Raw genomic sequence first — 61,045 nt, forward strand, 5'->3', positions numbered from 1 at the left:
AGTAGCTTCAGACAAAGTACCTTTCATTAAAACTAAGTTTTAGAAGTAATTTAGAATTAAGGAAACAGACAGAATACTAAAATACATGCTTAATACGCTTCTTATCCAGGTATTTGAGGTTTCTAATATGGCAATAAATGTTACGACTTTTATTTTAACTCTGTAACCTGATTCTGCAACTCGATACCTATAAAACGGGAAAAGCAATATCATCTCACATCACATAGTCTATATTTAAAATAAATATCTAAGTGCTTGTGAAACACCCAACTATTAGAAAGAAATAAGTAATCTGAAAGTTCACAGAGAAATATAGGATGCTTTCCTCAAATGGGTTTTGAAGGAATTTAGCATATAAAGCTCTGGACCACTTTTAACAATGGAGTTTAAACAAATACAGTATTTGTTTAAACAAATACTGTGTATTCCATGTATTTTGTGTACAGAATGATTATTTGGATTTTTATTTTTTTTAAGGAAAAGTAGCACATACCCCTGTAATTAAAATCTGTATCATAATGCATGTGCAGTTCCACTGAAGCTGTACAAACCCCCATAATGTTAATCTTCAGATTCTTGGCTTTGCAACATTAATATTTGTACTGCAATGGTTTTCAAACTAACAGACTAACACCTGCCTCCTTGTTTCCCAGCAATTATCTCATTATATTGTTCCCCATAAGAGGACTTTTTACGCTACCATACATGCTTTTTTTTCCCTCTAGGAAGCAGGTACACAAAGACTGTAATGATTATGCCAGTTGCAAAAGATGTCATGAAATAGTTCCTGTGGCATTGTACAGTCACCACTCATATACTCAAGTCAAGGTCTTGGAGTACAATTTTTTCTTAAAAGAATACATCAAAGCTAATCAAATACAAACCTACATTAAAAACTAAATACTAAATGTGAGATTTCATTTAATCAATTACCTTACTTGCCCTCTTTCTCCCACCAGAATTCAGGTTTTAAGTTAGTATCAGAAAGGAAATCCTTCCATGTAGACTAATTCTTATGTGCCTATGAGATACACTGCCCTAGCGGGTATTTGTTTTTTGCAGCCATAGTGATGAAATGTGTTTATTGGCTATGGTCATAAGAATTTGAAGAAAGCATTTGCTTTCATTTAATTTCAGAAAATCTGAACAGTCCTCATACCAAATACTAGGGATTTGGGGAATAGAACTACAAAACAAGTTTTGAAACATTTTCCAGATACCAGCCTACCAATCTGACTTTTTGATAATGGAAAAAAATTAATACAGAAAGACAACACAAATCTCATTATCTTACAGGGTCTTTATTTAGTGCTATGTTAGAGATGAGTTTTCATTGAAATGCCTTAGATTCTTATTCTTGAAGACATATTTCTGCTAGCAGCTTAAGTTTCTACATCTATAATTTTTAGACGTCTTATCAAAATTTTACAGAAATTACCAGATAAAGTTTTCTTGCTGTTAATGTTACGATCCAGCAAATTTTAAAATATAAATGCTTAAGGGAATTTAGGAATTTGAATGTTTGTTCCTATTTGACAATCCAAAGCTCATGATTCATCAAAGGCAATAAAACTTTATTAGTTTGTCAGGCTTATAATGAGTGGCAGATGCCATATATAAGATCAATATTGAAAAGGTATCACTCAAGAAAGACTGCCAAATATTCTCAGCATTTTTGTAGAGAATTTTATAGAAGAAAACGTAAGCATTATGAATTTTAGGGATGTTAAAAAACATGCAAGAAATCTTTACTTTACAAAAAATAATAAAAATGGAACAATCCATGCCTTGTGCCAAAGTTACTGAAGCATAGGCTTAATTCCCTGGCAAAAATCTTTAACTTAAGTACAAATGAAAACCAAACAAACTCTTCCTATTCTAGTGGCATTTAAAATGTTTGGAGTACAGAAATTTCAATCATATATCAACTAGAATCTGCACAGCAATTGGAGATTCTTTTAAATTCACATTTTGGTGATCTGTGTAATTTTCATTCCTCAAAACTGTTAAGAGTTAACTTTAACTCTTCTTGCAAAGTTATAGAAACAAATATTTTCTATAGTACACAGCATAATCCAGCTTTCAAGACAATATGCAACAAAGCAGGGCTCTAAAGGGATATATTTATATTCTAGTTTACTCCTTCCATTTTTGTTTTGCAAAATGTCCGACACATGGAATTAAAAATACACTTAATGTTGTCTTCTCACTGGATTCTGAGAGTCTGAGGGCCATCCCTCACATCAAGGTTTGGCATGGCATATGTTCCCACCACTCAATGCCTGCTGAGTTGCAGCTAACAGTGGAGCTAAAGGCTCTTCTTGGTGGCAAACACAGAGGCCAATCCAGTCTTGCCCTTGACTATGGTAGGAGGCATTTGATCAGCCTCAGTCTCTACACCTTGTTGTCAATGCAGAGTTTCATCTGCCTCGTCCAGTAACAAGTCACTGCCATGGCAAAGCACACACAGATTTACATTAGCAGTGCAACTACTACAGGGCACATTCCGTGGTTTCACTGGATCCCACTGACTACAACAACGGAGTAGCTCTTGACTCACAAAAATTTCACTGAAAAAAGAACATACTACTGCATTATTAAATTAATTACCCTCCTCCAAAAAAAAAGGGAAATTAAAAAACAATCCCTCCATTTCCCCAGCTGCTACACAGAATCCAGTAAAATTCTTATGACAACACTTTTTAACTGAGATAGAACTGTTTAAGTGCAATGGTTATCTTTATTTTTACATGGTTTTAGTGGCAGAGTTAGAGGTAAGGGTTCAGTGGAGGAGCTCCAGGTGACAGAAGCTTTAGAGGCAGACTTGAAACAAAAGGGACTACACTATTCTATGAATTCCAGAAATTGTAGTTCCTGACAGGTCAAACCCAAAACATGAATGACAGGAATTATACTGTCTGGATGATATTTCTCATATTTTGAAGTAATACAAATTCTTAAACGAGGAAAGAGCTGACAGTATAATCAACTAGCATTTCAATATAACATATGACAGGTGATGAACTGTAGCATACAAAGTACATGGCATACAAAACATTTGTAGGATATATACAGCCACAATATATTTAAGTGAAAAACTAACAGTAACTACTGTCAGTAGAGAAAAAGATACTTTTTACAGCCACTAGGTTCCACTTACTTTGAACATTGCCTCGCATTCTAGTTTCACTCTCTTTGGTGGGCAAGAATCCTGTCTGTTGAGAAAAAAAATGTGCACTGCCACATGGCTGTGTAGATAATTGACTTCTTCCAGGCCTACTTTCTGCTTCAATAGGAAGGCCAAGCATATTCATAGCTAGACTGTTGCTAATGGCTTGTTCCTGTCAGTATAAGCTCCCACTAGATAAAATAATGTTCTCTTGTCTATCTGAAATAATGACACTTTTAGATGTTCTAAACAGCCAGTCTCTTATCTCTGGCTAGATAAGCTAAATTGGAATCACAGAAGGCCAAGGACATTAGATGACAGCAAATATTATTTCTGAATGTTATAATTTCCTTTTCTCTAACTTCAGTTTTGAGTACAAGAAACAGTGTCACAAATCACCCACCACCAAAGTTAATCAAATTTTCAGAGAAAATGAAGCAAGCAACTTTGATAGCTAAGAGAGAGCTTCAAATGAAATTGTCCTTATCAGTTACTCTTTTCAATAGTGTCCCTTTAGGACACCACTAAAAATATATATATGATCTGATTTAATACTTCATCCTTCACATTTCTGAACACAATTTTTGTCTGCTATGTAACTCTGGCATGGTCGCAGACATGCACTGTGACTCAGCAATTGAATTTGGCTTGTCTACCAGTTTTCTGTTCAACATTCAATTTACCTTGTACTCTCAAAAAATGTGTGATCCATTAGATTTGGCATTGGACTGCAAGAGGTAAACACAAGCTCCATTATATTTAAACACGCTATGTTACAGATTTTCAAAAGGACTCCTGAAAAAGCAGCAGGGACAAAAGGTTTTATCTATTTTGAAGCAATTTATTTTCCTGGAATAATTCAATTTTCTATTATTGAAATTAATCTTTAACAGAGTTCTGTACTCTATCCCTGGGCCTTTTGGCTAAGAATAAAATGGGAAACACTGAATTGTGTAACTTGCTGAAATGTTTAATGTATCCCCTGAAAATAACGTTAATTCTTAAGTATTTTTCCGCATGCTGATTTTTGTTCAGTTTAACTGAAAGTATTTCAAGACAGGATATTTGTCTTTTGTCCATCACCACAGAGCATTAAAGAAGTTTGATTGTTTTATTACAAATCTCTCTATAACCACTAGAAGCAAAATAAGAAAATTTTTCTTTTAAAAACTAAATGGTGTTTTTAAGCCTCACAGCTATTATTACATTGCTAAATCATGATTTTCAAAAGTTAAAAATCATAACTAGCATAAATAGCATACCAAAAGACATTTTTAAGATGAATTCATAATTTTGTAAGTCTCAACTTCGTTTTAAAATTCTGAGACAGCAGCTATGGGTAAAGAGTGTGCAGTGTTAACTCACCAATTACAAATCCAAAAGATGAATGTTTGGCCTTAGACTATTTATTCTTACAAAAATCACATTTCAGTATAAGGTAATTTTTAGCTAGAAAATATTTATATGTTATTTTTAAAGACCTGAATATTTTGCTCATGGAAATTGCAATACTATGAAGAAAAATCTCCCTTGCTATAGCCTTCATTTATCTTGTCTTCTAAAAACTTACTCTGTATTTATCACTGTGCCATATAATCATGAAAGCACTGCACCAAAAAGCATAAATGAAGGTTCTGATTTTAATAAGTTCACAACTACTACACTCCTCCTGTGTTTGAAATACCTTTTTGCTGTATGTGGATTAATTAATGCAATTCCCTGCATGTGATACACAGCCAGATTGTTTTACAAGTTTTCAAAAAACCTAAAGGACCCAAGTAACAGCTTAGGCAATTCCAAGCTGATTAGTAGGCACATTTAAAACAGCTCTTCCAAAATAGCCCTATAAAACTATAAAGAATTCCACTAATACTAATTTGTCCAACATGTTGGAGATATTCAAGAGCCTGTATTTAGCTTGTCTTCAGCTTTACGGGTCTCATACTTCAAAGTGATTTTATTCTGGCTAAGAAGTGACCAGAATATACATGTAATCCCTCCAAGAGTTTACCTAATTGGGTCAGTCTTTGTGACTTTAAGATGACCCTATATAGCTATACTGTAAGGCAAGTTAAGCATCATTTTTCCTGACATTAGCTGACTTTATTAGGCAAGCACATCAATTAAATAGGGTGAATTACATCAAAACAGTCTATTTTTGTGTAAGGTTCCCAGCACCAGTTAACTGATATTTTGAATGATAAATAGCTTTTATTTCAGGAAGAAACAAAGCCTGTAATAGACAATTACCATGAAGCATCTTTCCAATCATTAATCAATAAAGCAATATATTAAGTGCAGTTAGTTAATCACAGAGTAAACTCAGGTCACCTGAACATACAGTGAATGCTCAGAGGCATCTGGGCAAAATATCTGCAATGCTACTAGAATTTCCTAGAACTGATAGGGCAGATTATTAAGGCACACTGTGTCAGTGCACACTGCAATCATAATTGCAGAAATCAATTGCAGATATTTGACACAGGGTCTTTATAAAGCATCTGTGTGAATGTACCCTCTAGTGAAAATACTAGGATCCTAGCATACTGTATGTAGTACAAAAACTGTCACTGGGAGAACTGTTGATGCTACAGAAGTTGCTTCTAATTCAGAAAGCACGGTTAAGCTATTTAATTTATTTTAATCAGAAGTGTAATTAATGTATTTCTCATAGAATATTTCAATTTTCCATGTCTCTTCAGCAAAGAATGAATGAAACCACTAGCAACACAACCCTGCTCTTGTGAAGAACCCTTTATCTGTACAGCATTAGATTAACAGCAAATACACACTTTCAAAGATGTAGGATATTTTCTTTCAAATATAGAGAAGTTATTTCTACTGAGCACAGTACATTTTTACCACAATGATTATTAAATATCTGTTAAAGAGGTTTGTATTATTACTGAGATCTTTGTTCGCAAAGTCAAGCCATCATTACTAAGATGTATTCTATTGCATTCTACTGCTACCTGAGATGACTTCTATGATAGTTGAATAATTTGGAAAAGAAAACATACATAATCCAATTTACAGTATGGAAGGCAAAAGGTGGATCTTTTGGAAAAGCTCTTTTGTACTAAGAACACGAAGTAGATCTCACATTCTTGTAAGTTAGTATTTTACAGGCAACATCAGAAATAAACATAATTATGCAAACACCTAACAATTATTCATGGAGTTTCGTCCTCAGGCATGTAAATTATGGTTTTAATAAAATACAACAGACTTGTTGTCTTTTATTCTACTGTGTTTTCTAATGCCTTTTGAATGGTTTTACCTTCTTTATGGTTCTTATGCTTGTTTTCTAACTGAATAATTAAAAATACCTTTTGTAGGGAATTATTAACCAAAAATATTTCACTACTAAAAGAATGTAAAGACATTCATTTCTGACTACTCATAGTTAAAAACTATACATTTAGCCACTACAGAATACTATACATATAGCCACTACAGAAATAGAGATAAGATGTGCTGTTAGTATTTTAGTGAGAATTTTGGATTGTTTTCTGACCTATGGCAAACACTGTGTACCAAGCCAAGACAGAATAGGAGTGAGAATCTATATATTTACTTTTCCAATTTATTGAAAAAGACTTTTTTATACTATAATGATAGACAAATAAACTTATGTGCAACATCTCACCGATATTTAGATTAATAGAACACGTTGGTAATCAAAATGTCACACACATACAGGCACATGTAAAGCATGTTATAGATAGGAAAAGCACATCTTACTATTACAAAACTCCAACGTTCTTGTTTTATTTTCTTTGTTTTTCTGAAATAACAGCTGATATGGTACATATTTATGGTACATAAATAATTTATTTTCCAGTAACATTTTTTGAGCTTGAGGGATGCTATCTTGAGAGTAAGTAAACTAGCATTACCCAGACAGAACATAAAAAATTGCTTCATTGGAAATGAAGCCAGAAGTATCACAACGTCTTCTGAGAAAGCATTAAGAAATTCTCCAAAGGTGGACACAGAGCTAACAGTAAAAGTTAAATTTCTCTAAAGTGCATAGTTCTCAAGCCACATTGTTTCATCAGGCATCATACTGTTGCAAATGAAAATTTAGCACGGGCAATATATCAGTACAATGTATTTTTGTTAACCTGAAAAATATCTAGGCTGTGTATAAACCATATTCTATATGCACAAATCACTCCTGCCAACGGAATAAGAAAAAACAGAGAAAGTAGTGTATTACTCCCAAAGAGTTGACTGTCGCTGAGAATAACTCACTTGAGCTTACCTTTGAGCAAAACATCCTGATTTGATACAGATGCCTTGCACAAACAAATTGTATGGATCCTACAGTATCCTATTACAGGTGACAAAATGTCTGGATCTTAATCGATTGCTTTATCAGATAAAGATAGGTTATTGTAAGCTGTGCATGGTCCATGTGTCTAAAACATTAGTAGGTTAGATGAAAACCCTACTTCAAGGTTTTGAACTAAGTGGAATAAATCAATAGGAAAATACTGTAAGTTGCTTTTAAATACAATATGATAAAATAGAGTTTAAATTTCTATACATTTCACTGCAGATCTACATAGAAAGTTACTGTCTTGTTTTTTTAAAAAACAGCTTCCCTAATTTTTAAAGAAAGAAATATTTAAAATTGAAATACAGATTTATGTCAATACAAGCAATAGAAGTAATCTTATTTGGACATTACTCATAGCCTTTGTTTCCTAAAAATGGGCAGGAGGACCTGAAGATTTAATCCTCTATAGTCCACATGAAGGTGCCTGTGCACTAGCAACAATCTGCACCATTCAATCTTCAAACAGTTTGAAGACATACGCCTTCATGCCTGGAATGCCGAAAGTACAAGAACTTAATACAAAATTTGCTATGTTAAATATGTTGAAATGTAAAAAGCTATTTCCAGCTAAAATCCGTCTATCATGATAAGAAAACAACAATCCTTCAAAAAATAATTTTCTTCTGATGTTTCAGAATATCATACATCATTGCTGAGAAAATGTATGCAATCACAAAATATTTTTTGGTTTATCATACTTTTTAAAATTGAAAGATAAATATTTTTATAGTACTACCATCTCTTCCTAAGTCATTCTTTCACCCTTTTCCCTCCTTTAAGTCTGATGAATGTTTTTCTTTCTATCACTGATTTGAGTCACTCAGAAATAATCCAGAGGTATCCTCTGATTGAAAATTCTGCCTCAGACTACATACCCAGTCAATATACAAATGAGTCTCAGGCTTGAAAGCTAGGGAGAAGGCTGTAACATTCTTCATTTAATTTCTCAGCCTCAAAGATGATGCTCTGCAGAAAATTCCGTAGACACTGAGAGTGTGAAAGTGCCTATGCAAAGAAACACGCCCTCATGAGTCCAATAAAACTATAAAGCAAGTTAAAGTGGAGTGATAGTTTAAGCTTGTTTTATATTGTAAAATGTATTTTTCACCTTATAAAAATGCTTCTTAGAAGAAAGCTTCCAGGAGCAAGGGAGTTTTTATATCTAAATGTTTCCATCATGAATATGCATACTGTCAAAGAGAAACTGAGATGCAAAACTCCACGAAGAGATCCTTGTGTGTCTAAGGGCTCTCTAAAGAGCTGGAACAGAATCTGTCTCTTCTGAAAGCCTCTCCCACCAGAAGAATGTGAAGGAAAATCGAAACTAGTCTCCCTTCCGTGGGAGTAGCTGCTCAGATATCCAGTTATGCTCTCATCACTTACAACAATCAAGCTCACAGGAACACTGGCAATCACACAGTTCTCTGTATTTAATATTGGCTTCCCTTTGTTCAGTTAATTCAGTCTTCTTCCATCAGAGCTTCAAACAAAGGTTTGGGAAACCAGAGCAAAAGCCAATACCAAACCAACTCCAGAGATAATAATCTCTCTTTCTTCATGTTAACCCTGATGGATGTGACAAAGTTCCTTTCTCAGCACTCGCAAAGTCAATAAATTATTCCACTGACTAGAACTAATCGAGCCTTTCTAAAAATTGTCAGTAAATTAGACCCTGATTTTTTTCTTCTAGTTCAGACTGGATTTGCATTTCGTTACAAAGAAGTCAGAAAATACACGGCCAATTGATCTTAATCACTGAAAGAAGAGGCTGATGTACCACTTTTTGTCAGTATGTTTCCTTCTTATTGGGTGAATAAAATCCCTGCAATGTGGTATTATGACACTTGGTGCTCAGTTTATCAGCTCTTACACAGGCAACGGGTAATCAGCTTTGAATTAATAATTCCTTGGCATTCTCAAAAATTTATCTGAAAGTGGATATGCAGACTGCATACTTGAATGCATGCACACTGCATAAAAAGTGATCTTGACGTTAACTGATGTTGATTTGGGATAACACTAGTCATATAAAGCAGAGCTTGTTTACGTATTTGTTCTGTAAAAGGAAAAAAATGGCACCTTCCTCCCATGGAAATCAATTTACTTGCTTTCTGTGGCAAAGTAGTATATGTAGGCCATGATCTGAGTAAAGATAAACAAACCTGTCAAATTTATGTCTAGAGGTCTATAACATGCACATTATAGTCTATAATAATAATTAAATTTATTTAGAAAAGTAAATCTTACTATTGACCTATTTTATATTGTATTGTGTTTAGAAAGGCTCAACTGTGCCTATAAAGCCATGTAACTCATACAGAACTTAGCTGTGGTTGCAGCACATTTATTAGTAGAATGGAAAGTTTTCTACCTCTTCCACTGTATATTTTGCTAAATCTTTAGAGGTCACTTTTAGGGTAAGCTTTTAACAAAGTCCAGCAGCTGGATTTTTCTGGATCAAGAATAATTGTCATGTCCATCTGGAGACCAGTAAGGAGTGGTGTCCCTCAGGGATCAGTGTTGGGACCAGTCTTGTTTAACATCTTCGTCACTGACATGGGCAGTGGGATTGAGTGCGCCCTCAGCAAGTTTGCCAATGACACCAAGCTGTGTGATTCGAATCTATACGCTGCAGGGAAGGGATGACATCCAGAGGGACCCTGACACGCTTGCGAGGTGGGCTGATGCCAACCTCATGAAGTTCAACCATGACAAGTGCAAAGTCCTACACCTGGGTCGGAGCAATCCCAGCCACAGCTACAGACTGGGCAAAGAAGAGATTCAGAGCAGCCCTGCAGAGAAGGACTAGGGGGTGTTGGTCGATGAGAAAATGAACATGAGCCGGCAGTGTGCGCTCGCAGCCCAGAAAGCCAACCGTATCCTGGGCTGCATCAAAAGGAACATGACCAGCAGGTCGAAGGAGGTGATCCTGCCCCTCTACTCTGCTCTTGTGAGACCCCACCTGGAGTATTGTGTGCAGTTCTGGTGTCCTCAACATAAAAAGGACATAGAACTGCTGGAACAAGTCCAGAGGAGAGCCATGAGGATGACCAGGGGACTGGAGTGCCTCCCGTATGAAGACAGGCTGAGAAAGTTGGGGCTGTTCAGCCTGGAGAAGAGAAGGCTGAGTGGGGACCTAACAGCAGCCTTCCAGTATCTGAAGGAGGCCTATAGGGATGCTGGGGAGGGACTCTTCGTCAGGGACTGTAGTGACAGGACAAGGGGTAACGGGTTAAAACTTAAACAGGGGAAGTTTAGATTGGATATAAGGAGGAAATTCCTTCCTGTTAGGGTGGTGAGGCACTGGAATGGGTTGCCCAGGGAGGTTGTGAGTGCTCCATCCCTGGCGGTGTTCAAGGCCAGGTTGGATGAAGCCTTGTGTGGGATGGTTTAGTGTGAGGTGTCCCTGTCCATGGCAGGGGGGTTGGAACTAGATGATCTTGAGGTCCTTTCCAACCCTAACTATTCTATGATTTTATGATTCCAGTGCAAGGTGACATGCACCAAGGCAGGTATGTTTCTGAAGGTGTTAATACTGGCTTCATGATTTCCAACATGTTACAAAAGGACTATCTAATTTCACTTTGTTTTGAAATATGGCCTTTGAATACAGAGTAATCTGGAAATTTTTTTTAAAACCTGTTGCCCAGCTTTGGTTGGCAGCAAGTAACTGCCAGAAAATGAAGGTTGTCTTCTACAGAATGTACTCGTTTGCTACTTCAGTTCTGGAATGTTTTTTCCTTGTACTATTGGAGAAACACATACATTGCTATGACATTTTCTTGTCTGTGCTTATGGAGAAAGAAAACATATTGAAAGCATCTTTTTACCTGGATCAGAGTCGACAATGGTTGAACAGCCAAAGAAAAAAGACAAAATAATCACAAAATATCCACTTACAATAAAACTAAATATTATCATAATAAACTATGCTATCAAGTGTCTTCCATTTTATCTAGTATTCTGTCACAGATGATTGTATCCGGAAGGTATTATGGACTCTTAAGTTGCGAATGAGACCTCACTACAAAGTTTTGAGCAAAGCAAGGAGGAAATACAGGTATAAAAGAAAACCAACATCTGTTGTTTTTTTTTTTAATTATTAAGTGAAAGTCAAGTTAAAATAGTTTGGTTGGTAAGAAAGCAATACATAAGGTACCATAATTAAAACAGAACTCTATTCAAAATTCAGCAATATTAGGATATAATAAAAATTAATTTATCTGGATTTTTTAGGTCATCATTGTATTCTAGTGTAGAAAGGATCCCAGAAGCTGTTGTACACTATCATAATAAAATAGTACACATGAAAAGAAAAGATCAGGCCAGGCAAGAAAACTCATCAGGCAAGCAAAGGTAAAAAGTCATGTTGGACATGGTGAATTATTAATTCTGCAAGTTCCAAGAAACTGCAATGGGATTCCAGATTGTAGAGGCTAGACTGCCAATCTTCCCAAAGGACACATGATATCTTATTTCTGTACTAAGATTCAAAAATATGTGCAAGCTATCATATCCTAATGCAGGATCAGGCAAAAGAGATTTATGTAGCATATTCTTACACAGGATTATCTTCAGGTATGCAAAGGAGCATGGGCACTTCAGCTCCATCTTTGGAGCTCACTCCTGTTTGTTGCACCAGTTCTGCATGTCACTTGATGTTGCAATTCCTTGCCAAATACTGTCATGTGAAGTAGATGACAAAGTAAGACAGCTTGGATTGAAAATTCTACTCATCATACAAAGGTGACATGCCTGCAATCCTGTGATAGATTTTCCTATAGTCAACTTGTCTAAGATGTTAAGGTATGAGGATGCTTTAAAGGCCAGGTTACTTTTTGGGTAGCGCCTTGACTTAAAGTTCTTGCTGAGTAAAATCCTGCTCTTTGTAAACTGCACTAGCAGTTCCATTTCAGTACCGGATATCTGTACAGTACACATAGTATTTTTACCCTAAAAGAGAAGTCTCAAAACAAAGGAAGGCTGACAGGTAAAAGATTAATGTTATGGGTTTTTTTCCCTGGCAATAGAATTCTTTGTTTGGCTGCATATATTTTTAAACAATTATTTTTTGTCATATTCATATAATTTTCTGTAGAGCAGAGAAAACAGGAATGTCAGTGAACAGGAGTTAGTCATATGGAATGAGCATATAATAAAAGAAAGTCCAAAATTAAACTGATATCTATATGCCTGTGTCCTGGGTTCAGCTGTAACAGTTATTTTTTTATTCCTTCCTAGTAGCTGGTGCAGTGCTTGTGTTTCGGCTTGAGAACAATGTTGATAACATACCAATGTTTTAGTTGTAGATTAGTAGCACTTACCCAGATCAAGGACTTTTCAGTCTCTCATGCTATGCCAGTGAGGAGGGGCACAAGAAGCCAGGAGGGAGCAGAGACAGGACATCTGACCCAAATTAGCCAAAGGGGTATTCCATACCACAGCACACCATGCCCAGTATATAAACTGGGGAGAGTTACCCTGAAGGGACTGATTGCTGCTCGGGTTGGGCTGGGTATTGGTCAGTGAGTGGTGAGCAATTGTCTTGTGCCTCACCTGTGTTTTGTTTTGTTTTTTTTTCCCTTTCCCCTTATTAGTTTTATATTCTCTACCCTTGTAATTTCCTTATAATTATTATTATTGTTATTGTTAATAGTAGTTTTATATTATACTTTAGTTATTAGACTGGAAGGTGGGGTGAGTGAGTGGCTGAGTGGTTCTGAATTACTGGCTGAGCTTAAAACCACAATACTGTGATGCAGATCAGTTCACAAAACCTGTTTTCAAATATATTAGTACTAAGTCAGTTGAACTGTATTTCTGAAATAATTCAGAAAAAAAACCCCAGTATTTTTCGTTTTAAGAGATTTTCAAAATTTGCATGAAAAAACTGAAAAGAAAAACAAAAAAAAAATTCAAACAAAACAGTTTAAGTCTAAAAACATTCTCATAGAACAAACTGCTTTCAGCTAAAGTCACTAGAGCAATATTGAATTTGCTGAGCTATGAATGATATGGAATTCAGGAACAAAGTTGTTATGCTCAATAACAAGCCAGTTTTTGCCTTACATAAGGTTGAGAAAAAATGTACATGTTGTCATTATCTCTGAACACTCATGAGAAAGCAGAGAGCAAGCAGACTGTGCTCACAGTTTACATAAGGAAAAGGTTTCTATTTATCATAATGATCTCCTGAATCTTTTTAATCCTCTGTTAAAAAGAGCAAGATAGCTGCATCTGAAAGCCCTTCTTCCAGCTGTGTATTGCTCAGCTGTTGCTTTTTCACGGAATTTGGGGACTGGTGTAATTAGACTGAAGGGAGTTGGGTCATGCTTAACAATTAACTCTGCTAATATAGCTGATGTGTCCAAATGTTCCTTTTGGGTATCTGTGTAAACATTTTCTCTTCATAATTCTCTACTCTCCACTTCTGAGAATAAAGAATTGGCAGCTCCTTCCACTACCTACTGTCCATGCTTATCAACGTTTAAGTTAAATATACGAGAATGGAATTCTTTATTAATAAACAGAGCAAAAAATGGTATTACAAGAGATGGATAAGGTGACCTCAGGAAACAGGCTGTGAACCTACATTAGTGAAGACATGACATCAACATTTATAATAATTCATCAAGAAAGATTAGGAATTGTACACTGCTGAATATGTCTATAACTGCAACTTAATTGACTCAGTGAAATGTAATTCAATGATTGTATTACAGTCTTTAGTTTGGATCATTTATGTTGCAGTTAGACGAGATTTGTTCCTGGAAGGAGCTAAGGCTTGAGTTAGTAGCATTAATGGAACTCAGTACTTCAGAGACAGCAAACTTTGTAGTTGCCAGAGGCAAGCACAAGAAGGGCCAGAAGTTGTTAGAAGTATGTTTGAAAACAAGTAAGTCACCTTGCAAGCAAAAAAAGTAGCAAACAATATACACAGAAGGTATACAATTAAATGATGCGTCATGGTATCATCACCACACAGCAGCAATGGAGGGAATAAACAATTCTATCGGGAAGCACAGCAACATGGAGTCAAGTGCCATTAGACTAATGAGACAAACATTCTTTTCCTTGTTCCAGTATTGAAACAAGATAAGGTATTTCACCTCTTCTCTTTTTCTTCTGCCTTTTTGATATTCTTCAGAGCTCTGTCCCTCATTATATTTTATACAGTGCTTAACAGGCCAGCTCCTTAATTATTATTATAATCACCGGGAAACGTTCTAATACAAAACCACCACATATATGTGTAAGCTATGAATTCCATTCTTCCTGAGAAGGAGATACAAGTACACAGAAATAACCAAAATGTCTAAATTAAAATTCAAAATAAAAATCCACTGCTGCCAAACACTGGAAGTGCTGACTCACTGAGTACCGCCCTGCTTGAGCTATGCACGTAGCATTTCTATGGTAGGTTCTTCTTGAAACCCAGAACTGAAATGCTTGGCAGAGACTAGCTCCTGATTTCCATGTAAGCCTGGTATCATTTAGAAAACAAGCACCACACAAATCCAGAGTCCAGATCTAGCTGGTGTTTTCAGATCACACCTAGCACATACTGACAGGAGTAACCTAATTCCAAGCATCAGCTGTGACTGCTTTATGTCTATGGAAAGAAATAAAGAATGCAGTCACAACCCTCATATCAGCAGCGAGGAAATCAGAGCCTGCAACTTCAGTTGTCTAACTCATGATTCTCTGAGATCTCTGCTTCCTCCCTTAACATTACTTTGGACCTTTCCCTGTCTCTGTAGCATCACCAAGCTAGTCTTCGCAGGGCACATCTGCACTCAGGATTTTAATTTAGACCTGTAGTATATTGTTCATGTGAACCTCCCCATCATCTCTGCTTACTGGGCTTTGGATCTGATCAGAATTTCCTTCCTTTCAGAGGATACCCAGCTGGAAGATTCAGCCCAATTGTCATCAGATGGGCCCTGTGGTAGGTTCTTACGTAACCAACTACCACTGGCAAGAGGATCATGACACCTTTCCTCCCTGTTCCTTACCTCTGATTTTGTATATTTCAGTTAATTCTAGAGAAAATCAGAACACACAAAGGGCACTCAAAGGGCACAACGAAGTTGATAATAGTTATTTAAATAATCCATAAACATAAATTCATATCAACCAATCAGAGTGTAACATTAGTATCTAATTAGCATATTCCAATCATTGCTAATAGTATCAGAAACAAGAACTAGGAGGGAGTTTGAGCAACACTTTGTGAAAAGTATATAGTATTGGAGGAGCACCATGGTATAAAACTGTCGTCACCATCTTCATCCTGCATCATCACTTCATGCACACTTTTTCTCCTGAATTAGCCTTCCCCACTAAAGGGGATATATGCCCTCAGCTACAGACCCCACTAAGGAACCTTTGTGCTTGTCTCTGTAGGTCTGATTTAACATTCCCTTTGCAACACTGTCCTCTCTTCCTGACAACCCTACCTTTCACATTGCTTTCTTTTCACCTATTAAGATACAGATAGATGAGTGCTCTTGTTTAAAAAATAACAAGAGGCGTAGGGGGTGGGAAAGAAGATGAGAAACTAGCGAATTATTCTTGCTCTGCTAAAGCAGAATCTTCCAGTTCATCTCATCAATGAATGCAGTTGTACATATTGATTAAGGACAAAATTACTTTTTCTGCTAATAGCTCATAATGAAGGAGGCCTTGCCCATTCACAGTGTCCATATAGTGCATGGGATTTTCCTCAACTCTTGAATCTTTCTAGACATGCTGTGAATAGTCTTCATGAACTAGAGGACAGAACTGTGACATGGAAGAGGAAGATAAGGCTCCTCTGGAATAGCTCAGATTCTGGCTGTCTGGCCCATAAATGTCTAGGAACCTTTGTACTTCCTTTCCCATGGTCATAAACTCTGGAGAGAATGTGGAACTTGTGTCAAAGGGGAAGACTACTTATTTAATGACTTATGTTGCTTATCGTTATTTAAGAATTTGTCTGAATCAGACGATTGCTATCAGAAACATCCTCCTCTGCTAAGAACTGTGGGGGTATTTTTGTCTTTTAGGCCTTGTTTAAGATGGGGAAAATCCTAATTTAAGACTTCCTGGACTCTTTTTCTTCTTTGTCTCCCATATACAATCTTGGCTCTTGGACAGTTGTAAGGGCTCATATTTTAGTGCTCAAAAGTTGGTAAAGAGTTGTAAGTTACAGCAAAACCAACTAAACAATGAGAAAATCACTGCTGGACAGAAAGAACAATATAAAGCAAGCTAGAGAATTAGGTAGCGTAATAGATGAGTAGAGAGTTAACACTTGCTCTGATTGATTCTTCTGCCTCTGTCTCTGAAATCTGAATTAGCAAGACAGTCCTCCTCCGGGTATATTTGACCACCACCAAACCACAGTAAAATAAGAAGAAAAAGCAGTTCAACTTACCAAAGATGGTTGAACAAACATTCTCTTCCCCTCTGTTCCTGGGAAAGTAGCTATTATGGATGGCAATGTACGGGTCACTATTCCCTTAGGGATACTGAATACTAGCAAGAGAGACTGGTTTTATACTGCCAGTATACTGGCAGTATGTAGTATTTGTCTGCATTTGGATAGGTTCCAGTCATTGTTCAGTTTTGAATAAGTAAGTGTTAGGGCATTGGGTATGTAACAGATTATTTTTATAATATCTTTAGTGATTATGAGCCTACATTTTTTATTCTTTATGTATACTTTATTACTGACTGTAAAAGTTGCATCAATTTACAAAATGTACATAAATGAAAATTAAATTTAGCACTTAGAACAAAATAAAATAAAATATTACAATTACGTTCACTAAATTCAAGCATAGTGACAACATTTTTATGTGACTTTGTTGACTTGTTACTATTAGTCATAAAAAATAGCTCAAATTATCACTCTTTTTCATCTGCAACAAGTTTCCATGACATAATTTACTGGCTATTCTGAACAAATGTCATAAGAAATGCATGCTTCACACCAGGAACTCTCAAGCGTGATTTCACATAAGCTATTTTTGATCTTTTCAGGACCCAGAGTTGCAACTTGATCAATAGTGATCAAATGAGGTGATCCTGCCCCTCTACTCTGCTCTCGTGAGACCTCACTTAGAGTACTGTGTACAGTTCTGTTGTCCTCAATATAAAACGGACACGGAACTGTTGGACCAAGTCCAGAGGAGGGCCATCAGGATGATCAGGGGACTGCAGCACCTCCCATATGAAGACAGGATAAAAAAATTTGGGCTGTTCAGCCTGGAGAAGTGAAGGCTGAATGGAGACCTAATAGCAGTCTTCCAGTATCTGAAGGGGGCCTGTAAGGATGCTGGGGAGGGAATCTACATCAGGGACTGTAGTGATAGGACAAGGGGTAACGGGTTCAAACTTAAACAGGGGAAGTTTAGATTAGATATAAAGAAGAAGTTCTTTACTGTGAGGGTGGTGAGGCACTGGAATAGGTTGCCCAAGGAAGTTGTGAATGCTCCATCCCTGGGGGTGTTCAAGGCCAGGTTGGACAGAGCCTTGGGTGACATGGTTCACTGTTAGGTGTCCCTGCCCATGGCAGGGGGGTTGGAACTAGATGATCTTAAGGTCCTTTCCAACCCTGACCAGTTTATGATTCTACAATTCTATGATTCAAAAGTGGCATTTCTCTAGCATGATCCTTTCTATTGCTTTTCTAGAACCAGACGTATTCTTATTTCACTCACCACTCCCAGCATGAATTTCTGTTTTGAGTCTTTTGGGTTTGTTACTCTAAGGAGTATATATGCTCACCAAATACGACAGCATTTACCAATATATTCTGTCTACATGATTATTAAATGTCATTACCGTAGGATGGGGTTGCAGGTTTGTTTGTTTGCTTAGCCAGGTAAATCAGTGACAACTGGTAAAGGAATATAATCTCTTAGATCTTTTTTCCTCCAGGAATAGTGTTATTAGAACTGTTGTCTACAAACTATTATTATTTTCTCACAGTAATACATAAATGCTGTGCTCAGGGAAACTCAATTCACAGTTTACAGTAGCAAAAATGAAAGACAGACTATAAACTTATTAGAAAATAAGTATGACAAACAAATCACAGGACAACACTGTATTTTTTTCAGAAGTAAAAGAATTTTCATACTGACACTCTAGCAATTTATCCATGTTAATGACAAGTATCTATGCATATCAGCACTGGGCTGTAAAATATACTGGCTACAGTTCTTCAATTTTTCTTTTACTAATATTTTGATAAAGGGTTTGTTGGGGTTTTTGGCAGATCACCCATACCACAATAAAACAAAAGCTTACTGCAAACTCACTGCTAAATGTAAAAAACTGTTTGGAGGACAGCATGTTTGAACTCAGTTTAAACCCAGAAATTTTGTAGCATTCGTCAGAATGTTACTAAAGTTTTTACCAACTGTAAATCTCGTAACCGGATTTGTTCCAGTTACAACCTTTCTATACCACAGCTATTCTACAACCTTATTATACAGTACAACATAAGGAGCTTTACCTTACCCCACCAGTGTCTTCTAGTAAAAGTGGTGGAAATCCTGAGCCAGGGCAGTACCTCTTGCATTAGCAGCTAGCTGTTCTGTCCTCCCAGGGCCCTTCTCCTTCCTGGAAGGTAACTACTGTCATGAGGTACAGTGCCCTGTATCTGTCTCCAGACCTAACCTGGACGCTACAGAGGTTACACCACAGGGGTACAGAGCAGGCTGCCTGTCCTGGGTTCAGCAGCAGCAGTCATTTTTCTCCTTCTTAGGAGCTAGTACAGTGCTGAGTTTAGATCTTTTGGCCTGGGAACAGTGCTGATAACGCCCGTGTTTTCAGTTGCTGCTCAAATGTTTAGTCTGGCTAAGGACTTTCTGAGCCTCATGCTCTGCCAGGGAGGAGGGGAGGCCAGGAGGAAGCAGAGACAGGACACCTGACCCAAACTGACCGAAGAGGTATTCCATACCACAGCACGTCATGCCCAGGATGTAACGGAGAGTGACCCGGAAGGGTTGGGACTGCAGGGTTGGAGGAGGTCGGTGCTCTGCTTGGGGGAGTGGGGCGAGTTATCTGTTGGCTGGTGCTGAGGTGTTGTATTCTCTTCCCTTGTTATTTCCTTTATCATTATTATTATTGATGGTAGCAGCAGTGATTTGTGTTATACCTGAGTTACTAAACTGTTCTTATCTCAACACGTGGGAGCTGCATTCTTTTCAATTCTCCTCTCCGTCCCTCCAGGAGCAGGGGGAGGGCAAGAAGGAGGGGGGAGTGAGTGAACGAGGTTTGTGGTTGGGTTTAAACCACGACACTGCCTACAAGCAACAAGTAGGAAGAAAACCTTCTTTAGTTTATGTAAGAAGGGAACAGCAGAGTTTGGGAGCCAAATCAGGAGTCACACATTTTATTCCCATTGAAAGCTGGGAATATGCTTTATTCCAGCCCAAAACATCCTTCTTCAGTCCTTACAAAGAACAGGATCTTATCACCAAAGAATTGCTTTCCAAAGGCCACAATATACTGCAGTCATCAAAAGAACACAAACAAGCAAAAAAGGAACTGAATGAGGTGCCTCATCTCCCTGTCCAGGGATATTCTGAAACTAGGTCGCCCAGAAGTACCAATCTATTGTTTCCAAAAGGTGAAGACACTTTCATAAACAAGCAACATCAAATGGAGCCTCTTCAGCACTTAGCAATTGGTGAAGAGCATGTGACCTTCAACAACATTGATTCCTACCACTGATTCTGCTTTACTGATGCTGCTGGATCAGTTAAAGCTTCAGATTACAGTAAACACCTACTTGCAGACCCAGAAAATGTTTTAAAGAGATATGTGATTGTGGACATCTTTCTGTAAACTTACATAAACATGTAAAGGTGTGAATCTACATCCCAGAAGTTTTAAAACCATTAACATGACAAAAAATTCTGCTTTCTCAAGTATTTCAAAAGATTTTGCAACAGCCTTTCACCTCTATAACAAGAGATTCATTCACCTTAGTGAAATTATTTTAATTTATTCTAGATTTGTATTAAATCTTTCATGCTCTACAGATTTATCGGAATAACTCAGCCAGGGAGAACAGTGATGTGAGAGAATACTAAGCACCTGCACCTCAAAACACAGCTGGCAGAACTTACTACAGCATCCTGTCTGAGCAGCCAGCTTATTTAGTCCTTCATGACTGACAGTCAGCCAGTTCATATAGCTATTCTAGCTTATCAAACAAAAACACCCAGCACACTGAATTGTAAAAGATCTCAAACCTTGTGGATATTATACTATATTACTTCACAAGCTATGCTGTATTTGGCAGGTATCATTTTCTTAAAAAACTGATGTGTAACTAGCAACTTTAAAAAATATTTCCTTGTCGAGCTGGTAGACTGTAAACAACTACAGGATGAAAACAATGCTGGATAGAAAATTGGTACATAAAAAAGGTCAGCCACTTCAGAAAATCACACCCTAAGAGTATTTGTTTTGTTAGTACACACAGCCTAAGATTCTGGTTCAAGTTCCTCTTTTCCTTGCACAGAACTTTGTCTGCTGCCCTAAGGGCCTATGAAGCACATTCTCCTCTCTGACTCCCTATGAAAGAAAATGCTCCCACATATCTGTGACAAAAATGAATTTTAAAGTTCTCATATAAGTAACAGGGAAGGAAATCTCATTCTTTCTAGTTGTTTGTTTAGCAGCTAGACTTCAAACATTCTCTGAAAAGCAAACAACTCCAGGAAAAGGAAAATTGAAACACAACAAGCACACTGAACAGATGAAAGGTTTTGAACTGCATCTGCAGATTAAATAATAGGTTAACAATGATGGGAACCAAATACATAGTTACAAATCCAGGATAAAGGGAGGAACCAAACTACACAAGGTTCATGACAAGTATTAATTCTTCTACAGATAATTTTGTAGGGTTACAGTTCTATTTTATACACTCTAGAGTGAGAAATTTCTTAGAACAATGGGGGATCATGAAGCTTCAGTGTCACATAGTTTATTCTTTTCACTTCTGTATATGAAACAAATAGCAGCTGAAAGCATCTGAATTTTAAGGGAAATTAATTATTCTATATCAGATAAATTAGAAAGTCATCAAATACCACAATACTGTTAAGTGCTACTGCTTTAGACTGTAACAAATAGTCTTCATCCTGGCTCAGAATATGTCATTGCTCTGAACTATTTACCGCATTACTGCATTGGAAAAACAAAGCAAGAGCTCCCTCTATGTAACTCTGAATGCATTATTTGTTGTGCTGTGTGATAGATGCATTTGGTTTACATTTTACAAGTTTGACTGTGAATGTGAATGATGCGTACAACAAATCGACAGAATTATTAAAAAAAAAAAAAATCAGAGTTCTTGGCACCAGACTGAAATCGTTTTTATTTTAAAATTATAGAGAATAATTACAACCTAAAAAGTGCAAGATTGTTACAGTAAATAAGTTGGTAGTAAAGTGCCACTGACGGTACAGAGCTAGAATTTCTGGTGATACATGACTAGTTCCTGACACACAAACACTTCTGCTTTTAAAAAAGTTATACCAGACTAGTAAGAAACATCTGAGGAAGCTCATGATTATTGCCACAGTGAGATGACAGTAGAATTTGCCACTCTCGGCTGCCTCCCCTGCCTGCCTGTTGAAAGCTTCTGCTCCTACAGCAGGAATAACTCCTGAACCCTCACATATGGTTCACTATCTCACCCAGATCACAACACCAAATTATATTGATGCTTCTCAGGGTTACTTTAATATCCTGGGTAGTAAACAGCAGTTGTTCAGAACTTGTTTCATGTGTAGTTCCTCCTGCTGCAGAAGAAATAATCTCCAAGAGAATGGCAAGCAGACAAACAGTAATTGCTTCAGCCAAATGAACTGCAGTCACTTGTGTTTGTAAATTAGAATTCTGAACACAAAGGTCATTCTTTAGTGATGCATTGTAGAAATGGGAGCTGTTACAGCATTTCCAGCCTATCTTTGCAAAGATATTCCTGCCTTATGTAAACAATTCCTAGAGTTATTTGCAATTTTTCACAGAATGTTGGCAGACAGCTCCCCAACTAAGGGAGAAAAAAATGCCTTTCTTCATGAAAAGGAATCAATAATGTATGATGGTGCTGAGCACAGTTAACATACAGTCACTGTACATAATTACTTACTGCCTTGTCTAAATAAGACAAAGCCATCCCTTACCCATCCTTTCCTTTCAGAAAAAACACTTCTGCCAGCACATTTCAAATTCATGGTGGAAAATTACCTTCTGTCTTGAAGTTTGTGTCAGTCCTATTTTATATTTAACAAGTCTTGGGCTTTATGTGATTAATGTTAACGGTATTAAGATGTTAACAGCATGAAGATCTTACTGTTTGTTTTGAGGTTTCCTCCCCTTCGCCTCAGCGGCTAGGCTGACAAGCATTTTGCACAGAGAAAGGAAGAGCACAGTGAATGCTGGTAGCACAGCGACTTCATAAATTCCTTCCTCGTACCCTTAACTTCAGAATCACTGGTTCTCTAGCAGAAATACTTGTTGCCTCTACACCAAAACCTCCATCAAAATGTGTCACTTTGGCCTGGGCACTGTTTTCTTGTCAAACTGTGCTATTGAGACAATTGCATCCGAGTTGCTGAAGAGATCCTCCAAGACAACTCTCAGGACTTTCAGACACAGGACAACCTTAGAAGGCTGCTTCAGTAGTCTTAGGATTTAATCACAAGAATGACAGTAACTAGCCTGGATCATTTGATTAGAGATTTTTGCCATGTCTGCATTTTCTACTGCATATTCCTCTCCCAAACAGCAGACTGTGAGAGGCTCTTTTAGAATTAACAGACATCTTATACAGATCTTCAGGGTAACAGTTTATTGTTGGCATATTAATGTGTCTCTGGTTTATATTCTAGCTTTGTGGAACTATCTGTTTTGACATGTCCCTGTACTGAATAAGCCCCCTGTAAAACACAAATGCAGTGAGTTTTCTGAACAACTCGAAATATATCATAAGATCTCAGAAATTATGGCATGGAAGGTACTCTCTAGACAGTACTAATGACACTGGAGTTGTAACAGTAATAAATTAGATTCCAAATACAGAGTTGTAAGGTATGATCTGGGTACAATTAGAAGACAGGTGAGCATACTTCTGATAACTATAATCTGCCCAGGGTTAGCAATTTTCTGGCAACCACACTATCAGACCTCCAGCAATTCTGTGCACATTTTCTGGCTGCTTGAGCCTGTGCAATAGCATCTTCACCGCCTTTGTGAGACTAATTACACTAAATTTACTTGTGATGTGATCACACAGTTATTTGGGCTGACAGGCCTAACAACATTATATCATCAGTCTTCCCAACCATTGGCAGAAACAGTGTGGGGAGGGAAAGCCAATAGAGTTGAATCTTCCTTGGCTGCCAGAATGGTGGGAGGTAGACTGCTGGCACCTGTTGCCTGGTTAGAGGAAATAGTCTTCCATTGTGAATAAAAGATTTGGTCCAGGATCTAAAAGCATACACTGAGAAATTCTATTCACTGATGAAACTTTTAGAAGTATACTGTGTTGATTTGTCTCTACAGAAAAAGGACATCTTAATACTGAATTGTATCTTTTGTTAAATATGGGCCAGGCAGCACCAGTGTGAATTTGCATTCATAATTCTTTTCTGAAAAGATAATCTGACATGCTTTCCTTTTTCACTTTGCTGTGTATTCAGCTTTAGTTGCAAAGATCATTTACTGTGCTAATCCTTTCCCCCTTCAAAAATGTCTATGCATGCCATGTCTCACAATGAATACCCATTTGTAAACGAAGTAGTGATTCATTATTATAGCTGAAGGGCATTGTTTTACCTGGATGTAAATTCATCATTTTTTAATGTCTCACAGCTTGATGCCTGAAATCTCATCAAGCACTCTGAAAGCTTTGTTGACACAGATTGATTATCCAAACAATTAACTTAATAATGGCAGCAGCAACCAGAGGTTAGTATTAACAGGAGAAAGAGTGAGCCAGGTTCATCTCTAGTGCATGCCTAATAAAGTCAGAGAAGGCAGGCTTGGGACCTATTTATTGCAAACAATATATTTGACCCCTTTTTTACCTTTTTTTGAGCTAATTCTATGAGTCTGGCTATACCAGGTGAAGTACGCCGTGGACAACAAATTAAAGCTTTTTTTTTTTTAACAGGTTACGTACTGTTAAACACTATAAACAACACCCCCTTTCTCAGAATTGTTTCAGAAAAGCTTATAATCTGTGAAAATTCTGTTTGAGCTCAGCTGGAGATAGCCACTTCTCAGCTCTTAATTACTATACTTCACCTGAAATATGGAGATGTGGTAACTGCCAATGTACATACATACTTCTCATCTGCTCTAACGCATAGTAAAATATAATTCAGCAAAACCCCCACTCTTGTTTTTCTAGCTTGTCTAGCTAGAAAAGCTTTCCTATTTTTGTAGTACTGTCTATCTGTGTCCAGTTCTGGGCTCCTCAGTACAAGAAAAACAAGGAGCTACTGGAGAGGGTCCAGTGGAGGGCCACAAAGATGATCAGGGATTGGGAGCACCTCTCTTATGAGAAGAGATTGCAGAAACTGGGCCTTCTTTCAAGAGAAGAGATGAGAAGACTGAGAGGGAATCTCAGTAATGCATACTGATAACTCAAAGGTGGTTGCCAAGAGGATGGTGCCAGACTCTTTCCAGTGGTGCCCAGTGACAGGAGAAGGAGCAATGGCCATAAAATAAAATACAAGAAGTTTCACCTCAACACAAGGAAGAACTTCTTCACCTTGAGGGTGGCAGAGCACTGGAACAGGCTGTCCAGGAGGGTTGTGGAATCTCCCTCTCTGGAGACATTGAAAACCCACCTGGATGTGTTCTGGTTTAACCTGCTCTAGGTCCTTGGCAGAGGTTTAGACTAGATGATCTCCAGAGGTTCCTTTCAACCCTAACAATGCTGCGATGCTGTGATCCCTACACACTGATGAATGTACAGCATCATCTGAATTCAGGCAGAACCAGTCATGATTGTCTTAAGGAATAACTTCTGCTACGGGTGTATTCTAGAAGACTGCAACCATTACAACCAATTTTAACCATTACAACCTCAATATTAAATTCTTTGCTCTCAATCTTTGTGCAGTAGTGACCTCAGCAGCTAAAGTGCTAACTCCTAAAACTAGGAAACTTAGTTCTTCCCTAGAACTCTATCACGGCTTAACAGTGAGCCTAATGTCTTGTGACAACCAGTGTAACTGTACCTGGCAAACAGTGCCTCAGAACTGCCAGTTTCAAGCTGATGAACAGCCTTTCTTTCTGAAGAGAGCCAGGTGCTTGGAGTTACATATAAAGGGCTTAGGTATTGCCTTGAAGCTAAGCTGTTTCATCCTCTCTTTGATAGTAACAAATGGGAGAAATTAACAAGTCAGATGACTATAAAACTACTCCAGATCCAAAGATGACACCTGCCATTGTGTCTGCCTCTCTTTCCTTTCTTTTGAAGTTTTTGTCATATTTTACAATATTGATAATTTCTACAACCTCGTCACTCCCTTTCTCTACCAGAGTTATTTTAACTCAGATTTTGAACAAATGCCTCAGATATTTCACACCAGTTGGTATGTCTTTAATGGTACAGTTAGGGTTCCCATGTTAACGCTAACCCTTTTCCAGTTCTACATCTGGCACCACTGAAAAAGCATGGAGTGCATTTGCTAAGTAATTTTCCTACCTATAAGAATTCATGCATGACTATACACAGCTACTTTTATTTGCTAGGTCCACTGCATGCATTATTGACCTTGCAGTTGCAATTTACTTGCAAGAGCAACAAAGCCTTACGTGTTAGATATGAAGATACTATTCACTGCTTTAGGAACACTGATTTTATTACAGTTATTAACAAAGGAAAATAAGCACTGCATAACAGTACTGAACTTGTATTAAGATGCTCGGTATGTCTGATACAGGGTCAGAGAGAAGCAAAAGCGAGATTAAAGGAATTTTAAAGAAACAGAGACAACATAGCATATACATAAGGATGATGACACTCCATATGTACTCAGAAGTATTTGTTTGCTAAAATGTAACACATGAAAAATAATTACTGAGAAATGGAGGATGGTGACCAGTGGAGAGCAGATACAAAAAGAAGAGGAACTATCAGGGCATTACATACAGCCAAGTCAAGTGGAGGTCTAGTCATGTTCCAACAGTATTAAAGGCTGTAGGGAAGACAAGAATGCATGCACATGCATGTATTTTGAATTTATTTCTCTGAAATGTTTCAGTTCTAGATGAAATTCTTTGCTGCTGCTTATAATTTCTGAAAGCAATGAACAGTAGTAAAATCTGAAGAGGTAAATATGAACATCTATTTATCCTTTTTTCCTAATGTAAGAGCAAGAATCCATTTAAGAAAACTGAAAGACAATGGGCTTGAAGTTAGAAATTATTAGTACAAAGCATATAATTAATGTGTTGAACTCTCCACTACAATGATGTGACAGCAGCAGACAGGAAAAGCATACGTTTAATGAACATATTGTTACACTAGACAGAATATTAAAATACATTTTCATAGATGTAAAGCACTTAGAGTATTGCTAGATATATCAGATAAAAAAAATTCAAAACAAAAAAGCAAGTGAAGCAAGGAAAAAGCAGGGAAAGCAAAATAATAACATGTATCCCTTTATTCAAATGCTATTATTATCACAACCGTTATACAAAACATCATAGAATCATGATTCGGCCAGGTTCGATGAAGCCTTGGGTGAGATGATTTAGTGTGAGGTGTCCTTGCCCATGGCAGGGGGGTTGGAACTAGATGGATCTTGAGGTCCTTTCCAACCCTAACTATTCTATGATTCTAAGATTCTATGAATCTATTATTCTATAATTCAAAACATCATAAAATCATAGAATGGTTTGGGTTGGAAGGGACCTTAAAGATCATATAATTCCAACCCCTGCCATGGGCAGGGACACCTTCCACTAGACCAGGTTGCTCACCTGTCCAACCTGGTCTTTAACACTTCCAGGGATGGGGCAGTCACAGCTTCTCTCAGCAACCTATTCCAGTGTCTCACAACCTTATAGTAAAGAATTTCTTCTCAATGTTTAATCTAAATCTCCCACCTTTTAGCTTAAAGCCATTTCCCCTTGCCCTATCACTACATGCCCTTGTAAAAAGTCCCTCTCCAGATTTGTAGGCCCCTTTCAGTATTGGAAGACTGTTGTAAGTTCTACCCTGCTAAGCTGAACAAGCCTAGCTCTCTCAGTCTGCCTCCTGAATAACTTTTATCATGAATTTCTCAGTCAAGATCTCACCCTGCCTTCAAACCTATTCCTTTTCTAAGAAAAATGTGTACCTCTGGGGGGCTTTAAATTCAGTTCTGCTGTGAATATTAGTCTGGAGGAGATTTGTAAACACAAAATGGACGTAAGAAAGTGGTATCTTTGACAGTCAAAATTAATATTGGGATGCATGGTCTGTAATGCACAACTGTCCTAAACACCAAAAAAGTATTTTCTTCAAACATTGCTAAAATTGGATGAAACAGAACCATAGTTTTAGCACAAAATAGCATATTTTGTCCACCAGCATCTGTATATGAATCTCTTCTTTTGTTTGATGAAAATGTGTAGCTCCTCATAGAGATTAAGTCTGTACATACATGTGCCCAGACACCATTCAGCGAACTGGCACAGCCCAATCAACACCAGTAAAAAAGATATGCTTTACAGACTTTACCATAAAGCATCTCCTTTGTCCATGAGGTTTGTGTTGAAAACTGCGTATTACCTAAAGTGTCCTCAAATTCATAACAAAAAATAGTAAATTATCAATGTATTAAGTTCTTAAGCCAAACTGAAAAATCTTTCTTTTGATGCACTGCATAATTGTTTCAACTCTGCTCAAGCATTTGATGCTGGCCTTTGTCAGTTCATTTAAAATAATAGATAAAAAGACTATTTATTTGGCTGAACATACAAATCCCTATGACAGGATAGCCTATTTTAATTTCTTCTATCAAGAAGTTGGAATTAAAATACCTGTTATTATTTCTGTGTATACAGAAAAGACTAGTAGCACAAAATGTATTATGCCATTTTATACAGACAGCAATAATGAAAACATTGCTAAAGCAATGAGACTTGCCAACTACTGACGAGACTCAGGAGAAATTCTTTACCAGATGTTTCCTACATAAAATAGATACTTAGCCCTCTCTGATTACCATGATCTTGAGAATTCATGACTTGATTCAGTGATCAACACCTCTCCGGTACTCCCATAAAAAACAAATCCTTGCAATAGGTTTTTCTTCCACACAGCAGCTGGTAAAATATATTTACGGCCTTGAGTCCCTTATGGTGAAGTCATATTGCAGCATTCTTGTGTTCATGAAATAATTAGGGTTCTGTCAGCACATCAGTCATACACTGATGAACACACATCCCATTTCTTTGCCGTTTTAAAAGCTACTATTCTGATAGTGACTAGCAACTACTGTACTACAAGCTCACCTGACCACATGCTTACTTATTGAAAATTTCAACTGCTGTCCTCCAAGATTATTTACTATTATTTACTGCAACCTTATTTCAACATGCTTCCTTTGACAGCTATTATTTATTATTTTTAAATGCCTCCTAATACACAATGCACTGAATATTATTCCCTCTGGATAACTTATTTCCTTAGCTTCAAGATTCAACATTAAACATTTTTTAGGCACCTTTCAAGAAGAGATAGCAAACTTATTCTAAAGTAAGAAGTCACCACCCAAAGTGAGACCTTTAGCAGCTTATACCTAGGACTGTGATTAACAAGAATATAATAGTTTGAGATACCAGATAAGCCAGGAAATATGGATGGTCAAATGAACACTATTTTGACACAACACCCAGATCTATTTGTTTCATCTTCTTTAATTTACTTTTAGAAGTCTTCAAATCTAGGTCACGCTAATACTATTTTGTATCTAAACATACACTTCATCCCAACAGTACTTGCTCAGCTCATAAAACATACACTGCACATGTAACACCAATAAAAGACATTCATTTTTGAAAAAAACCCAACCTTGAAACAAACTGTAGCAGACACCAAAATGAAATTCTTGTCAAGGAAATGTGGTGAATACCTTGATTTTTCACATTATTAGATTTTTAGATTACGCTGTAGCTTTTTGTCAGTTTATACCTCTTCAATTTTCAACAATTTTTACTAATTTTCACTAATAAAGAAAATACCACATCTCAATTCAAGCTTTCTGCTGCTTTTAATTTACTTTAGCGTTCATCCTTTTAGCATGAATAATAACTCAGGTACATGGAATGGCATGATTTATTTTTGCTATCCAGCACATTTTAAAAGTTTCTTATGAGTGGGATGAAAATAACAGGCACCTTGCTCCAGGACAAAATGCTTCTATTAAAAATTACATCTTTACAATTAGTATTTTTAATTCAGTTAATTTTTTTCTTTTAATAGGGTAAGTCAGGAGTAATAATCCAATTGAAATTAATGGATCTTTTTTAGCATATAACAGTCATAAGAAAACAAAAACCTTTGATTATCAATACTTGTTAATAGCAATTCATCACATTTGGACTGGAACACAAGCAGTAGCAAATCACTGAATAACTGAGTAATTCCAGCTACACAGTTTTTATAATTACATCCTGAACAGTGAAATTGACATCTGAACTTAGGCTAGAAGCTTAAAACATAACACTTTAAAAAATATCACCTTGCCTACTTCTTGCACATAAATCATAGAATGCCACCTTGCCTTTGCAGCCCTTACCTTCTCAACTGCTAAAAATTGCTGGCATCATTAACTCACTTCGTATTATGCTAATTCTCTTTCTGCTCAGCCTGTCACCACCTCATTTTCTACTGCATCCCCCGTTTTGACAGATGCACATGCAGCAATACTTTTCTGGTTCTGACTTACTCAGATTCTGCTATATTGCCACCTTCCTCCTGAGAGCGCTGCTGTATCAGGAGCCTGCTTCCTGCGCTTGCAAGTAGAACTAAAGTAAGCTTCCAAGCACCACAGGAACTGCAATACTGTGTCCTCCAGATACACTGCTTATATCCAACTTAACCCATGCTGTGCAGGTTTATCCCCAGTTTACAGAAATAACAGATTTTTCCAAGGGAAATGCATGCAGCCCACATTACTGTGGCCTACACAGCTGACACAGATGGGGAACAGAGTCTATTTGTGCAGAGTCTGTACAGAACATTGCACATGAAACACATTCACAGCCTCTGAAAAATCAAGCAGATTTGTATTTTGTGGTGTTTGATTGTTTGTGCCTGATTTTTAGACCTGCTGATCTTAGCTATTCTTTAGTGTACTTTCAAAGATCTTGTATAAAATTGGCATATAACAAATAATTAGTTTCATTTTTCTTTTAAAAATCAATTTGAAAAGGGAAATTAGACTATAGGAGTGATGCAGCATTTGATATGGAACCCTACCAAAACCATGGAACTGATGATACAACATTAATTCAGTCACAAATTAAAGGAGAATTAATTAAAAAAAAAAAAAAAAACAACACATTATCTCTAGAAAAACTTAAAATCAAACAATTTTGGTGACATTATTAGACCACGTGCAATTCTGATTAAAAGCTATTTGTAAAAATATAAAGTAAATTAAACCATCTGAAAGATCTTAAAAAGTAAAGTCACAAGCATCAAATTGGGATATCAGTAGAGGGGGTTTATCAAGTGCTACTCCTCACCCTCTTCAGTGTTTTAGGAATGCTCAAAAATTACTTTATTGATAAAATGTGTCCCTGCCCATGGCAGGGGGCTTGGAACTAGATGATCTTAAGGTCCTTTCTAACCCTAACTGTTCTACGATTCTATACTGATATTAACAGATAAACATGCAGAGTAGACAGCATCGCTTAAGCTTTGTCTAAGGATATGCCATAGTGCAGTATTTTGATGGAGAAAGAAAACCAAAACACACTGTTCCTACTACTTTATCTCATTATCCCTGCTAAAACCAAGGAAACCTTGTATCTTACGTAGCTGTTACTTCTCTCAAGCTGCCAAGATTTTAATTATAGAATAAACAGTGTTTAAATGTGCAGATGATAAAAATGTACATACAGTCACAACCTGTAAAATGGCCCAGATATAGCTGTGGGCAAACAGAAACCAGTTTCATAAACTACTTTTATTTTCTTAATACCAACCTTTTTGTCAGCCTTTGTTTGTCTAGCTAGGATCTTAGAATTACTTCAGTGTAGTATCTGCCAGTTTAATTAATGGTCTGCTTACTCCCTCTTCCAGATCATTAATGAACATGTTAAATAAGACCAGCTCTAACACTAATCCCAGGGTGCCTTGGCAGACACCTCTCCTCACAACATAATTCATCATACTCTTTGTTTGGAGATTGTTTGGATGATACAGCTGATGTAAAAGGAGGCTGCCCACCTGCTTGGCTATGTTAACCACAGGGAACATATTACACCAATTACTGAAAAACTTCACTGACTTTACTTGCTTCTTGCTGCAAGCTAGAAAATGAAGACTGTTGGTTGACAAGGTTCTAGAGAAGAGCTCTAAACTTTTTGGTTCATGACACTTCAGAGACAGTCCAGCAACCAGATCACTGTAAATGCTCTAGATGACAGACAATTTATAGAAGTGAATCCCTACTTTTTTGAAAAGAAGCCCTACTGAATTAACTGAGATAGAGATACAACAACAACAAAAAAACCCTCAAAACCTTCAACTCCTAGAAGAAAGCAACCTATTTGTCTTTCAGTGCTCCCAAACCAGAGAATATTAGGCTTAACATGACTTACGACTATCCAGTGTAGTTGTCAAGTCCAGTTAGAGGCCCTCCTTGGTTTGTTTAATGCAGCTCTCTCAGGTTACTTTTTTTCCTCACCAGATTCTACTCAGTAGTAATACAAGTGTCTAAAACTTTTTACAGTGCTGCAAACTTTCATTCACTGCTTTACACAGCTTCTCTTTCCCTTAGATCTGACCTAAGATGGGTAGTAGAACAGATCCTAACTGCTACCTCAACAACCTTCCTTAGCCCATGATGAGCCACACTCTATTAATACAAAATTCTCACCACTTATGAAGTCTGTGTGAGGGAACTGAAGGCAAATGTTGAAATACAGTAAAGAGAGTTCAAAACATCCAAAGGCAAAATGAATAAATAATTTGTAGTACTGCAGTGTTGCCATCCCTTAAATTAAAAAAGTGCATCCAGAAAGTTTTGTCCTTTTTAAACTTTTCAGTACTCCTGTCAAACATCTTCATCAGCTTCTATCAGGTTATACCCTGCCAAAGAACCATAGTGCTAAAGCAATATTATCCCCACTTCACAAATTATGAGAAACTTTATTACACAGAATCCCACCTCTTAATGCTATAGCAGTTTAACCAGAAACTCTTTACTGACAGCCTTCTGCCAACACCTCTTAGATAACAGTATCTCATTATCAGAAGGGGGAAAAATAAATAAGGACTGCAGCATGTGCAAAATACATTTTGAAATTTCTTTAAGTAGCATGAAGAATTTCACACAGGATTCAAAAAACACAAAAAGAGAAATCTGGCTGACAATGTGAATCTCAGACTCACAGAAACAGGCAAGAGATCTCCACTGGTCACCAAGTCCAATGATCCACTCAAAGCAAGGCAATATTCAAAGTGGGATCAGGTTCCACAGGGTCTTTCCCAGGAGTACTCTCCAAGGGTGGAAATTTCACAGGCATCCCGGACAACCTACTGCGCTTAACCACTTTTCGTGAATTTTTGGTTTTCTCATATAGTAAAAATTTCCTTTCCTGAATATGTTGCTTGCTTTGTCCTTTTGCTGTGTGCCTTTGGGAAGAGCCTCTGCACCCTAAACAACTTCCCCTTTCCTTCAGCAGGTGAAGACAGCAATCAGAGAAGTGTAGAAAGCCTTACCCTTCTGCTAAGCAATCACTGCTCTCTCAGCTTTTTGCTGTCCACCATGTGCTCCAGCACCCTAAACATATTGGTGGAGCTCGGCTGGAACCTCTCTAGTTTGTTAATGTCTTGCTGTGCTGAGGAATCCAAAACTACACATAGGAGTCTGTATGTGGCTCCACACTTCCCTTGACCTGATGGCTGTGTACCATGTGAAGCAGAACGGAATGCGGTTAGCCGTTATTACCACAGGGGCGCACTGCTGGCTCATTTTCTGTTTGACCGAGACGATGCCAGATCCGTCCTGCAGCATTGCTTCTCCACCAGTCAGTCTCTAGGCCAGCATTTGTTGCATGTGATTATTCCACCCCTTTGAAAAGAAGCATCATCTTGCTTCTATACAAGCCCAGACTTGTTTGTTTCCGAGTTTCCTCATGTCTACAAAACACCCCTCATCTGTACACTGAAACCCAACAAGTCATTCACCAGTTCTGGTCTTTGAGGCCCACATTTGTTGGATTTTTTTTTAACTTCTTTCTGCTCACTGGTACTTCTTACCCCTTAAAGATAAAAAAGAAGCACCTTGGCTGATCCTTCTCCCCTTTCCAAAGATCTCCCTGCCTTGAAAGCCAGGAACAAAATGAAAAACCTTAGCTGCAGTAATGATTTGCTGCTACCTTCCAGCCAGGAGGAAAAATCTTCTTCCACTTTCTACAAGGAAGGGCCAAAATTCATGATGAGCTAAAGCTTTTTCTACTACTTCAAAACTGTCTCTAGCCTTTACCAAACTCAGCAAGGCCTATCCTTTCCTTCCAGTCTGCTACCCTTGACTGATGTTCAAGAATAAAGTACGACTGTAAGCTATCTGGGCCAGTCAGGAAGCCTGACACCACTTTTGGGCAAAATGAGTATTTTAGAAAACAAAAGTAGAAACAAAGTTCATTAAAAAGGACATTCACATTACATTCACTAGCCAGTTTGAGTTCTGTTATTGCATTCTTACATGACTTGTTGATAGGGGTACAAGTAATAAATGTATGTATGGAAAGCATCCAGTTTTGTTTAATTTACTGGCATTGTTTGAGGAGCTATGAATCATGTCAGAGATTTAAAGGGATTACTGATAGAAAAGAGTGTAACCTTTCTTCCAATACACCAGCTGTTCCGAAAAATTTCCATAACAGTTGCTTTTAATTATACAAAGAACTGCAAAGCCTTTTTAGCTTAATATCAATAATGAAGCTTTGATTTAAAAGTTGCTAAAGAGATAATCCTCAGCCTTTTTTTTGTCAAGGCCAGTTTGTGAATAGCAATGATTTAAATCCCAGTGTCATGGGTTTTTTTTCAAGGGAAGAAAAGAATAGTCTCTGGAACTTGGACTGAAAAATTATAAACGATGCTTGGAAAGCATTCTCATAACAGTCCTTCAAGAAATGCTACTGATGCCTAAACAAATATATTTAAAATAGAAATATCAGAAATACAAGACAGACATGAGAAAAAATTATCATAGAATATCTAAGTCCAACATTACTGACAAGAATAAAACAAAAATCTCTGTATCTAGACATGATGTGTTCTACTAAAGAAGAATTGGTTTTAGCCATTTTCAAGACCCAGACAAATCAGTGCAAATGGCATTACTTTATCTTCTACTCTTCCGGCTTCTTTCTGTGATTGAATACTGGCCTCTGACTGCTTAATGCTTATTCATTCCTCATTTTCTGGGCAGATCACTAGTTTGTGAACATAATTAGAGATTCCTGCTATTCCTTCTAAGCTGTGAATCTTCAGGCTAATTAAAATGGAGTGCTGCATATACATATGCAGCTGATAAAGGTCTGCAGCAAGGTACTAGGAATTGTACTGTTTGTGTAGCAGAGACATAAAAACTGCTTGTATCTGCTAGGCCAGTTTTTGCAATAGCCCTCATTGTATTTGGCCCAGCAAACCTCACTTATTTTGGACTGTTATTAGAGCTTCATGGATCTATAATATCGATGCTTTTAAACAAATATTATCCTAATGTTTTTTTCAGGACAGCATTAAAGTACAACATTTCTATGATTCTGTGATTTAAACCTGAAGGAAAAATGTCAAGTTCTTCATCCCAAGATTGCCTTCTCCTTACTTTTCCTTGAGGCATTAATCTTACTTGTAAACCATCTATAGGAGAATACACCTCAGAGGACTGTATGTATAAATACAATACTGGCAAGAAATCTACTGTTTCTGCCTCTCTTCAGGTACCAAATTTATTCTTTTTCCCTTCATCTGTTTTAGTGTGTAGACAGCCTAGAGGCACTGCTGGACCCTTTTTCTTAAACATCTTCAAGGCTTTAGCCTTTGAATAAACTACTGCAAGTTTTAAACGTTTTCTCCTCCAGACAAAGGTAACTCACTTTTGCTCAATCTGGGAGCAGCCATTATCCATCAACACAAGGGAAACTACTGGTATTGAACAGTGTCTCAAGATGAAGTGAAGTTACAAGCATTTTTCTTAAGTTGCTAGGTTGTCTGTAGTTATACCATGAATATCCAGCTTCAGTAAGATCTGCTGTTTCCACCCTGAGGCAGTTGCACATTGCTGTCAAACTTTTTCCTCCAGATGAATTTAAACTACGACTGTAAATTAGATTATGTGATTGTGAATGGGTAGAGGCATCTATGCTGATGGATCTGAATATCTAAAAGCAAACAGGATATAACTGGGAAGGGAATAAGAATCTTTAAGAAATCTGTAATTTTCAGTACAAATTTGTAAAATAACTTTGTGGTTTTTTCAATTATTTTTCAAACATTTTATTTCTGAATTTAGCCTGAGTCTGAGTAAGTTCTTCTCTGATATTACTCTATAACCGAAGAACTGCAAAAGACGTTCTCTCCTTTGCGCATAGTATTTTGGAAGGAAACATTCGTGAAAGAAACCTGATATTGCTTAATATGGTTATAGAACTTTGAAATGTCATAATTTTTCTACTATGCTGAACATTTCTGAAAGAATTAATATATTTTTGGATCTTTTTCTCTAGTTCTGCTTTCTAACACACAAAATAATACTTAGTCTATAATAGTTTTATCTCAGAGATCTGATACCGACTCTTAAGTCACCAAAAAACAGGGCTGTCCACATTCAATTTCAATGCTGCCTCTGTTCCCAGGAAGCTAAGTTTCTGCTGTAGCCAGTTTTCTGCTCCTAGGATGTGCATGGGCATCAAGATTTGAAGATACCAATTTCTTTATACCTCATACATAGGTGGAATTGAGTATCTCTACATATCATGCTTTTGGAATCTGCTCCAAAAGATGTAGTTTCTTGTAATGTTTACCAGGTCAGCTCTTGAACAGAAACACGGTGAGGATAATATTGCTATGGTCTCTGAAGCTCTCTTTCCTGCTAGCTTAAAACAGTCACAGAAGCAATAATATATCTACGTTCAAAGCATCCAATCTGATATGGAGCAGCATATGGACTGCTGATCTCCTGCCACCAAAGGAACTGCCATTATCACTGGGTTATTAGATACTCTGATGGAGAAAGGAAGAGGGATCTCTAGAGTAGTGAAATATTTCCCTTCAAGAAAACAAACAAACAAAGGGTGTACATGGATACTGAATACTTATTTTACATAACTCAATCACTACACCATTATATGCAGATTCATTCCAGACAAGCCAAAATTAAATTCATACTCTCAAAAGCTCCTGTTACAATTAACAGCAAGATCACAGCCTAAGATCAGAATATCCTTCCAGAGAGAATTATATTACAAAATACGAAGTCTGAGGTGATTATGTTCAGCAGTCAGATGCTGAAGATTAGATTTGACAATTCCAGGCTAATCTAAACGACCTTGGTGCCAGTCAGTGCTCTAGTTAAAAAACAAAGTTATGTTATGCAAAGTAGAAACACTCTGTCAAGAGAGATTGAGTTAGCCTCAGTTCAGAACACTGACAATTGTAGTCTCCTGAATACCTTCTCAGGAGTTAGAAACTCTAGGATCAATTGCTCTCCATTTCCCAGAGAAAAGATGCACCACTGATTATCCAGGTATCAATGGTTTGCAGCTTACAAGAAGCTTCCACATTCTCTTTTTTGAAAAAAAATTGCTTTGCTTGGGTATCTAACCAAAGGAGGTGATTCACTGCTGTGAATCCAGACTGCAGAGAGTCATCTAGGCAACTCCATGACACTTCCACCTGGCTCAAAGTACAAGGGAATCATGTTATTAGACGTATCTCTCCCCTTACAGTGCATAAGGAAAATAGGTGACTGCTTGAAGTTACGTACTGGGGTATCCAATAGCAGGAACTGGCATTGCTGCCAGTGTGGCTAATGGAGAGAAAGACCTAATGAGGCCCCTGATCTAAATCACTGTCTGGTGAGGTGCCTACCTTTTGCCACTGATTAGATAGGGAGTTCAGAGTTTCCATTACCTTACAAATATAGTATAGTCAGTGGACCCTAATTATTACTGAAATTTAGGGAGTGTGAATAGTTTGCCTCTCTCCTTTTAAGTCTAATTCCCTCTTGTGGATTTAGCGCTTCAATCTGAAGGATAATAGATTAATACAGTACAAAGGTCTCTTAGGAAAGAAGCATGACTTTCAGCATTTGAAAGCAATCCGCATCTAATTCCTGATTGAATATAGCAAATTTATTCTACTGAAAACTTACACGTCAAACTACCCAAGAGTTTCAAAGAGACTTTTTTTTTTTCACTCTGGAGAAATCAAGAATTGATAGACAGAAAATAAGCTATTTTTTTCTAAAAGAATGGTGACTTGCTTACAGCCAAACAGTCATTGACAGGTGAATCTGTCACACTATTAATCACTGCTCAGAGAAATTCTGGTAATACCATGACAATATCAAAACATTAGTAATTTTTTAAAAATATACTTGCACACATAATTAAGTGGCTTCTTTGTTAGGGGTTTGTCCTTGATATTTTATCTAAGTCTTGTCCTGCTCTGGCAACTTACTTAAAGTATAATGTATTCAACTTATAAATAAGAAATTGACTTTCTTGTTTAGTATATTAATTGGAACCCTAGGAATATGTCTATCTATGGCCAGTTTTCCATTGGCATAAATTAGGATGGTACCACTAAGTTTCAACTACCCATTTTACTCCAAATCCATTAATCCATTAATTGTAAATATTTTCAACACATACTCCACGTTCCGTAAGAAGAGTATGTGAGTTGTAGCACTTTATTGTCGCTGCAACAATGAAATATATGTGAGAAACTCCTACACTAAAACTGTTATTCACAACTTAGTTTATAATTTCATATTGACCCTTTACGGCAATTTCCATAGAATTTCCTTGGTCTGTATCTTTACAATAACTGCAGCTTTAAAAAACCAGTTATAATGGTACATGTTTTGTAATGTAAAGAGTTTTACACCAAAAAAGTATCCTAGCGCTCAAGGCATTATTTATTTTGAGGTAACTGACAAAAAGTAGTTTAACTATGCATCCATATAAACTATGCATGACCTTCAAAAATCACTGGGAGACCAGGAATTCAGAACCAGAATGTATTCCCTGAACAGTGCAACTATTTGGATTAATTGCACTAAGAGACTTAATTTTAAAGGATTTGGGAATGCTTTTACAAGGGTTAGAAAGGATTTCATTAGGATTACATGATGAGCAACTTTGAGTGTGCTTAACTGTTCACATTAACTCTCCAGGCAACCATGAAACAGATCAGTTGTCCACTGCTTCTTAATTCTTACCCAAGATTTCGCCACCATAAAGGGAATGTCTTTGTAGTTCACTGTATATTTCAACCAGCCAAAAGAAAAAAAAAACCAAAAACCTATGCCTTGAGCAGGAGTCTCAATGCTGACATTGTTCTTCAGACCATTGGATAACAAGGTATGCTTGTATTCTGCATTTTTCTGTTCTCTTGTGTTGCCTTCAGAAAAATCTAACTTTGCCATTTGGTCTAAAATGATACTCCATTTAAATTAGTCTATATTCGCCATAGGATAATATTCCTTGCCAACATCTTTTTTTCAAAGCTTTGTTAACTGCAAATTTAGCTATGCACCAATGGTCTAAGACTAACACGTTAATCCAAGGGAGGAATTCCACATAGAACAAAGAGTTTGAGCAACTGGATTTTCGTAGCTCTACTCTTGCAATTTCATGCCAAATGTCCTGCAATACGAATGGGTACAACAAGGCAGGGAAGCAGGGCTTCCATATGAATTCTGGAATATGCAATAAAGGATTGTACTCTTTTCATAATTCTGGAAAATCTGAATTTTTTGAAAGAAATATGTTTGGGTTTTTTTTTTTTCCCCTAATGAGATCACAACTGCAGTAACTTCCCAGGTATGTCAGCAAAAATATGAGTGTCCAGTCCAGAGCACACTGTGACACTGTATGTCATTGTCTGAATGTGAATATTGCAAGTGCACAATCAAATCAAGAAATGGTGCCTGAGAACACCACTGGGAAAAATAACAAGGCAGCTGTGCAGACAGCTACAATAACAGGACAAATTTATGAGCATATGCAGATTTACTCAATTTCTGTTTTAAAAATAGATGTTACCTTTCACTGCAGGTAACTTGCCATTATTTGCTGTATCAATTATCATAGTACAGTAGAATGCTATGATTTTTTTGATCCAACAGCAGACAGGAAGTAAAAAAATAGTCAAATGTTAAACTTATACTCAAGTGAGATTTATTTGCTTGTTTGTTCTTGAAATTTGCACATTTAATTACCTGCGGGAGAGATTATTTCTTGTGGACACTGGATTTTTCAAAGTCAAAATAAGGTGTGAACAACTATTGATGGAACTACCTGCCAAGAAATGTTATTTAATAAAGAACCCTGAAATAAATTTAATGAAAGCTTTTATTTTGTAAGCAATCCATCAGCCTCCTTTTAAAACTTGCATCTTAACAGAATTTCTTCCCTTGCAGCCTGCAGTGAACTGTAATGTTGAAACTGAATGGCAGCAACTGAGATTTCCCAACTCAAGGAACGACTGCCACAAAAGCAGCTAAGATTATTCTACTTGGAACATTGAAAACACACAGTTGCATATTTCTGTCTTGGCTGTACTACTCTATAATTAAAAAACTGTATCAGCAACAGTTCTGCCCAACAACTGTTCCTCATTGAGCTGCTGTCTTTTAGGCACTTTTACGTCAAAATATTCTGATTTTGAGTTCAGCATTGGGCATTTGTTTCAAAGTGCAAAACAGTCAGACTTGTGTCTCTTACAGTGCTATTACCTCTCTTCTTTTTGCTTCAAATGTTATTCTTAAAAGCTTTTAATAAAGCAAACACAAATATTTACCAACCACCACCAAATGCTATAAGGCTCACCAATGACAGCTTGTATGTACCTGGAAATCAACTTTTAGAGGAATAAAAGTGCATGCAAAAGGAGAGTTACTGTGGAATCTCTAGTTAAAATTCATTGTTTACATGAGTGGATAAAGGGCTAGAGAACCATAACAAATGGTTAGTATTGGAGTTTCTGATGCACCTGCAGAATTAGATGTGGAATTGAAAACCCAATCTGCTGTAACACACTGCTCAAATCATCTACTGAAAAATATCCAGTTGTAAAATCCCTTATCATGAAAAACATTACATTTGATAGTCAAGTAACAGAAATTGTTATTGTCTGTACTTTTAAGGTGCCGACATATGAATACAGAAACCCAAGTTATGCATTAATTTCTGTGTTGGAAGAACAGTAAGGCAGGACTCAAGGGCAGAAGAAAAATCAGTCTGTGTTTTCACATACCATATTGGAACACCGGTGATTTCTGCTCTCTGATGAGTGCACTTAATTCTCTGGCTAACAAATGCCTTGTTGTTTTGATCTAGAAAGATCACAGCAAAAACATCACTGCGAAAAAGAAAAAAGGCATTTGTAACAAAGGGTAGCACACCTGCATTCACAGTTTTATTTCAGCAAGCATAATTACTTTAACCTCAAATAGTCACTTCCTTACAGGAAAAAATGAAATTTATTCTTTTAGGAATAAATGCATTTAGATTGAACCCAGGTAACAGACTGGATATGCAGTGTTTATGTAACAAATAGTATTAGTTGAGACATTCTGAGTATGCCTCATGAGGTGGACATCAGGAAATTGCATCTAGATGCTCTACCCTCAAATGCGAGTTCCTTCAATTTTGTTAAGAGCTTGTGGAGTTTATGATGTCTATACTTACTTCAAATGAAGCAAGGAAGGGAGCATTTACCTTGTGTAAACGTGGACTGAGTACAAAAACCTAGTACATACTGACTTTATAAGGCTGAAACTTCCAGTTGTGCATTACGAAAGTCTTGAAGATGTACTTGAAGAGCAGTTTAGACAATACCAGAAAGCCTGTGATAGCTCTTCAGGTACCAGAGGGCGGTAACAATTCACACTTAAAATGAAGACACCATGCCTTCCCTGAAGCGTCTCACAGAACAATGCTCTTTAATTAGCGTTCCCGCCCACACAAACGGCCGTTCAAGCTTAAAACACCAGCTGGGCGGCACTGGAAGAGGACCGTGCGGGGGGTTTGGCCGGCCTCGCCTCACTGACCTCTTCCGGCCCGGTGACAACAGCCGTAGCCCTACCCCGCTGCCCGCACCTAGCCCCGCAGCCTCGGCCCGCCCGCCCGCGGAGCCCTTCGGGGCGGGGTTTCCTTCTGTCACTCTGGGCCTGAACTCCTCAGGGGCCGTAAGCGCCCCTGGCTTCCCGCCTGTACCGGCCCAGCCGCTCGCCCGGGCGGAGGCGGGCGCGGCGAGGCAGCACCGCCCCAAACCGAGCGGCGGATTTGAAGGGAAGAGGCTGGCGGTGCCCTGCGGTCATGGTGGAGGGCCCGGGCTGCGCGCTCTATGGCGAGAAGTTGCGAGCCCGGGTGCGGCGGGGCCAGGCTGTGTGCAGCTCGCAGGGCAGCGCTCTGGCAGCCGCGGCCGGAGCCGGCGGGGCGGTGAGGGACCGAGCAGGGGGTGAGGGAGAGGCGCCTACCCTCGGGGGCAGCGCCGAGTCGAGCCGGGCCGGGGTCGCAGAGGTTGGGCCCCGGGGTGTGCGCCGTTTGTGAGGGAGCACTCGAGTTTGGGAGCAGGCAGTGGGTGGGGGTGAGGACGCGGGGCCGGAGCAGGGTGGCTGGTGCGGCCGGCATGGCTGCCGCTCCTGCTCCGCGGGTACCCTCCGCTGGGGGGTCGTCCGTGGGTACCGTTTTTATTCGTATTTTAAATTATTAAGTAGTATTGTCATCATCATAACAAACAAGGTCAGTTGCGTAAGACTAAGCTGTAAAAACAAAATCTCCTAATACAATAGTCAAGTCTTGGGACAAGGGCCCAATAGAGTGGCTATTCCTAGAGCTACTCTGAAGTTGACCTAAGACTGCCTGACATAAGACAGTCCTGCTTTGAGCCCCCAGTGCTTGGACAAGATAATCAATAGTGGTCCCTTCTTATGATCTCATTGGAGTTTCATGTGCTAAGCAAGAAAAGATTGTTTCCATCTCACAATTATCTTTTTCTTGTCCTCTTGTAGCGTCCCACCTCCTGTTCAACATCATTTGAGATTAGACTTTAAAGTAGTAGGAAGAGAGAAGTATCTGTCAGCTCAGCAGTAGCTTTTCTGTAATATGTATTGCGCCATGTGAAACACTGAAAGCATATTGGCATGTGTAGAAACTCCAGCAGGAGGCATTTGGAGAAGGATGTAGGCCTGCAAATGGCAGAACTGATACTGACAACTAGTGTTTGAACTGTACCTGTTTAATTTACATCAACCTTAAAGTTTTCTTGTAAATTCATTACTTGAAGGAAAAGGCAAAAAAATCCCTGATAAAAAGATGTATTGTTGCAATTCAGAAGAGAAGGAGCTGAGTTGGGGTAGTATGAGCCATAGTGACTCTTTGTTTCCTGGGTTAACAGTCTCACAGGTTTTGGTAGAGCTGCTTGAGGAGAAAAGGTCTAATGTTGTTCAAGGTGGAAAAATCAGCTATTTGGTGAATGTGTACTAATGCTAGAATCAAAGCAGTATAAATTCTGTTTTAATCTGTGTGTGTATTCTTTTTTAGACTGCTGCAAGCAAGGAGGGAACCTCTGGTCATGATTTCCTTGTTGGACATGTTTACAGGGGTGTGGAGACATTGGGAAAGGAACTTTTTATGTATTTTGATCAGAAAGCTTTGAGGTAAGAGGAGAGAAAAAGATTTCCTGTGCGTTCAGACTGTATGTATTCATGGGTCATCTTGTTCTTGCTAAAGTCACTTTCAGAGATTTGAAAATTAGTATTATCAGGAAACTTACCTGCAATCTTCTCTCTGTAATGCTGGAAATAATGGGTATAGCCACTTATATTTTCGGATAATCTACTACTTTATTCTTAGCCTAAAATTCCACATAACAGTGTCTGAAAAGGACAGTTAATCCCTGAAATGCTTTGTTTCAAGTAGGAAATTGCATTTTCTAAGGACAAAACTCAGAGAAGTGCATGAAGTAACAGTTACTTAATGTCTTCTGCTACAAACTCTACTTGCAAGTCTTTTTAACTTTCCTTAAGAAATTTAGGCTTAAATTCTATACTCAACATTAATCAGAGCAACTGGATCATTAATAAACTAATGTGGACCCCCCCACTCCCCCCCAAACCAAAACCGACTTAGTATTCAGTATGTATACAAAAAGCTTGCTTGCTTTCTTTCAACAATATTAACATCTCTTTGGTTTGGAACTGTAGTTTGAAATTTGGCAGATGAATGTTTTTTGTAACATAAGTGTACCTTAACTTTTCTGTGAAGCTGTCTCCTAGATAAATGGTAAAAACTGCCAAATCATTGTTTGCTTATGCATTGCAGAGCTTATTATGAGTTTGTTGGCATGTTTAGGATTTTGTTCTATGCTTTAAGCCCTTGGACATCTTGTGCTAGCCACCAGGGTTGTATTTGGAATCATCTAGATTACTTTTTCTATTTCAATATGCTTCTGTAATGCAAAGTCAACTAAAAATAAATCTAACCAAATCCACAGTATGGGGGATTATGAAAAAAAAAATCCCCTCTCTTTCTTTATGGTAATTAATACAGAATACATAGGTAAGACTCTTATATTTAATAGCTAAGACTTCCATTTAAGGCTTTTCTTTTACCCTTCTACTTGCAACATAATTCTAATCTTTCTAAATCTGTTACACCTCTTTGTAGCTACAAAATAATCCTTATTTTCTGATATACTATATATACAAGTAGGACAATATCTCTATTTTACATTTTTTTTTGTGGCTTGAATGTACCAGGTGAATTTGTAATAAATAAAATGCATGAGACCATGGTCAAACTTGTCCTTTTCTCACATATGTTAGCTCCTAGTAGGATATGTCATAAAATGTAAGCCCTTTTAAAGCATTAGTGACCAGCAGAAGGAATGCTTGAAAGAGTCTATTCCACTCCTTTGCCCTCTGGGCATTTTTCGGTTTCTTTTTTATATTAATTTTTAATTGACCTGCAGGTTTTGCCTTGGTTGTAGGCAAAGAAAAGCAGAAAACAACATATGGCAGATGTTAATTACTTTGTTTATGGTGTTATTGGAAGTAGCTTTGATATGATAAAAGTGTTGGCAATACAGGGACTGAAATCTTTCCTTTCATACCAGGTAACTTCTGCCTGATTTAACAGAAAATTTTCTGGTAAAGTAGCCTCATTTCCTTCAGCCTCCCTGGAGACTTAAGAACCTGTGTTGGAAGACCGGCATGTCAAGTGGAAAAAATTCTAAGTGTGATACACCAGAAAAGCATGTTACTTAATGATAAGTTTTGGCTTCTGTTTAGTGAATTTTGAAGACCACTGGAAAAATGCTATGTTTTGGAGTAGTTTTGACTTGGGGAGATTTTTCTCTGGGAATCAAACATTATGTAAGCAAGTAGTTTGTTGCTGTGTTACTCTTAATGGCTAGAATTAATGTACATATATACTGACTTGGTTAGGTAAGAACAGTTTAGAACTCCAAACATACACTAGTGTGATGCTTGGAAACATTGTGAAGATAAAATACCTGTAAGAACTCTCTTTTCTCTCCAAGGATTCACTTCGGTATGAATGGTTCCATGTGCATTAATCCCAAAGGAAGCAAAGGCACAAATGCAGCACTACCAGTTTTGGAGATACAGCTTACAGAGGATACTGTTTGTTTTTTCGAGGTGACAGTAGAGTATAGGTAAAGCAGAAACTAACCAAATTAAACACAGCTTGGTTTATTTGTACGACATTCTTTTAAGAACATAGTGAAAAATCACACACAAATTTAGTGCTCAGATACCATCATAGACGCAAAGAAACAAAGCTTTCTAAATATTGGTATGGTAATTTAATTTTGCTACTTTTGCATCAGAATTTACATAAAGTATTTCTATGTAATAGCATCAAGACTGCACATAAGTCCATTCTTGGATCTCAGTGCTGAACCCCATTGCTCCTTTAATTTCTATGCAAGTCTCAATTCCTTAAGAAGAATAAGGACCTTTGATGATTACTGGTTTCAGATTTTATGCTCCCAAGGGTGTGTGTTTATGTTTGCTTTATTTTTGGAAGCACATCGATATAATTGTTCTAATTTACATTAAGTGCACATTTTTGACCATCAGTGTTATACTTTTCACTGCTAATAAAAATAACAGCAAGCTTGATTTTAAAACATTTGAGGCTCTTTGGGGAAAAGGAGCATGTAAATTCAAGTGTCATATATATGCATATTTAATATTACAAAAGAAAAGCTTATGTAAGTCGGAGACTTCTTGTACTGTACTATTGTCAAGTGACTATGTAACCTGGTAGAGTTAAGGTTTAAGAAACTATTACCTTTTATTGTCTTGTAGTAACTATTGGACCATGTAACCATACAATTAGTTATGTTCGATGGTCCAAATGCATAGTCTTTCCATGTTGGTAGCAGTTTTAAAACAAGGATCTGGCAGTTATTTTTCAAATTAATATGAACAAAATGAGAGTGTTTTCTTTATGTTGGATGTTCCTTGCATGCATCACTTACCTGTTTCTGAGAGGGGCGGTTAATGTAATTTCTGTGCCTCTTCTTGTCACTGGTATTTGCAAGATTTCTGTTATCTGCATATAATGTTCTATTATATTTTCGTGTGTTGTTTGTAAAATCATACTGCGATGTTAGCATATAATTAAAATAAAAATAAATCTTAATGTATTATTCTCTTCCAGAAATGCAGCTGAGAGTGAGCGGAAAGTGAGAAGCATGGAAAGCTTAGATGTCTGTTCTCCAAAATTTAGTTTCCTAAGAGCAGAAAGTGAGATTAAGCGGCACAAAACCCTCATGTTGTGTGATGTGTTACTGGATCAAGCAGTATTACCTGGAGTGGGAAATATAATAAAAAATGAAGCACTGTTTGACAGTGGCCTTCATCCAGCTGTTAAGGTGGGTGAAATGTCACAAGATTGCTTTCAATGACACCAGAGTATTAAGAATGTACGTATTTATTTATATAAAATTTTGTCATCTTCTTACCTTGGTTTTATGATCTGTCATTTCTCAAGTTATTCTAAGACATTAAATTAACGTTTTATCTTTATAACTGGAGACATTTGCAATGGCATTCCTTGTTGCTGCTACTCATGCTTCACAGAGTGGGCATATTTTGTGAGGCTAACCATTCTCTATTACATCTTGAAATCTCTCCTTAGCAGGGAATTAATTTAACCTTAAAATCCTGACTTTGTCTGGCATCCTGTTTTGCTATCATTAAATTGTCAGCCTATAAATAAAGTGAAAAGTGCTTTGGTTGTCTTTGTTCAGCTGCTAGCCAAAATAGTTTATGTTGTAGAGTTGATAGCTTTTGCTGCTGTTTCTTCCACTTCCTGTCTTGCTAGCTGGCATAATTTACTTTTCTACCATTGTTTAACATTCTTGATTAAGATCCTCAAACATGGATCTCCAAAGTTTGGTTGAAAAGAAGCCCAATTTTTACAAAACAGATTGACATTACATAGTACATAAAGAAAAGCTGCTGAAGATAGTAACTGGAAAGCTTTATATACATAATATTTTGAAAGCTTTTCACAGGATCAGTCAGGATTTTAATTGTATCTGTAATGGGAACAAAAGAAAGAAAAATGTGAGTTTGTATAGTATAGAATGTCAAAACATACATTTTTACTGAGATGATATATATCAATGTGAAGTCAAAGAATTACCACAACAGGAGGCAATGCAGTTCCACATAAGCTGAAGGTGTTCGAGGTACCCCCGCATTATAGGTCTTTCTGCTGTTGTCCCTTTGCATTCTAATACTCAAAAAATAACTTTTGTCTCACAGGTTTGCCAACTGACAGATGAGCATATACATCATTTGGTGAAAATGACACGTGATTTTACCCTGCTTTTTTATAAGGTATTGGCACATGTTTCTGAGAAACCTCCAAAACTTGACTCCAGCATGTTAGCTGTATGTGATCATCTAGTGAAAACAGTTATAAGATGCAACAGGACAAGTCTTTCCGTAAAGAGCACACAAGCCAACATTCCTATTTATTAATGTGAGTTGTCAAATGATGGAAAGGTAAGGGAGTCTAGGCTGTAAGAATGTGCATAGCTTGGCCCAGTTGCAGCAGAAGAGTTTGACAGATGCAGCCTAAGGGCCAGTTCAGTTTCACTGTGTATGTGCTGTAATGCAGCTCTGAACATGTCAGACTTGGTGTAGGTTAAGCACACACTTACTTTTAAGAGAACATAAAGGTCACTCTTCAAACCGGGAACTAGAGTTTGCCACTTGCAATAGCAAGTATATTTATTTAAGTGAACAGATTGTAACTTTCAACACTTTTTTTTTTTTTTCTTCTTCCTAACTGAAGCAATGGGTTTGGTTGCTAAAGTAAAATAAATTCCAGCTTCTCCCTACTGCCACAACTTCAGTAAGATTTAATTTCTTCCACCCGGGTTGCTCTTTACTTTCCAAAACAGGAGAGAGAATTTGGCAGAATTCTTGTATATTTTTCTTCTTTCAGCTGCGTGCAGAGAAATGAAAAGGAGCAATGAAATTCGTGTCTGATTATCTTGGTATATATAAAAGGCAAGGAACTAGTGCTGCTAAAAATTCTTTTTTTGATAGGCTAGAAGGGAGCGCACCTGAATTCCCTAATACCATCTTTCACTCATAAAGGCTAAACACGTAATTTGTTTAATAGTCTGCTTAAATGTCTGCTTTCCTCCAACCCACTGAAGAGTAGTTTAGTCTGTTGGATAGGCAAATCTTTTCATTCTCTAGGCTTCACTGAAGTCTGACAGTGAAGAGATAGCATTCTGCAACAACTATAATACTAGGAAATTTAAATGTGTCAACAGTCTTTTAGACTGACAATAAACAAACACATTAAACTTCCTGTAGCTCAGATTAGCCATTTTCAAAACTTTAATAATCTATATTTAGCAAGTATTCACCAGTCAAGTGCTTTTAAAGGGTAGTCATCACCCCCCCACCAAGTCTCTTTAAGGTAAAACCAGTGAAAATAGGTTAATACAAGGGGTAGTGCTTGATCATTTTTTATAGACTATTACAGAATGTTTGTATAATCCTACTATATTGTTTGTAGTTACGCCTTACAGATGCAGAGGTGAGGAATCTTGTTTATGTAAAAAGCTGTTGCTTTGGTTTGGTTTTTAAATAACTGGATGGGAGAAAACTACTACTAAGAAACTAACTATAAACCTTGAGGAGAAAGCAAACTACTTGTGAATATTAATGTAAATATATGTTAGTAATTCCTTCTGGTTGAATTACTAGATTGTACCGGTAAAAGCTTTCTTATTCAGTGAGGCTTACTCAAGAGCACAGCAGAAGCAAATATGCTGTGCTCAGAGACCCCTGTATCTGGAGAGAACTCAAGGGTCATTGTGCATCATGGAGCTAGAGCCATTGAGCCCTGCCAGAGCTGAGCTGCTATTGCTGGGCCAGCTGTAGTATCATTTGAACTTCAGCTGTAGTGCAGAAACTCGTGTGGCTCTGCAGAGTTGGCTGCAACTCAAGTGGGCTTTTCTTGTTTGTTTTTTATTGCTGTTTTTCTGGCAGTTTTAGCTGAGGTTTGTTTATGCTGATGCTATGTGAGTTTTGTCATGAAATGTACCTGCTTGTCAGCCCTCTGGAGGCTCTCTAGGTCACTGTGCCCTTTGGGCTTGTACTGTACTGAATTCAGTATGATTTTCTTCCAGGATCTGGGGAGCTTTCTGTAGTGCCAAGTGGCTTCTCATGAGCCAACATGTCTGGTATGGCCAGGGCTAAGACTGAAGCTGAGCAACTTTACTGGGTGCTACCCAGCTTCTCCAGAAATACTGCAGAAATGCAGTATTCCTGCATTGTGCGGTTCTTTAGGTTTTGGGAAGGCTGCTCAACCCAGATTGTCGCATCAGGTCTGACTGGCTCTGTGGTGTGGTTTTGGCTCTTTTTCAGACAAGTGAAGGTGGTGTTAGTTTTGTGGCTTATGTTTGGTTTAATTTTGTTTTCTATGCTTCATTGGCTAGAGCTCATCAGCTCCTTAAGAACACTCCTGCAGGTGCCAGGTCAAAGATGGCTTCTGCTAATTCAAGCTAGCTGGTCCAGCTGAACACAGGGAGTCCCTAGCATGTATTTATTTTGTATTCTTTGGGTTTTTTTGTATTCTTTGGGGTTTTTTGTATTCTATCTTTTAATCCGTTATGTGGAGAATTCCAGTCAGTCTTACACCTGATTTAAAGTAAACTCTTCATAAAAAGAATATGATAGGCATTGTGAATGTGCCTTACATATCTTTATGTAGTCATTAAGCTGTCAGTTTACTTGTTTCTGGGTAGGTTTTGTTGTTTGTTTTTGTGTGGTTTTTTTTTTATTTTAGCTTCAGTTGAACTGTAAAAGGACTGACATCAAATTTATATTTGATCTCTAACTTGGGCTTTAAACATGTTCTGTTTTAGTGCCTCAAAACAGGGTCTTCACTCTACAAACACTACAAAGTATACAAGCGCCCAGCCTGTGCTCAGTGCAATGGTAAGATCACTGTGTGTCGTTTAGGAGAGAATAACAGGATGACTTACTTCTGCTCTGGATGTCAAAAGGCAGATCCTCAGCTTGTCAATCTAAGGTATGATGATAACTTTGTAATACTTTTAAGCATCAAATGCTTAAGCACCTCCAAGTGCATTTATCACTTCTCAAATAGAATAGATCCTTCTGCATTTTATTTCTGATTTCCTTGACTTTACGAAAGAAAAATGTTTTAGCCGTTGGCATTTAGAAATAGTTAAAAGCTTTGATTCTTTAATACTTTTCCTTTCAAAGGGCACATCTGTTATTAAATGGTTGTTATTTGAATGTAGGAATAAAAAAACAATTCAGAGTACTCAGAATTACTCGCTGCTCCTGAAAAAACTGCCTCTTTTCTTGGTGTTATCAATATAACAGGCTTGGATGTGTATGCACAACCGAGTTGAATGGCATAAGGTGGGTTATTTTTTGTCTCTATTTCTTTTCATAGGATAGCCTCTTCAGTCCTCGAATATCTAGATAGCTGTGCATCTGTGGAATTTTGTTCTGGATGAGGATAACTAAAACTTTAGTAAATTCAGAGTGCAGCAAATATTGTAGGGCTTAGGACTTTTGGGGGTTTTTGTTTTCCTCTTTATTGTATTTGGAAAGCTTTTACTACACGTGTGCCACAGGGACACTTTCAGTTCCGCATAAGTTGTGCTAGCAGCAGATGTCCTTCATTTATTTTAGGAGCACGCAAAATGCATTTGATATCACAAAGGGTCAGAAGGTAAAAGTTCCAAAAGCATCTTATTCGGACTCTTATACCCGAGTTATTCTTGAAAATTTTCATCTGAGGTTTCAGAATCTTGCCTTTATACACCGAGCTTTGTCAATCTAATAAAAGCCATTGCTTTGCTTTGCAAGCTCTGTGTGTGTATGTGTCTGTGTGTATATATATTAGATAAGATTTACAGAACACACAAATCCCTCTCCCACCTCCAACCTACTTTGAAGATTCAGGTGGTGAAGGGATTTCGGTTAAAGCTTAAAAATCACCTTTGAGTAGAGATCAATTGTAGAAAATGCCAGCATGGGAGGTAAATATCTCACATGCTGATAACCCCAATGAGCAATGTTTTGCAGAAGGGGTGGGAAGACAGCAGTGTTCTGTTGAGTCAGATAATTAGAAAATGATGCAAGTTAAAAAGGATCTCTTTCTCTGTTCTAGAACAAGTAGTAGTTTGGGTTTTTGTTGTTTGTGGTGGTGGTTTTTCTTTTTGTTTTTTTTAACAAATAATTAAACAGTGGTATACGTCATTGAAAAACTTAACAATGGTAGCTATAAAGTGAAAAGGTTGTTTCTTGTGCTGTTCTCATCCTAATGGTAAGCTCTTTGTGTTCTACTGCTCTGTCTTCTGTTATGCAGTAACTGTTACCAAATAAAAGTATGTGTAGCTCCAGTGGTTTATCTGCCATTTCAAGCTTTTCACGTTTGAAGGCTGAAAGGAACCTGTGTGATCAAACTGACTTGCTACAGATCATAAAGTGTAGAATTTAACCCAGTGGTTCTTGGATCAAATCAAGTAGCTCATGATTTTTCTCAACTGAAAAAAAAATTAAGCAAATGCTCATTATAAGATTATACCTCATCAAATCCAAATGTACCTGGAGTCTTAAAAACACCACACCCCCCATATTTCATGTTCCAAAATGGGGAGAAGGGTGGCAGAATGACACTGTGGTCATACTGGGATGACGACCAGCTGAACATACTCAGTCTAGTAATACATTTTTGGTAGCTGAATAGAACATCTGATCTAATAATGTAAAAATACCCATTTTTCACACTTTGAGTTCAGCTGTTTTGTTATCTAGCCACAGTAGTTTGGTGAATGATACTGTAATGTCTGCTTACCTCTTGACAGCTTAGCAGCTCTAGTATGTCAGCAGTTCTCGTTACCCTCTTTAGTTTTCCTATTATGCAAGATAATGTGGTAAGTAGTGGATATCCCTCCCATTATCTTAGAAATGTAGGCTGTTAAGGGTCTAAGTTGTATCACAACAGTTCCAAAGTACGGCATTTGCATTATTAAGTGCTTAAATTCTTGAAATTAGAAAAAAGCCCCCTAAAAGTGCGTACCTCCATAAAAAGTTATCAACCATAGTATTTAAAAGCTTACATATATCTTCCTTAACAGGTAAGTTCAAGTTACATTTACTGTGCTAACAATATTTGGATACTATAACAAAATGCAGCGACTGTAAAATAGTAACTATGTATCAATGTATCGCCATAGGCAGTATTATAATTAACAGGGAAATAAGTAAATCTATAGGAGTGTCTGGAGTACAGATTTGGCTTACCAGTCACAGCTAGGACATTCCCAAACTCTTTCTGATCAGGACTAAAAAATCCACAAAACCACCACCAACAACAAAAAACTTTATTTATTAAAGTATTTATATATTTTATTCTGAGGAGACCCCTACATATTAAAAGGTTTTCTAGCAAATGGTGATATACAAGACTTTCTAGACTTTCTAACTTTTAAGGTTTTAAGTTCTGTTGGCTGTTACAATAACAAAGTGGTCTAATGGGCACCATTTAAATGAGGGCAAAACAATTTGTTTGCTAGGTTGTGTGATTTTCTGTAGTTTAGCTTCTGAACAGTTCTTTGTCCAGTAATGCATTTGTTCATAAGCATTCTATACAAGGGCTGGGAGAAATGTACTGAAACAGTTCTTCCAACCCTAACCATTCTGTGATTTTTAGGATTTAAGTATTTGTATTTACTAAGGCAGCATTGGGAAAGATTTGCCCTTGAGGTAAAGAAAAACAAATTAAACTCTAACCGTGACATGCTGTCCAAGCTATGATAGGCAGGCATAACACTGTGTATTACTTGTTCTCCAGCCCTGTGCCTCCCTGCACATAGGGGTATAAGACAATTTGTAGAAGAAATGTCACAAAAGACTAACATCGTTCTTTTGTTTTACAGCAATTTGCCAACTAGAAATAGCCTAATTGGTTGGGCATATGGCAGAGGGTCATGTTCTAATGAAGATGTAGCTTGGAAGTCTGAAGAGGAATGGACGTGCATGCTCTGTACCTTAATAAACAAGCCTTCTGCTGAAATTTGTGATGCCTGTTTGACTTCAAGGCCTGAAGGTATTGAAATGTTGTCTGGAATTTATACTGGAAAAGGGGGAAGGATTTGGTTTTGATGTAGTTTTTAGAACTGTAGAAGTGTCTTATTGTGAATCTATTTAAGTAATTAGCTAACTTAAATTTGGATTTTGGGGAAATATTACACAGACAATCATGGAAAACCTCTTTACTTAAAGCCTAAAAGAGGCTTGTCTTACCGCTTTGCTTTCAGGTGGGATCCTGTCGAAAAGCCTCTGCAGTGACCCTTTTTTTTCAGGGGCAAGGAGTGAGACAAAACTCTACTTAAATTCATTAGAAGATTGCAACATATTGCAGAGAAATCCCCAGAGGCAGAAAAGCAATTATCATTCTGTCATGTGAACAAAAGCAGCATATTTTAGTACCCTTTCCAAAAGGATGTCAGGTTTCTCAGGAGCTAAGTTTTTGCCTCCAAGTTCAGAGTAAGGATGATCTGGGACTTCCTACCTAAATTTGCTGTTTCTCTCTTGCTGGAGCTTTTATTGCTGCTAACTAGGTCTGGTAGGCAGAAGCAGCTATGAATGAGACCCAGAAATGGGTGGAAAGATGGAATGAATGGCATGCTGACTTCTCTCCAGATTTCTGTATTGAAATTTTGGATATTAAGAAGGGATGAGTGAGGTTATGGACAGACTTTCCACTGATACCTGATTTCTCTATGAAAAGGAGCTTCGTATTCTTTTGCACTTTCTGTAGAAAAAAGTGAGTGAATCCTGTGGAGGGATTTAGAGGAAGTTACCTGCATCAAGGCTGTTGCTCCAAAACGTATTTAATTGCTACATGCATTCCAAGAAACAAGGCCTAGAGGTGTGCATGTGTGTGGCTTTCAGGGATAAAGCTAATTCTATAACAATTCCATACTGAAGCTTTTCTACCTCAAAAACTAATACTTATTTCACATTTAGTGGATTATTCAGTAAGTGGCTGTAATTTCATACTACAAGTTCTTAATTTTTCTATCTCCGGTGGTACAAAACTGAGAAAAGATATTTGTAAACAATATACAGGCATTTTGTATCTGAGAAGAATGAGTGGGTTTATGTGGGCTTCAGGACCTATTGTTAAAAGTTTACTCCATTAAACTATGACTGAAAGTATAGATGCTGAAATCAGAGTTGAAGGTCATCCTGATCTTTAGTTGAGCCATAGTTTGCAAAGTGCCTCCAAATTCCTAGCTGCTGAAGAAGTGACTTTATGGTACTAATTTTGGTTCTTACAAGTTCTAATGTTTTGGGTTTTTTTTAAATTATTACTTCATTCTAGTTATTGATTTTATGAATGTAGTGTGTGAAACTCTTCTCTTACACTAGCTGAAGTCCATTTCTTTAGGCCAGGAATCAACAAAAGTATGTCTCCATGCCTTACATGACAGTTCTTGCCAGCAGAGGCTAATCTTGCATAATTCTCCTGCAAATCAGTGCCAGAAACCTGAAAGTTTTAGTCTGTCCACAGACTCAGATTTACCAACTAACATTTATCCTGGAATTAATAGTGTCAGCTGGACCTTAAAATACATAATGGCATGTGTACAAATGCTTTATTTTAAGCTTTGTAACAAAATCCTGTTCCTTCTCTGGTACGTTTAAGTTTCACTTGTGTAGCTATGTGTCAATGCTGCAGAGAGGCCTGGAATTTGAACATGTGTTAGCCTTGGTGGAGTACTGTTATGAAATTTCTTTTTTTTTTTTTTTTTTTTTTAAGCTAACTTATTTTTGAGTCATAGGAGAGGTATTTGAGATTGTTTTTAACAGTTTTGTTTACCTCTCTCTTCTCAAACTTCAGGATTCCTTGCCTTCTTACTTTGTTGATTTATATATTTTTTTTGTCTTGTATGTTGTTTCTAAATTAACTACTGTCAGCAGAAAAGGTTGAATTTTTGAGGACAGAATACTTGGTACCTAAAGTTAGCTACTGGCTTTAGAGCCAAAATAATTCCATTTCGAAGAAGCGCTTAAACTGTAAAGATTCCTATTTGTTTCTGACTGAGAATGCCTTTAGAGAAAGCATGCCTTTGTGTATGCCTTACCTACCCATTTTTCTTCTGCTTTATTCCCTCTTCCTTGTATGTACAGAAGATGTAGGAGTGAGACACTTGCTGGAGATGGTGGAAAAGAAAGGACTCTGTTCTTGAACACTATGATTTCACAGCTATTTTACAAAGATTGCACATAGGGACCCTGTGAAAGTTTATCTTTTCACCCTTTTCTCAGGAAAGAGAACCTACAGACTCCTTATTTATTGAACTGGGATTAATAAACTCTGACCACTCTTTTGGAATGATTATTGCCCACTAGACAGGCCTCTCTTTCTGTGAAGAAACATAGTGTTGTTCACGTCAGAAAACAAATGCAAAGTAAATGTCTGAACTGCTTGCTTCTAAAGCCTCTTACAGTAAGGGATCAGTAAGGTTGGATGTGTGCAATGTTTGGAAAGGATGTGAGCTCTGAAAGCACAAATTAATCCTTTTTGTTCCTTTTTGTGTCAACAGTAAAACAATAATGTATTGCTGCTGGGAGATACCGTACTCTGCCATCTTCCAGTGCTAGGGTTATAAAAGGTTATTTTGGAAAATTTAAGTATTTTAATACCTGTAATTAGGTCAAATTCAACTTTGTATGGTTAATTCTCCAACAGCTTTACTATTCACATCTGGTCTTACTTTAACAACAGTAATGTTGTCTTGAAACACATGCTGTATGTGACTCCAAAAGTGTATGAGCTTTTGTTATTGTAAGAAATTTGGTAGTATATCCAATCTGTCACAGGTTTTGACATCTTTCTAGATGGCATGGTAAATTTACTCTTTCATTCTCTGTATGATGACTTATGACTGCAGATCAGAAATAGGATGTATCAATGTACAGATGAATTATAACCAATAACTTCTTTTCCCTTAGTTCCAAAGACAGAGAATGTTGAAGATTCTGCAGCCTTTAACATAAACTTAGTGAAGTACCCTTGTAATAACTTCAGAAAACCCAGCACAGAAATAAAGATCAATAGGAAAGCTGCATTTGGAACTACAACTCTTGTCTTAACAGATCTTGGTAACAAAGATGATTTGAGAAATGATACCCAGATATCCGATGGACACTCTCAGTGTGTTGCTCCAAAAAGTACTTGTAGACACATACAAAACAATGTCTACCAGTCATGGGGAAGCACAGCCAAGCATTACCCAACACCTGTAACTGCTATGGCTTTGTCCTCTTGTCAGCAACCTCTCTCTTTCACACATGTACAGAAGAAACAGAAAACTGATCATATACCCTCAGTTCACCAATGTAATAAAGCAGTAAGGTATGTATTCTAAAATGTAAACAAGTCTTTTTATAATTCCAAAGATCAACTTTATCCCTGAAGATTATTGGAATACTGTGCTTTTGGGTTCAGACACTGTTGTCTTTGGATTTCTGCCAGAGACAGAATATTCTTGGGAAATTAAAATTACAGTCAGATTTCAAAAGCACTGAATGACTTAGGCTGTCATTAGAAAAGTCCTGATTTTTGTCATCTGGCCAGTGCTGCTCTTAACTAAACAGCTGTTCATAGTTCAGCTATTCCTGTGGGATAAGGTAGTATAGCTCTAATAGGTCAAGTTCTACCTAAAGAGTTGTCTGATCTTAGCACTATAGTTGCTGTCTGCTTAGAGAGATCATTGAAATCATCATGAAAGATGACAAAAGGAAGGTAGCTGAATGAATATATTCCAATTAAAGTCATATGTCAACTAGCAGTTCTCAGAATTCTTCCCATGGTATGAAACTATTCAGGTACCTTAATGAACCTCCCGTCACTATTTTCTCTTACCTTTCCTTCCCATTCTGTATGTAACTACTTCAATGCTCTACCCATCCTGAATTTGTATTTACACAGCCCTATTCAGACACATCCATTGCCTTGTTAAGAGAAGTGTGAGAACCTATTAGGGTTGTCAGAAAGTTGGGCAGACAAACACAACAGCAATGGGACTGCAAGATAGATGCCACTTAGTGGTACATTATGCAGGGTGAGTGTGAAATATTAACAATACGCTACAAACTTCTTGGTGATGGGTCTGTTCCGAAATACAGAAATTATTCCTTGCATTGTTGAAGCACCAGTTTTGAAACTGGATCCCAGTGGCTAGCCAGGTTAGGCTGTGTGAATATACTTTCTCCTTGCTGTCGCAGAGGACAACTATGGAGAACTGAGGAGGTGGGCAAGATAACTGAGAATGCAGAGGAGTGCAAAAAAGAAACGAGACTGAATCAATCGTGGTAACAGGTAGTTAAAGCAACTCATCAACTTAAACATTAAAAAAAAAAACAAACAAACAAAAAACTAAGCAAACAAACAAAACAAAAATTAAGAAAACCCCCACCAAAACCAAACACTTGTAACAAAACCCAACACAGAGTCTTGGGTTTTCTTTCTTTTGTTTCAATGAGGTGTTGAAGGAAACTACTGATGTCTGCAAGACTGCAGTCTGCCAGACATAAAAGAGCATGAAATTCCTAAGCTGATAACTTAACCAGAATAAATTATTTATCCCCCTCACCCTCCAGGCCTTTCTGCTATATACACACATTGGAAAGGTACATTTCAGACTATTAATCTTTTTCATGTAACTTTTTTTCATGTTACTGTTTTTAAATAAAGCCTTATTTATTGCATTCAGATAATCTCTGACTATCTATCTCAATCATGAGGAAGAAAGAAAGAAACTTTATCCCATTCAAAGAACACCCTTTCACCCTGCCTCAGGTGGATTTCTTGTCTGAATATGATTTGGAGCATTACTGTAATATTTTAATAAGAAGAGTGGGAGTCCTCTGGGAAGCATACAAGTACCTGGAGTAGCTACTTTGTATTGGTCTTTTTCCCCTCTGACAGCAGGATACTCTTTTAGAATATGTCAGAATTTGGATTGGGCAGTATAATAGCTGTAGTAATGTTTATTTTGTTTTGTATATTACTTTAAAATTATTCAAAACAAGGGCTAATGCTGGGGAAAACTGGTGTAATACCTGCAAGAAAAGCACACAGTCTTGTCTTCACTGCTAGCAATCATTCAGCTTTAAAGGTGCAATAGAGTGCATTAGAGAAGTAAGTTTTCTTGCTGTCATTGTGTGTGAAAGAACACTGAGTGAACTATTGTAATGGTAAGAGAGGTTTCTTTGGCTGGTAATACCTTTAACATTATGCAGGTGTCATTTTGTAACCTATCATTACAGCATACCTCAAGCTAATCTGACAGGTGATATTTATATGTTAAGTGCAGGCCATCCTCGCTGCAGCAAACACAGCCGGCTCTGCAGCCTCAGAGTTGTGAGAAAGGATGGAGAAAACAAGGGCAGGCAGTTTTATACCTGTCCTCTACCAAGGGAAACCCAGTGTGACTACTTTCAGGTATGTATAAGACTGCAGGGCCTGTTTTCTAATAAGCACATGTTCTGCAGCCTTCTTGCCCCAGTGATCTGTATTTGTGGACAGATATGATCCATTTAAAGTTTGAGGTAATTTTAAATACTTTTGCACACTGAATTGAAGCTAAAAGCATAATAGCAGATACAAATTTATACTTCTAGTTACTTCTCTTCCTGCTAAGAAGGCCCCTGCTTGTCCAAATGTTCTTTATCTGCTTCCAAGTGATGTAAAATTGATGCATAGCAGAAGTGTTGGTTTGAAGGGACTTGTACAAGTTGCTCAGATCCTCCTCTTGCTTGAAGAAGGACTATGGCAAACTCTAGATATGGAAATCAGACACATTTCTGTCTAGCCAAAATCTTGAATCTCCAAGAATGAAGATTCTGTAATCTGCCTGGGCATCTGCTCCCACTGCTGCACTAATTACCAAACCTGACCTTCCTAGCTGCAACTGGTGGCCATTGCTCCTTGCTGTGAATGTATGTGACTGAGAAGAATTTCACTTAGTCACCTCCCACCAGATGAACTCCAGATAGTAATGACTATGGTGCCTTTACTTGAAGAAAACTGTGTGTTAGCATCATTTAAAGTTAAACCAGTTAGTGTGTGCAGTTGCAGTTAAGAGAAAAACCTAAAGTCAGTGATTACAAAAGAGATAAAACTACTTAAACTACTTTAACTACTAGAAGGAGTTTCCTCTAGGGCCTCCCCCCACAGATCTGTTTCTATTGCCAATTTTAAAATAAGGAATTCATAGCCACCATATATACCATAACCGTGCCTAAACCAGTTTCTTTTGGCAGTGGGCTGACTTGGATTTTCCATTTTGTAACCATGGCAAGCAATCTGTTATGAAGACTGTCTTGAAGATTGGTCCCAATAATGGAAAGAACTTCTTTGTATGCCCTCTTGGGAAGGAAAAACAGTGTGGCTTTTTTCAGTGGGCAGAAAATGGGCCAGGTTTGCAACTTATTCCTTGATGTCAATGTTAATAGTTAGCTGCTCCTCAGGATGTCTTAAGTGCATACAACTTGCCTAGTAATTTTTACATTTGCTGCTTCATTAGTAAAAGAGCTCCAACAGCACAAAGAACTGCAGGTCTGGAAAGAGTCATATTATGTAGTCCTGTAAAAGTTAAACTCTGCTTGTGTGCTGCATACTATTTTGCAATAATCACCTAGCTTGCAGTATATTGTGACATACTGTTGTATTTCTAATTAAAAATTGAACTGTTCTCTTTTTTCATGTACGTGTCATTGAAGTTTGTCAGCACTGTGTACTTTCAAGCACATGTGATTTATAGAATCAATAACTTTAAATTAGTATTTTAGAGTGGCAGATTTTTCCGTAAGTGTAAACATAATAAAATAATAAAAGTTAATATAAAGAAAACACACTTGTTTAAATACTTCATGGTTTATTTACTCAGAGATTAAAATGAAACAGCAATGGACTGTACACTTCAAATGTTAGTATAGTTGAATGCGTGACCTTGCTTAGGTTTGGAAAACAAAGACAAAAACTGCCCTAAAATTAATAACATGACTCTGCAGCTTTCCTAATTACATATTTTAAATCCAGGTCTTAACAAGTTATTCTAGTTGCTACTGAACTTCTTCCCTTAATCCACCTGTAATGCACAATAAAACCATGCCTCTTTGTAAGTATTTCAGAATTAATTATGCCATTTCTGAGAGGTAACTGCCTTTTATTATTTATTTTGACGGGAAGGACTGCTTAATTTTCCTGGAAGTTCAGTCCAATTTAAATCTTCCGTGCCATGGTGCAAGTGAAACCGATTTCTTGTTCTAACCAACACAAATTTAGAGGCTTTTTTCTTCCTCTTTTCAGTAGACTTTGATACCTCTGAAATCTTTTAAAACTTTCCTTACGTGAAGGAAATCTTTTCTAATCAGATTGTAGAAACCATAATCCTTATGTTGCTCAATGGCTTCTTT

At 37.4% G+C, this 61,045-nt stretch overlaps 1 protein-coding gene across 5 annotated transcripts; it reads left to right on the forward strand.

The window, feature by feature from the left end:
* The first annotated feature begins 42,029 nt into the window (after window positions 1-42,029).
* Window positions 42,030-60,714, forward strand: NEIL3 (nei like DNA glycosylase 3). Of its 5 annotated transcripts, none has more exons than XM_065695036.1 (10): window positions 42,030-42,446; window positions 43,551-43,666; window positions 45,550-45,684; window positions 46,698-46,911; window positions 47,810-47,884; window positions 50,437-50,603; window positions 53,491-53,660; window positions 56,576-56,978; window positions 58,937-59,069; window positions 59,891-60,710. In XM_065695036.1, exons 1-10 carry the CDS (start codon window positions 42,324-42,326, stop codon window positions 60,065-60,067), a joined length of 1,713 nt encoding a protein of 570 aa, XP_065551108.1. In that variant the 5' UTR covers window positions 42,030-42,323; the 3' UTR covers window positions 60,068-60,710. The 5 variants fall into 5 exon arrangements, with proteins under 5 accessions (XP_065551108.1, XP_065551123.1, XP_065551137.1 ...); XM_065695051.1 differs by having other exon boundaries at window positions 59,440-59,983; XM_065695065.1 differs by having other exon boundaries at window positions 58,942-59,069; window positions 59,440-59,983.
* The last annotated feature ends 331 nt before the right edge of the window (window positions 60,715-61,045 follow it).

Source organism: Lathamus discolor, chromosome 1 (assembly GCF_037157495.1).
Source record: "Lathamus discolor isolate bLatDis1 chromosome 1, bLatDis1.hap1, whole genome shotgun sequence".
Classification (NCBI taxonomy): Eukaryota; Metazoa; Chordata; class Aves; order Psittaciformes; family Psittacidae; genus Lathamus; species Lathamus discolor.

Coding starts and splice junctions, on each gene's coding strand:
- NEIL3 (XM_065695036.1), top strand. CDS start 42,324: ATGGTGGAGGGCCCGGGCTGCGCGCTCTATGGCGAGAAGTTGCGAGCC. Junction 42,447..43,550: donor CGGCCGGAGCCGGCGGGGCG/GTGAGGGACCGA, acceptor ATTCTTTTTTAG/ACTGCTGCAAGCAAGGAGGG. Junction 53,661..56,575: donor TTTGACTTCAAGGCCTGAAG/GTATTGAAATGT, acceptor CTTTTCCCTTAG/TTCCAAAGACAGAGAATGTT.